General features: G+C 35.0%; 3 protein-coding genes across 3 annotated transcripts; 2 read left to right on the forward strand and 1 right to left on the reverse strand.

Annotated features, from left to right (window-relative positions):
* The first annotated feature begins 35,221 nt into the window (after nucleotides 1-35,221).
* On the forward strand, nucleotides 35,222-38,410 carry LOC112711400 (uncharacterized). Its single transcript, XM_025764042.3, has 6 exons — nucleotides 35,222-35,446; nucleotides 35,624-35,722; nucleotides 36,447-36,581; nucleotides 36,704-36,793; nucleotides 37,148-37,297; nucleotides 37,955-38,410. The coding sequence occupies exons 1-6, from the start codon at nucleotides 35,393-35,395 to the stop codon at nucleotides 38,408-38,410; spliced, it is 984 nt and encodes a 327-aa protein (XP_025619827.1). The 5' UTR covers nucleotides 35,222-35,392.
* Nucleotides 38,411-38,429: 19 nt separating this feature from the next.
* On the forward strand, nucleotides 38,430-40,860 carry LOC112711399 (uncharacterized). The gene is made up of 2 exons (XM_025764041.2): nucleotides 38,430-39,526; nucleotides 39,674-40,860. Exons 1-2 carry the CDS (start codon nucleotides 38,430-38,432, stop codon nucleotides 40,575-40,577), a joined length of 2,001 nt encoding a protein of 666 aa, XP_025619826.1. The 3' UTR covers nucleotides 40,578-40,860.
* A 138-nt stretch (nucleotides 40,861-40,998) lies between these two features.
* LOC112711402 (probable glutathione S-transferase) lies at nucleotides 40,999-42,153 on the reverse strand. The gene is made up of 2 exons (XM_025764045.3): nucleotides 41,719-42,153; nucleotides 40,999-41,634 (listed from the first exon to the last, which is right to left on the reverse strand). Exons 1-2 carry the CDS (start codon nucleotides 42,025-42,027, stop codon nucleotides 41,269-41,271), a joined length of 675 nt encoding a protein of 224 aa, XP_025619830.1. The 5' UTR covers nucleotides 42,028-42,153; the 3' UTR covers nucleotides 40,999-41,268.
* Nucleotides 42,154-72,089: the final 29,936 nt, after the last annotated feature.

Consider the following 72,089-nt stretch of genomic DNA (forward strand, 5'->3'; position numbering starts at 1 on the left):
TTGAATGGGGACTACCTTGTGTTTAAAATCCAAGGGTGTTCTTCTTTAACAATGGAGAGGAAGCATGAAAAGCTTCTCTCAGTACAGAGTCAAATAGAGCCTCCACAATCAAACTCTAAGTTTGGTGTTGGGAGGCCACAGCAAAACTCTAAGTTTGGTGTTGAATCCTGATGAGCGGATAATTTATACGCTTTTTGGCATTCTTTTTAGTATGTTTTTAGTATGTTTTAGTTAGTTTTATTATATTTTTATTTGTTTTTATTTAAAATTCACTTTTCTGGACTTTACTATGAGTTTGTGTGCTTTTCTGTGATTTCAGGTAATTTCTGGCTGAAATTGAGGGACCTGAGCAAAAATGTGATTCAGAGGCTGAAAAAGGACTGCAGATACTGTTGGATTCTAACCTCCCTGCACTCGAAGTGGATATTCTGGAGTTACAGAAGCCCAATTGGCGCACTCTCAATTGCTTTGAAAAGTAGACATCCTGGGCTTTCCAGCAATATATAATAGTTCATACTTTGCTCAAGATTTGATGGCCCAAACTGGTGTTCCAAATCAGCTTCAGAATTCCCAGCGTTTAACGCCGGAACTGGCACAAAAGTTAGAGTTAAACGCCCAAACTAGCACAAAAGCTGGCGTTTAACTCCAGGAAATGCTCAGCCCAAGCACACACCAAGTGGACCCCAGAAGTGGATTTTTACGTCATTTACTCATTTCTGTATACCCTAGGTCACTAGTTCACTATAAATAGGACCTTTTGCCATTGTATCTTTATCTCATGACACTTTACACGTTTCATACTGTACTTTCTACGGCATGAGTCTCTAAACCCCATGGTTGGGGGTGAGGAGCTCTGCTGTGTCTTGATGGATTAATGCAATTACTACTGTTTTTCATTCAATCACGCTTGCTTCCATTCTAAGATATCACTTGTTCCTCAATTTGATGAATGTGATGATCTGTGACACTCATCATCTTTCTCACCCATGAACGTATGCCTGACAACCACCTCCATTCTACTTTAGATTGAGTGGATATCTCTTGGGTTCTTTAACCAGAATCTTCGTGGTATAAGCTAGAATGTATTGGCGGCCATTCTTGAGAATCCGGAAGGTCTAAACCTTGTCTGTGGTATTCTGAGTAGGATTCAGGGATTGAATGACTGTGATGAGCTTCAAACTCGCGATTGTGGGGCGTTAGTGACAGACGCAAAAGAATCACTGGATTTTATTCTGACATGATCGAGAACCGACAGATGAATAGCCGTCCTGTGACAGAACGCGTTGAATATTTTCACTGAGAGGATGGGAGGTAGTCATTGACAACAGTGAAACCCTACATACAGCCTGCCATGGAAGGAGCCTTGCGTGCATGAAGAAGAAGACAGTAAGAAAGCAGAGATTCAGAAGATAGAGCATCTCCAAAACCTCAACCTATTTTCCATTACTGCAAAACAAGTATTTATTTCATGTTCTTTTACTTTTTACAATTAAATCTGAGAATTATTGATATCCTGACTAAGAGTTACAAGATAACCATAGCTTGGTTCAAACCGACAATCTCCGTGGGATCGACCCTTATTCACGTAAGGTATTACTTGGACGACCCAATGCACTTGCTGGTTAGTTGTGCGGAATTACAAAAGTGTGATTGTAATTTCGTGTACCAAGTTTTTGGCGCCGTTGCCGGGGATTATTCGAGTTTGGACAACTGATGGTTTATCTTGTTGCTTAGATTAGGAATATTTCATTTTTGTTGGTTTAGAGTCTTTTATTTGAGTCTAGTTTCATATTCTAAGTTTGGTGTCTTCTTTGTGTTTTCCTTTAAATTTTCGAAAATTTGTGTTTGATTTTCTAAAAGTTTTAAGTTTGGTGTCATTTTATTGTTTTTCTCTTTCCTCATTTCAAAAATCAAATCTTTTTCAAAATAATTTTCAATCATATCTTCTTAATTGCTAATTCCAAAATCTTTTTAATTAATTAATTAATTTAGCTTTCAATTTGCTCTTGATTTTATTCTCTTTTGGTTTTCGAATTTTTATTTTATTTTTCATTCATTTTAGTTTATTATTTTCGGTTACTTTAAAAAAATATAATAATATCCACATCATCTCCCTTTCTCCATCATGGACCTAAGTGGAATTGAGCAGTCCAGAAGGACTCTGGGGTCATATGCTAACCCCATTACAGTTGTATATGGGAGTAGCATCTGTATACCTCCCATTAAAGCAAGCAGCTTTGAGCTAAATCCTCAGCTCATTATCATGGTGCAGCAAAATTGCCAGTATTTCGGTCTTCCACAGGAAGATCCTACTGAGTTTCTGGCACAGTTCTTACAAATTGCTGACATAGTACGTGATAAAGAAGTGGATCAGGATGTCTACAGATTGTTACTGTTTCCATTTGCTGTAAAAGATCAAGCTAAGAGGTGGTTGAATAACCAACCCACAGCAAGCATAAAAACATGGAGACAGTTATCAGACAGATTCCTGAATCAATTTTACCCTCCAAAAAGGATGACACAGCTAAGGCTGGACATCCAAGGCTTTAAACCAGAGGATAAAGAATCCCTTTATAATGCCTGGGAGAGGTACAGAGGGATGCTAAGGAAATGCCCTTCTGAAATGTTTTCAGAGTGGGTACAGTTAGACATCTTCTACTATGGGCTTACAGAAAAAGCTCAGATGTCTTTAGACCACTCAGCTGGTGGATCTATACACATGAGGAAGACGATTGAAGAAGCTCAAGATCTCATAGACACAGTTGCTAGAAATCAACATCTATACTCAAGCAGTGAGTCCTCTATAAAAGAAGAAGTTATGGCAGTAACTACTGATCCTAATCCTCAAGAACAGATTGTTGAACTTAATCAGCAATTACTCCTGATGACAAAACAGTTAGCAGAATTTAAAGAGATGCTCCAAGAAACTAAAATTGCTAACAAGAATATAGAATCACAGTTGAATCAGACAAAACAGCAGCTTTCTAAACAGATAACAGAAGAATGCCAAGCAGTTCAACTAAAGAGTGGGAAGACATTGAATAATTCAGCTCAAAGTAGCAAAAAGCCAAGAAAGGAACAACTGACAGAGGATAACCAAACCACTGCCTAAAATCCTTCTGAGGACAGTAAAAGCCCAGAGAGGAATCCTTCTGGCGTTCAAACGCCAAAAAAGGGGGAAAAGTTGGCATTAAACGCCCATTCCTTGCCCAGTTCTGGCGTTCAAACGCCAGAAAAGGGTGGGAAGCTGGCGTTAAACGCCCATCCTGTACCCAGTCCTGGCGTTCAAACACCAATGAGGAATCAGACACCTGAGAGTGCTGATAGTAACCCCTCTAAGAAGGCTTCTCCACCCACCTCTGTAGGGAATAAACTTGCAGCAACTAAGGTTGAAGAATATAAAGCCAAAATGCCTTATCCTCAGAAACTCCGCCAAGCGGAACAGGATAAACAATTTGCCCGCTTTGCAAACTATCTCAGAACTCTTGAGATAAAGATCCCGTTTGCAGAGGCACTTGAGCAAATACCCTCTTATGCTAAGTTCATGAAAGAAATCTTAAGTCATAAGAAGGATTTGAGAGAAACTGAAAAAGTTTTTCTTACTGAAGAATGCAGTGCAGTCATTCTGAAAAGCTTACCAGAGAAGCTTAAAGACCCTGGAAGCTTTATGATACCATGCACATTAGAGGGTACTTGTACCAAGAAAGCTCTATGTGATCTTGGGGCAAGTATCAACCTAATACCTGCATCCACTATCAGAAAGCTTGGCTTGACTGAAGAAGTCAAACCAACCCGAATATGCCTCCAACTTGCTGATAGCTCCATTAAATATCCATCAGGCATAATTGAGGACATGATTGTCAAGGTGGGACCATTTGCCTTTCCCACTGACTTTGTAGTGTTGGAAATGGAGGAGCACAAGAGTGCAACTCTCATTCTAGGAAGACCTTTCCTAGCAACTGGACGAACCCTCATTGACGTCCAAAAAGGGAAATTAACCCTGAGAGTCAATGAGGATGAGTTCAAGTTGAATGTTGTCAAAGCTATGCAGCATCCAGACACATCAAATGACTGCATGAGCGCTGATATTATTGACTCTTTGGTGGAGGAGGTCAATATGACTGAAAGTCTCGAATCAGAGCTAGAGGACATCTTTAAAGATGTTCAGCCTGATCTGGAGGAACTAAAGGAAATAAAAGAACCTCTAAAAATTCCTCAGGAAGAGGAGAAACCTCCTAAACCCGAGCTCAAACCACTACCACCATCCCTGAAATATGTATTTCTGGGAGAGGGTGACACTTTTCCAGTGATCATAAGCTCTGCTTTAAATCCACAGGAAGAGAAAGCACTAATTGAAGTGCTAAGGACACACAAGACAGCTCTTGGGTGGTCCATAGGTGATCTTAAGGGCATTAGCCCAGCAAGATGCATGCACAAGATCTTATTGGAGGATGATGCTAAGCCAGTGGTTCAACCACAAAGGCGGCTAAATCCAGCCATGAAGGAGGTGGTGCAGAAAAATGTCACTAAGTTACTAGAGGCTGGGATTATTTATCCTATTTTTGATAGCCCCTGGGTGAGCCCTGTCCACGTTGTCCCCAAGAAGGGAAGCATGACAGTGGTTCATAATGAAAAGAATGAACTGGTTCCTACAAGAACAGTTACAGGGTGGCGTATGTGTATTGACTACAGAAGGCTCAATACAGCCACCCGGAAGGATCATTTTCCTTTACCATTCATAGACCAGATGCTAGAGAGACTGGCAGGTCATGAATATTACTGCTTTTTGGATGGCTATTCAGGTTACAACCAAATTGCAGTAGATCCTCAAGACCAAGAGAAAACAGCATTTACATGTCCTTCTGGAGTATTAGCCTATAGAAGGATGCCTTTTGGTCTGTGCAATGCACCTGCAACCTTTTAGAGGTGCATGCTCTCTATCTTCTCAGATATGGTAGAGAAATTTCTAGAAGTCTTCATGGATGACTTTTCAGTATTTGGAGACTCATTCAGCTCCTGCCTTAACCATCTAGCACTTGTTCTAAAAAGATGCCAAGAGACCAACCTAGTTTTAAACTGGGAAAAATGTCACTTTATGGTGACTGAAGGGATTGTCCTTGGGCACAAAATTTTAAACAAGGGAATAGAGGTAGATCAAGCTAAAGTTGAAGTAATTGAAAAATTACCACCACCTACCAATGTTAAGGCAATCAGAAGCTTTCTGGGGCATGCAGGATTCTACAGAAGGTTTATAAAGGAATTTTCAAAAATTGCAAAACCTCTGAGTAATCTGCTAGCTGCAGACACGCCATTTATCTTTGATAAGGAGTGTCTGCAGGCGTTTGACCTTCTGAAAGCTAAGCTGGTCATAGCACCAGTTATCTCTGCACCAGACTGGACACTGCCATTCGAACTAATGTGTGATGCCAATGACCATGCCATTGGTGCAGTATTGGGACAAAGGCATAACAAGCTTTTGCACGTCATTTATTATGGCAGCCGTATTCTAAATGATGCACAGAAAAACTACACAACCACAGAAAAGGAGTTACTTGCAGTGGTTTATGCTATTGACAAGTTCAGATCTTATTTAGTAGGATCAAAAGTGATTGTGTACACTGACCATGCTGCTCTTAAATATCTACTCACAAAGCAGGATTCAAAACCCAGGCTCATAAGATGGGTGTTGCTTCTGCAAGAGTTTGATATAGAAATAAGAGACAGAAAAGGGACAGAGAATCAAGTAGCTGATCACCTGTCCCGGATAGAACCAGTAGCAGGAGCATCCCTCCCTCCTACTGAGATCTCTAAAACCTTTCTGGATGAGCAATTGTTTGCTATTCAGGAAGCTCTGTGGCTTGCAGACAGTGCAAACTATAAGACTCAAGGTTCTCCTTCTGTAACCATGGAGAGGAAGCATGAAAAGCTTCTCTCAATACAGAGTCAAACAAAACCCCCACATTCAAACTCTAAGTTTGGTGTTGAGGGGGCACAACCAAACTCTAAGTTTGGTGTTGAAAGGCCCCAACACTGCTCTGATTATCTATGAGGCTCATTGAGAGCTCACTGTCAAGCTATTGACATTAAAGAAGCGCTTGTTGGGAGGCAACCCAATTTTATTATATCTATTTATTTTCCATTGTTATTTCATATTTTCTATAGGTTGATGATCATGTGAAGTCACAAAAACAATTGAAAAATCAAATTCAGAATGAAAAACAGAATGAAAAACAGCACACCCTGGAGGAGAAACTTGCTGGCGTTTAAACGCCAGTGAGGGTAGCAGAATGGGCGTTAAACGCCCAGTCTGGCACCATTCTGGGCGTTTAACGCCAGAAATTGGCACCAGACTGGCATTTAACGCCAGAAAAGGGCAAGAAGCTGGCGTTAAATGCCAGAAATGGGCAGCAGCCTAGCGTTTAATGCCAGGATTGGCAGCAAGGGGCGTTTTGCACGCCATATGGTGCAGGGATGAGAAATCCTTGACACCTCAGGATCTGTGGACCCCACAAGATCTCCACCTACCTCAACTTTATCTATCTTTTCTTCACACCTTCCGATAACACCCTTTTTATTCTTTTGCTTGGTGTGGTAAAAGCGTTGCTTTTTGTTTTTCCATAACCATTGATGGCACCTAAGGCCGAAAAAACCTCTAGGAAGAGGAAAGGGAATGCAGTTGCTTCCAACTCTGAGTCATGAGAGATGGAGAGATTCATCTCAAAAGCCCATCACTAGAAAGAGGATGGAGCAAACAAAAGAGCCCACTCATGGACCTCAACAAAAGCAACCATTATCCTCCATGAAATCAGAGAGGAGCAACAAAGGCAAGGAAGAGACATTGAGGAGTTCAAGCACTCCAGAGGATCTTCAAGAAGGAGAACTAGCCGTCATCACTAAGGTGGACCCGTTCTTTAATTTCCTTGTTCTTATTATTCTATTTTTCGATTTTTATGCTTGATGTTCTATCTATGTTTGTGTCTTCACTACATGATCATTAGTATCCTAGTGTCTATGCCTTAAAGCTATGAATGTCTTATGAATCCATCACCTTTCTTAAATGAAAAATATTTTATTACAAAAGAACAAGAAGTACATGATTTCGAATTCATCCTTGAAACTAGTTTAATTATTTTGATGTGGTGACAATACTTTTTGTTTTCTGAATGAATGCTTGAACAGTGCATATGTCTTTTGAATTTGTTGTTTTAAGAATGTTAAAATTGTTGGCTCTTGAAAGAATGATGGAAAAGGAAAAATGTTATTGAGGATCTGAAAAATCATCAAATTGATTCTTGAAGCAAGAAAAAGCAGTGAATACAAAAATTAAAAAAAAAGAAAAAAAGAAAAAAAAGAAAAAAGAAAAAGCAAGCAGAAAAAGCCAATAGCCCTTTAAACCAAAAGGCAAGGGTAAAAATAAAAAGGAGCCAAGGCTTTGAGCATCAGTGGATAGGAGGGCCTACATGAATAATATCCTGGCCTAAGCGGCTAAACCAAGCTGTCTCTAACCATGTGCTTGTGGCGTGAAGGTGTCAAGTGAAAACTTGAGACTGAGCAGTTAAAGTCATGATCCAAAGCAAAAAGAGTGTGCTTAAGAACCCTGGACACCTCTAATTGGGGACTCTAGCAAAGCTGAGTCACAATCTGAAAAGGTTCACCCAGTTATGTGTCTGTGGCATGGATGTATCCGGTGGTAATACTGGAAAACAGAGTGCTTTGGGCCACGGCCAAGACTCATAAAGTAGCCGTGTTCAAGAATCAACATACTTAACTAGAAGAATCAATAACACTATCTGAATTCTGAGTTCCTATAGATGCCAATCATTCTAAACTTCAAAGGATAAAGTGTGATGCCAAAACTGTTCAGAGGCAAAAAGCTACTAGTCCCGCTCATCTAATTAGAGCTAAGTTTCATTGATATTTTGGAGTCTATAGTATATTCTCTTCTTTTTACCCTATTTTATTTTTAGTTGCTTGGGGACAAGCAACAATTTAAGTTTGGTCTTGTGATGAGCGGATAATTTATATGCTTTTTGGCATTCTTTTTAGTATGTTTTTAGTATGTTTTAGTTAGTTTTTATTATATTTTATTAGTTTTTATTTAAAATTCACTTTTCTGGACTTTACTATGAGTTTTTGTGTTTTTCTGTGATTTCAGGTAATTTATGGCTGAAATTGAGGGACCTGAGCAAAAATCTGATTCAGAGGCTGAAAAAGGACTGCAGATGCTGTTGGATTCTGACCTCCCTGCACTCAAAGTGGATTTTCTGGAGCTACAGAAATCCAAATGGCACGCTCTCAATGGCGTTGGAAAGTAGACATCCAGAGCTTTCTAGCAATATATAATAGTCCATACTTTATTCGTGATTAGACGACGTAAACTGGTGCTCAACGCCAGTTCCATGCTGCATTCTGGAGTCAAACGCCAGAAACACGTCACGAACCAGAGTTGAACGCCAAAAACACGTTACAACTTGGTGTTCAACTCCAAAAGAAGCCTCTGCACGTGTAAAGCTTAAGCTCAGCCCAAGCACACACCAAGTGGGCCCCGGAAGTGGATTTCTGCATCAATTACTTACTTCTGTAAACCCTAGTAGCTAGTCTAGTATAAATAGGACATTTTATTATTGTATTTGACATCCTGGATCTTGGATTGTATTTTTTGATCCTGTGATCATGTTTTGGGGGCTGGCCATTCGGCCATGCCTGAACCTTCATCACTTATGTATTTTCAACGGTGGAGTTTTTACACACCATAGATTAAGAGTGTGGAGCTCTGCTGTACCTCGAGTTTTAATGCAATTACAACTATCTTTTATTCAAATTCAATCTTATTTCTGTTCTAAGATACTACTCATACTTCAATCTGATGGATGTGATGATCCGTGACACTCATCATCATCCGTCCCTATGAACGCGTGCCTGACAACCACTTCCGTTCTACAAGCGAAAGCTAGAGTGTGTATCTCTTGGATTCCTGATGCACGACGCATGGTTGCCCTCGCCTGACAACCGAGCCTTCCATTCCGTGAGATCAGAGTCTTCGTGGTATAAGCTAGAATTGATGGTGGCATTCATGAGAATCCATAAAGTCTAAACCTTGTCTGTGGTATTCCGAGTAGGATTCCGGGATTGAATGACTGTGACGAGCTTCAAACTCGCGATTGTTAGGCGTGATGACAAATGCAAAAGAATCAAGGGATTCTATTCCGACATGATCAAGAACTGATAGATGATTAGCCGTGCCGTGATAGAGCATTTGGACCTTTTTCACTGAGAGGATGGGATATAGCCATTGACAACTGTGATGCCCTACATACAGCTTGCCATGGAAGGGAGTAAGAAGGATCGGATGAAGGCAGTAGGAAAGCAGAAATTCAAAAGGAGCATAGCATCTTCATACGCCTATATGAAATTCCCATCGATGATCTACATAAGTATTTCTATCTTTATTTTCTGTTTATTTATTATTATTATTCGAAAACTCCATAACCATTTATTATTCGCCTGAATGAGATTTACAAGATGACCATAGCTTGCTTCATACCAACAATCTCCGTTGGATCGACCCTTACTCACTTAAGGTTTATTACTTGGACGACCCAGTGCACTTGCTGGTTAGTTGTGCGAGGTTGTGAAGAAAGTGCTGAGTTAGTAAATGCGCACACCAAGTTGAATGCCATTATAAGAGATCACAATTTCGTGCACCAATCGCATAGTTGGTCCGACATCTTCTGCTCTTCTTCTTTTCCTTTGTTCATCTTCGTGGGTGGCCAGGTATCGATCTAACCTCCCTTCTTGCACAAGCTTTTCTATGACGTTTTTTAAGTCAAAACACTCATTGGTGGAGTGCCCGCGGATCCGATAGTATTCACAGTATTCAGCCCGGTTTCCTCCTCCTTTTTTGCTTTTGAGTGGTCAAGCTGGTGGTATTTTTCCTGTGTTGCAAACTTCTCTGTAGACATCCACAAGAGACACCCGAAGAGGGGTGTAATTGTGGTACTTTTTGATTTTCTCTCCATGTCGATCTTCCTTTTTTCTGGAATCTTTGTCTTTATCCCAAGAGGTGAACCCTGCTTTTGAGGTCTCTCCTAATCGGGAGTTCTCCTCCATGTTGATGTACTTTTTCGCTTGCTCCTGCACCTCGTTCAGAGATGTGGGATACCTCTTTGATATAGATTGACTAAAAGGCCCTTCTCGCAGACCATTAATGAGACCCATGATGGCCGCTTCTGTTGGAAGGTTTGTATATCCATGCATGTTTTGTTGAATCTCTCCATGTAGTTTCACAGGGTTTCCCGCTCCCCTTGTATGATTCCTAGTAAGCTCGGAGCATGTTTAGCTTTGTCCTTTTGGATGGAGAATCTAGCCAGGAATTTTTTAGCCAAGTTGTCGAAACTTGAGACGGACCTACGAGAGAGATTGTCGAACCATCTAATTGCTGTTTTTGTTAAAGTAGTTGGAAAGGCTTTGCAACGAACTGCATCTAAGGCATCGGTGAGGTACATTCTGCTTCTGAAGTTGCTGAGATGATGGCTGGGATCCGTAGTGCCATCATATAAGGTCATATCTGGGAGTTTAAAGTCCTTTGGGATTTTTGTCTTCATGATTTCTTTGGTGAATGGGTCTTGCTCCTTTCGTGCATTATCTTCGGGATCGGATTGGCTGGCTTTTGTCTTGACATCGGCTTCAAGTTTCAGGAGTTTTGTTTCTAGTTCCCGGCGTCGCCTTATTTCTCTTTGCAGATCCTTTTCGGCCTCTCGTTGTCGCAAGGCGTCTTCCTCAATTTGTTTTAGCCGATTTTGGAATGCCTCCAGGGCTCCCTCGTCTGGGGTGTTTTTATTATTGAGTTGGGGAGTATCCTTTGGTGTTGTGCCCGCATTTTTGTGCGGCGTTCTTTCTTCTAGATCTGAAGTGTGGTCGTTGTCATGGTCGTCCGTCATGGTAATGGGATAACTTCCAGGATCCCCGGCAACGGCGCCAATGTTTCGAGGGTTACCTGAAACTATAGGTCGATCTTGGACGAGATCTTCTATACTGGTTGGAATGGTTTGTGTCTGACTTGTTGGACTTGGTGGTGATGCTGATTCCTTCGTTCCCAGAGGGTGAGGGGTACCTGCAAGGGACTCCGATGCTTAAGTTAGCAAGGGTATTAAGCAGGTATTGAGTAGAATCAGAGTATGAGTTATACCTGGGTGCTCCAGTGTATTTATAATGGCATAGAGTGACCTTCTTAGATAAGGTAAGTTAGTTATCTTATCTTATCTTTATCTTATCTTTAATTGAGGTCATCTTAATTTCAAGGGAACCGCCCTTCTCACTATAGGCTTGGGCTGCCTTAGGATTTGGGGCGTGTTCCTCCGTTTGGGCCCTCTATTAAGCCTTCCTGTGATTTGGCCAACCTCTTGAGAAGAGGTCGGGTCCTCCTGACCTTAAAGAGGTCGGTCGCTTTGTCTGTAGAACATCCCGGGTCGGAGAGCTCGACCCAGGGTATGAACAGTTCATCTTTTCTTTTGCTTGCATTGTTTTGTTTTCCTGGTACAGTAAGGTTCTTTACTTTTAGTAATTTTTGGAAAGTTTGAACTTTTTTGCATTTCTATGCTTTTTGTCACTGTGATTTCTGGTTTCTTCTTTTTCTGGTGTTTCCTGAATTGTTGAAACTTCTAAGGTTTTACATGTTTGTTGCCTGTTTCTGTATAAGTGGCTTGTTTGATTTTGAAGAAAGATTGTGCCTTTGACAGTTTTTTTCTCTTGGCATGTTCTTGCTGTTGAGTAGACTGAAATCGTATTTTGAGAGGCGCCTGATTTTGGTGACTTTATTTGGTTTGTGGCCTTTCCGAGTGTCATTCTTGTTGCAATAGAGACTTTATTTTCTTGTTGGGACGTGTAGAGATGTAGGCTTGTAAGCTTCCCTGAGTCCTTATTCTGCTTCCAAAGGATGCCCCTGGAACTTTTTGGACTGGGTCTTGGGGTTTCCTTTTGTTGCTTTGCCTAGCTTCTTGACACCTATATGCTTTAGTTTTCGAGTTGTCTCTATTTATGCCCGAGTTGTTTGATTAGTGTTTCGAGATGTTTTTGAGTAATCCAATCTTCTTTTCTTCTTGTAGGACTAGTTGACCATGTCTTCTCACAAAAATATTGTCGAGGCGTCTTCTAAGGTTCCTGAGGGGATGTCTGACTGGTTGGACTCCCTTGTGTTGCTATGTGTATCTCTAGCTAATTTGGAGTTCTGTGCGGAGCTTAGAAAACACCATCGGATATGTAGTAGTGAGAATCAAGAACGCAACTATGAGTTGGTGGCACCCGATTCTGATGATAGGGTCTGCTTTCCTGTTGCGACCCAGGGGGAGCGCCCTTTCTTTTATGCATATGATTTCTTCTTTAGCCAGATGAATATTACCCTTCCTTTTACTTCCTTTGAGACCGACCTGTTGTGGTCTTGTAATGTAGCCCCATTTCATCTTCATCCAAATTCTTGGGGTTTTATTAAGATTTTTCAGCTGGTTTGTCATGAATTCGGTGTTAAGCCCTCTTTAACTCTATTTCTGTATCTGTTTGTGTTGACCAAGACTGGAACTACCAAAAAGAAAGCTTCTGGATTTCTTTTAGGTCGGCCTAGGGACATAAGGTTTTTTCCATGTATGATGAGTCTTTTCGAGATTTTAAGAATTACTTTTTCAAGATCCGAGCTGTTGAAGGAGCTCGTCCTTTCTTTTTAGATGAGAATGGCGAGCCTCGTTTTCCTTTAGAATGGCAGAGGAATGTAGTTGTATCTAGGTATACTTGGGAGATGTTAGATGAGGTTGAGCAGGCTTTTGTTGCTGCTTTGGAGGATATTTGGGGAGAACCTCCCCATCTTGAGACCAAGAAATTTCTGGGGGATCCATCTTTGATCCGCACCGTGCTGGGTATTATAAACTGTGTACCCATTTGTTTTGTTTTCTGCTTTCTTTTCTGGCTTGTAAGTTGCTGTATTTTTTGAATTTTTCAGAGATGTCGAAGAATAATGACTCACTGAAGGCCTTTAAGAAGGCGAGGAAGGCTACTGCGACTCAGAACGTCCCGGCCAAAGTGGTCGGGGAAGGGTCCTCCCAGGTTTTGTCGAAGCCGTATGTCCTGAGCTCTCCTGGGCCGAGGAGGATGATCCCTACTCCCCGGGTTCGTTTGGTCGATCCGTCACAAACTTCTGTTGGTACCTCTTCTTCTTCTGCCGTTCCTCCTCCAAAAAGACCTCGGACTGTCGAGCCTTTTAATCTTGGTGCTCTCAACTTTGATGTTGTTGGGTTCGTAGATCAACAAATTGCTCTCTATGGTGTCATGCCTACTGATGATGTATCCATTCTTCGTCATTTAAACTTCATTACTCGGAGTGGTATTACACTGGCACATATGGGAGTGGATTTATATCGGACTGCTCAAGATCTTCCTATCCATGCTACCAAGGCCTTTATGGAGGAGGCAAAATCAGAATTTGACCGAATTAAGGGTTTGAAGGAGGAGCTCGAGGTGAAAGTGGCTGAGCTAAAAAAAGAGCTGAAGGGGGAAAAGGCTCGAGCTGTTGGTCTGGCGGCTACTGTGCAACTAGCCGAGGATACGGCGTTAAAACACAAGGATAGCAATGTTACTACTTATAGAGAGATGATGGAGCTCAGGGGTAGCTTGGAATCTGTCTGGGCCGATTATACCGAACTTCAAAGTCATCTTATAGGCAGTGTCACTGCTGCTTATGAGAATCTGAAGGAGCAAGTTCGAGTTCTTGCGCCAGATCTTGACCTTTCCCTTTTTAGTCTGGACAACATTGTTAAGGATGGTAAGATTATCCCTGACGATCCTGATGATGATGACGATGATCGTCCTTCACTGCTTGCCACCAAAACCTCTGTTGCACCAACTTCTCCGACTTCCACTGCTGAGATCAATCACCCAGAGGGGGAACCGGATTGCCAAATCTTGAACTGAGATGATGGGACGGTGGATGTGGTGCCTCTTCAGACTCGCCCTCCTTCACCCCAAGTTGATGCTGTTGAGAAGCCTTCGGATGTTAACTGGATTTTCTTCTTACTCGTTGTAGATAACCTGGCTTGTGGGCTTTTAAAACTCTTTATTTTGTAAATGATATTTTGATGACTGTTGATACCCTTTTAGTTGCTTTGTTTAGCAACTTAAAAAAAAGGTGTAGTTTCCGAACTTTTGGGGTTACTTCTGGTGGCCTCTGAAGTTTGCCTTTTATCTTAACTAGCAGTTTTTATATCAGGCATAATTGCACTCGGCTTAGTACCTTTTCTAGGTCTTGGGAGTGTTTTAGAACTTTTCCTTTGGCTGATCTCTCTGGATTCGCTTGTTTTCTTTGATGCTATTTTCAGCAATTTGTTTTGTCCTTTGGTTCGCTGTGGCTGCTGATTTTGTTGCGTTGATTTATCCAAAGAGTTGTTAGTGACCCTCTTTTAGGGGTTACTTTTGTAGAGTTATGTTTCGGGCTGGCTTCGTCTTGTCAGGCCATGTCGAGTTACTTGGTAATCCTGTTTTTTTGGACTTTTGTTCAGGTCTCTTTCAGGGATTACCTTTGTAGCTTTATGTTTTAGACCGACCTTGTCATGTCGGGCCATGTCGAGTTACTTGGTAATCCTCTTTCTTGGACCTTGTTCAGGTCTCTTTCAGGGATTATCTTTGTAACTTTATCTTTTGGGCCGACTTTGTCATGTCGGACCCTGTCGAGTTACTTGGTAATCCTCTTTCTTGGACCTTGTTCAGGTCTCTTTCAGGGATTATCTTTTTAACTTTATCTTTTTGGGCCGACTTTGTCATGTCGAGCCCTGTCGAGTTACTTGGTAATCCTCTTTCTTGGACCTTGTTAAGGTCTCTTTCAGGGATTATCTTTGTAACTTTATCTTTTGGGCCGACTTTGTCATGTCGGACCCTGTCGAGTTACTTGGTAATCCTCTTTCTTGGACCTTGTTCAGGTCTCTTTCAGGGATTACCTTTTGTAACTTGTTCTTTTGGGCCGACTTTGTCATGTCGGGCCCTGTCGAGTTACTTAGTAATCCTCTTTCTTGGACCTTGTTCAGGTCTCTTTCAGGGATTATCTTTGTAACTTTATCTTTTGGGCCGACTTTATCATGTTGGGCCCTATCGAGTTACTTGGTAATCCTCTTTCTTGGACCTTGTTCAGGTCTCTTTCAGGGATTACCTTTTGTAACTTGTTCTTTTGGGCCGACTTTGTCATGTTGGGCCCTGTCGAGTTACTTGGTAATCCTCTTTCTTGGACCTTGTTCAGGTCTCTTTTAGGAATTATCTTTGTAACTTTATCCTTTGGGCCGACTTTGTCATGTCGGGCCCTGTCGAGTTACTTGGTAATCCTCTTTCTTGGACCTTGTTCAGGTCTCTTTTAGGGATTACCTTTTGTAACTTGTTCGTAGGAGTCCGACTTCATCATGTCGAACTCTTCTAAGTTATAGTAATCCTCTTTTATAAGGCTGGCCAGGCCTCTTTCCAGGGCTTTACTTATAACTTTGGTTATTGTGGCTGGTCCGACTTCTTTACGCTGGCCAGTCTTTAAGTTATTTTATAGCAATCCATTTTATTAGGACCTCGTCAGGTTCTTTCTATGGATCACCTTCTATAACTTCTTACATTATTCTGTTTTCATCTTTGTCGATTTTGTAGAGTTTGGATTTTAACCCTCGTTTGGTCGACCTTTTAATGAATTTGGTTTTCATCTTTGGTCTCTATCGTGATCGCGCAATGATTTTGATTTTCACTTTCTGTCGATCTGTAGCTTTATAATCGGATGATGAATGTTTCAGAATAATGCGGCTTAAGCGTTTGTAGAAAATCTAAATAGCTTTTATTAAAAGAAAATGCAAATATATACATACGGGGGGTTAATTTCCTAAGTCGGGTGATTCGTAGGTCTTGGCTTGGCGCCTCGTTAAAAAACCTTTTCAGGAAAAAGAGTGCGCCTTGTCCAAGGTCCTTTATCATCCCTAACTATAGTACCTTCTTAGGTTGCAGGCGTGCCATGACCTAGGAAGCTCTCGCCCGTCGAGTTCGGAAAGCCTGTAGTAGCCCTTTCCCAGCACTTCTATGACTCGATAGGGTTCTTTCCAGTTTGCTGCCAGCTTTCCTTCTCTAGGTCAAGTTGTTCCGATGTCGTTTTGGATTAGAATGAGGTCCTTCTCAGCAAAGGTCCGCTGTATTATCTTTTGATTGTATCGGGAAGCCATTTGTCGTTTTAATGCCTCTTCCTTTATCCGAGCTCTTTCTCGGACTTCTGGAAGTAGGTCGAGCTCTTCCCTTTGAAGTTGGGAGTTGGCTTCTTCGCTATAGTGGATTACTCTAGGCGACCTTTCTTCAATCTCTACTGGGATCATTGCCTCCATTCCATATGCTAATCGGAAGGGTGATTCCTTTGTGGTGGAATGTGGCGTTGTTCGATATGCCCATAAGACATGTGGGAGCTCCTCGGCCCAGGCTCCCTTCGCATCCTGTAATCTCCGTTTTAGCCCAGCCAGTATGACTTTGTTGGCAGCTTTAGCTTGTCCATTGGCTTGGGGATGCTCAACATAAGTGAATTGTTGTCTTATATTTAAGTCGTTCGCTAGCTTTCTGAAGCCTGCATCTGTGAACTGAGTACCATTGTCTGTGGTGATGGAGTATGGAACCCCAAACCTTATGACTATGTTTCTATATAAGATTTTTCTACTTCTTTGAGCAGTGGCGTTAGCTAGGGGCTCTACTTCAATCCACTTTGTGAAGTAATCTATTCCCACTATGAGGAATTTGACTTGTCCCGATCCTTGAGGGAAGGGTCTGAGAAGATTGAGTCCCCATTTTGTGAATGGCCAAGGTGAGGTCACGCTGATGAGTTCCTCTGGTGGGGCGATGTGAAAGTTGGCATGTTTCTGACATGATGAACATGTCTTTACAAATTTTATGGCTTCCTTTTGTAGAGTTGGCCAATAAAATCCTACTTGAAGTACTTTTTTGGCCAGTGCCTACGAACCGAGGTGATTGCCACAAGTGCCGCTGTGTACTTCTTCTAGGACTTCCTTTGTGTTGGAAGTCGGCACGTATTTTAGCAGTGGTATTGAAATCCCTCTTTTGTATAGAGTATTATTTATGATAGTGTAATATTGTGCCTCCCGTTTAAACCTTTTTGCCTCCTTTTCGTCTGTGGGGAATGCTTCTGTTTTGAGGTAGTTAATTATGGGAGTCATCCATCCTTGATCGCGACCTGTTATGGTCAGGACTTTTTCTTCTTCTAAGATTGATGGGTTCTGCAAAATTTCTTGGATGAGGCTTCTATTGTTCCCCCCTGGTTTGGTGCTGGCTAGTTTTGAGAGTGCGTCAGCTCGGGCATTCCGTTCTTGGGGTATGTGACGGACCTCATATTCTCCGAATTATCCGAGCTGTTCTCTGGTTTTGTCCAAGTACTTTTTCATGATGGGGTCTTTGGCTTGGTAGCTTCCTACTATTTGCGAAGTAACTACCTGTGAGTTGCTGAAGATGATAAGCTTTTGAGCTCCAACTTCCCTAGCCAGCTTCAAACCAGCTAGTAGTGCCTCATATTCCGCTTGATTGTTTGAGGTAGGGAACCCAAATTTGAGAGAGAGTTCAATTTGGGTTCCCTGGTCGCTTTCAATTATCACACCCGCGTCGCTTCCCGTTTTATTTGAGGAACCATCTACGTAGAGATTCCATTCTGTGGGAATTTCCGGTGTGTCCGTGAATTCCGCAATGAAGTCGGCCAGATATTGTGATCTGATGGCCGTCCGAGCTTCGTATTGAAGATCAAATTCGGATAACTCGACTGCCCATTGCAAGATTCTACCCGCCAGGTCTGTTTTTTGTAAGATTCCTTTTATGGGCTGGTTGGTCCGAACTTTAATGGTGTGGGCTTGAAAGTATAGGCGAAGTCGTCGTGATGTTAGTTTGAGAGCGTAAGCAAATTTTTCTATTTTCTGATAGTTCACCTCGGATCCTTGTAATGCTTTGCTGATGAAGTATACGGGCTGTTGCCCACTGTCGTCTTCTCAGACTAGTGCTGAGGCTATCGCCCGACTTCCGACCGCGAGGTACACTATGAGTGGCTCTCCTTCCCAGGGTCGAGTTAGTATAGGTGGCTGTCCCAGAAATCTTTTGAAATCTTGGAAGGCTTGCTCGCACTCCGCTGTCCATTCAAATTCCTTTCCTTTCCTTAGAGTGGCGTAGAAAGGAAGATATCTTATTGCCGATCCGGCCAGGAATCTGGACAAGGCTGCCAACCTCCCGTTGAGTTGTTGTACCTCTTTGACACAAGTCGGACTTTTCATGTCGAGTATGGCCCGACATTTATCTGGGTTTGCCTCGATTCCTCTCTGTATGATCATAAAACCCAAGAATTTACCGGCTTCTACTGCGAAGGTACATTTTGCGGGATTGAGTCGCATACCATGCCGTCTTATAGTGTCGAATACTTGGGTCAGATCGGATAATAACATCTCTTCACTTCGTGTCTTTACTAGCATGTCATCCACGTAGGCTTCCATGATTTTTCTGATGTGGTCCGAAAAAACTTTATTCATTAATCTTTGATAAGTGGCTCCTGCATTTTTAAGACCGAAGGGCATGACAATGTAGCAGTAGTTTGCCTTTGGGGTTAAGAATGAGGTTTTCTCTTGGTAAGGTGGGTACATTGGGATTTGGTTGTATCCTGAGTATGCATCCATAAAAGGAGAGATATTTATATCCAGAGGAGGCGTCGACCAGTGCGTCGATGTTGGAAAGTGGATAAGGATCTTTTGGGCAGGCTTTGTTGAGATCGGTGTAGTCAGTGCACATTCGCCACTTCCCGTTTGATTTTTTCACCAAGACGACGTTAGCAAGCCATAGTGGATATTTGACTTCTCTTGTGAAACCTGCCTCCAGTAGGGCTTGTACCTGTTCTTTCACCGCTTGAGAGCGTTCTGGTCCTAGTTTTCTATACTTCTGTTGCACCAACCGAGATCCTGGGTAGACTGCTAGCTTGTGACACATTAACTTGGGATCTATGCCTGGCATGTTTGCGGCCTTCCACACAAAGAGGTCGACGTTATCTCATAGAAACTGTATGAGTGCTTCTTTTACGGCTCCTTTTAGGAGTGTGCCGATATTAGTTGTTTGGTCTGGGGTATCCCCGATCTGGATTTTCTCTATTTCGCCTTCAAGTTGTGGGCGGAGTTCTTCCCGCCTCTGAATTCCCCCAAGTTCGATTGTGTGGAATTCTTCTCCTCTACCTCTGAGGTTTAGACTTTTGTTGTAACACCGGCGCGTCATCTTTTGATCTGCTTTTATCGTAGCTATCCCCGCTACTGTTGGGAACTTCATGCATAGATGTGGGGTTGAGACTATTGCACCAAGCTGATTCAACGTTGTCCGAACTATTAGGGCATTGTAGGCTGAACTTACGTCGACTACGATGTAATCTATTTTGAGTGTTTTTGACTGACTTCCTTTTCCAAAAGTCGTGTGTAGCGAGATGTATCCCATCGGTTGAACCGGGGTATCTCCTAGTCCGAACAGGCTGTCCGAATATGCTTTAAGTTCTTTTTCTTCCAAGCCGAGTTTGTCAAAGGCAGTTTTGAATAAGATATCGGCAGAGCTCCCCTGGTCTATCAGCGTGCGGTGGAGATTTATGTTTGCCAGTATAATAGTGATGACCATGGGATCGTCATGTCCTGATGCGATGCCAGATGCGTCTTCCTTGGTGAAAGTAATCGCGGGGATGTCGGGTGCTTCCTCCTTTCCTGCGATATGATATACGTCTTTGAGATGCCTTTTGCGAGATGATTTGGAGATTCCTCCCCCGGCGAATCCACCGTGTATCATGTGGACATGTCTTTCTGGTGTACGTGATGACCACGCGGTTTGCCCAACATCTTCGGCTCTTCTTTTCTTTCTTTGCTCATCATCACGGGTGGCCAGATATCGATCTAGCTTTCCTTCTCTAACTAATTTCTCTATGACATTTTTTAAATCGAAGCATTCATTGGTAGAATGCCCGCGGATCCGATGGTATTCACAGTATTCAACCCAGTTTTCTCCCCCTTTTTTGCCTTTGAGTGGCCGAGCTGGAGGTATTTTTCAGTGTTGCAGACCTCTCTGTAAACATCCACAAGAGACACCCTGAGGGAGGGTATAATTGTGGTATTTTTTATTTTCTCTCCATGTCGACCTTCCTTCTTTTTAGAATCTTTGTTTGTATCCTGGGAGGCGAATCCGGCTTTCGAGGTTTCTCCTAATCGGGAGTTTTCCTCCATGTTGATGTACTTCTCCGCTCGTTCCTGCACCTCGTTCAGAGATATGGGGTATTTTTTTCGATATAGATTGGCTAAAAGGTCCTTCTCGCAAGCCATTGATGAGGCCCATAATGGCGGCCTCTGTCGGTAGGTTCTGTATGTCTAGGCATGTCTTGTTGAATCTTTCCATGTAGTTGCGAAGGGTCTCCCGTTCTCTTTGTCTGCTTCCCAATGGACTTGGAGCATGCTTAGCTTTGTCTTTTTGGATAGAGAATCTGGCTGAAAACTTCTGAGCCAAGTCGTCGAAACTCGTGATGGACCTAGGAGGTAGATTGTCGAACTATCTGATTGCCGACTTCGTCAAAGTAGTCAGAAAGGCTTTGCAACGAACCGCGTCTGATGCATCGGTGAGGTACATTCTACTTCTGAAATTGCTGAGATGATGACCGGGATCTGTAGTGCCGTCGTATAAGGTCATATCTGGGAGTTTAAAGTCCTTTGGGATTTTGGTCTTCATGATCTCCTTGGTGAATGGATCTTGTTCCCTGCGGGAGCTATCTTCAGGAGAGGACCGGTTGGCTTTGGTCTTGATATTGGCTTCAAGTTTTAGGAGTTTGTCTTCCAATTCCCGGCGTCGCCTTATTTCCCTCTGTAGGTCTTTCTCGACCTCTCGTTGACATAAGGCTTCTTCTTCAAGTTGTTTTAAACGATCTTGATTTTGCATCCATGGCTTCCGCGTTTGGAGAGTTCTTCTTGTCGTTAAGTTGGGAAGTATCTTTTGGTGTGGCATCCACGTTTTTGTGTGGTGTTCTATCTTCTAAGTCTGAAGTGTGGTCGTTGTCATGGTCGTCCGTCATGATGATGGGATGACTTCCAGGTCCCCAGCAACGGCACCAATATTCCGAGGGTTACCTGAAACTGTAGGTCGATTTTGGACGAGATCTTCTATACTGGTCGGAGCGGTTGTGTCCGACTTGGTGGTGGTGCTGATCCTTTGTCACCGGAGGGTGGAAGTACCTGCAAGGGACTCCGATGCTTAAGTTAGCAAGGGTATAAAGTAGGTTTTTTGTAGAATCAGAGTATGAGTTATACCTGGGTGCTCCAGTGTATTTATAGTGGTGTGGAGTGACCTTTCCGGAGATAAGATAGTTATCTTATCTTTGAGTGAGGTCATCTTATCTTTAAGGGAATCGCCTTTCTCTCTACGGGCGTGGGCTGCCCTTGGATTTGGGATGTGTTCCTCTGTTTGGGCCCTTTATTGGGCTTTCCTGTGACTTGGTCGAGCTCTTTGAGAAGAGGTCGGGTCATCCTGATCTGAAGAGGTTGGTCACTTTATCTGTAGAACATCCCGGGTCAGACAGCTTTGACCCAGGGTATGAACAGTTTGTATTTGTGATAAACAATTTAAATAGTGATTGAGGTTTAATTGTCGGTTTAGAACTATACTTGCAACGGGATATTTTTGTGAAAATCTTTACCGATATTTTTTCTCCGTCACTGATGTGCTCCTCGGTATCAATTTATTAATAATGCTATGGAATGAATGTCCTTTAATCCTAAGGGATATTCTTACAAACGAACAGGCTGCTCGAAAATGCCATTAGTAAGTCTTCAACTTTTCACGTTTTTGTTTCATTTTTTACTTCTTCATCTTACAAGCTGCTCTCTTTGTTGTTTTTCAGTTGACATGGTTGGGGACTTGCCTCTATTTTTGAGATGAAGAGGAGGTTGGCATCTCAACCTCCCATCACAGTTGGTGGCGACTGTGTTTCAGCTTCCGCTACCATAAGTCATCAACTACAACCTCGATGAGTGAAAGGGAGTATGGAAGGGCAAGGCCTCGAGGTACTCGTTGTGGAGGAAAATTCTCCTACCAACTCTCCTTCTCGGAAGCCCAAAACGTCGACCCAGATGATGCAGCTATTTTTGCCTTGGACATCTCCGAAGTCGATGCCTTTAAAAAATTTGTGGTTGGAAAGATTGTTTTCATTTTGTAGTTTTCATACAACTTTCTTTACTTATTTTCTAAGTATTTTGATGTTGGTACCTCCGTATTTATGACACTTTTTACAGTATCTTTTCCGTTTTATGGGATTTAACGTTTATTTATCCCATTCTTCCGGGTTTATTGAATGCTTAGCATTTTATTTTGTACTCCTCATCGTATGCCTTTTTCTTCGCTAAATCATTTGCTTCAAACTTTACTTTTAGTTCATTTGCGACTTTAAATGAGTAAGGTGATGCTTTTCACGCGTGATATCGCATTCATAGTGGAACTTAAAGTTCTTTCCATAACATTTATATATAGAAAATTGAAAAAAAAAAAGGATTTTTTGAATAGTACAAATGGGGCCTCATCAAAACCTAGTTTTCTAGGAAAAGAGTGCCCTTTATTTCATAAGGTGAAAGAAAATTATTTGAAATTATTACCATCACCTAAGAGAAGTACTTCTTCGAATGGGTTGCATTCTAGTTTCTCGGTATCTCGGAGCCGTCCAACGTTTCTAGCTTGTATGCTCCTTTTCCCAATAACTCCTTTACTCTGAAGGGTCCTTTTCAGGTTGGAGCTATCTTACCCCGCGTTCCCAGTATCCCAGCATCGGCTTGCCTTAGAACCAAATCCCCCACTTGGAAACTTCTGGATCTAACTTTTGTGTTGTATCTCTTGGCCACCTTTTGCTTCAGAGCTTGGTTTGCTAAGTTGGTCATACTTTTGTCTTTATCAATTAAATCCAAGCTTTCATGGGTTATTGATGTCCCTAGAAGCATTCTTGGACTTGGCTCTCCGAGTTCCATCGGGATTACGGCTTCTTCACTGTTGGTAAGTCTGAATGGAGTTTCGTTGGTGGTGGAGTGTACTATAGTTCGGTATGACCATAGTATTGACCACACCTCGTCAGCCCAATAACCAAGATGTTCATCTAGTCTCTTATTTAATCCATTCAAGATTACCTTGTTTGCTGCCTCGGCCTGCCCATTCGCCTGAGGATGTTCTATCGAGGCAAATATTTACCGAATTCCCAAGCCAGACAGGAATTCCCATAATCCCGTGTCTGTGAACTGGGTTCCATTGTCCATGACAATGGATTCAGAAATTACAAACCTTGCTATGACATATTTCCAAACAAACTTTTGACATTGGGCATACCTGATGATAGACAATGGTGCAGCTTTGATCTATTTGGTAAAATAGTCTATAATGGCTATGGGGTATTTAACCTGCCGAGGACCTTGTGGGAAAGGTCCCAACAAGTCCAACCCGTATTTGGAGAATGGTCGAGTTGGTATGACGGATACGAGTTCATGGGGTGGCACTTGATGAAGATTGTTGTGTTGTTGACGCTTATCACATTTCTTTATGTATTCCATGGCATCTTTGATGAGTGTCGGCCAGTAGTATCCGGCTTGGATGACTTTCTGTGCCAATGATTTCTCCCTAAGTGATGTCTATAGCATCCTTCATGAACTTCCTACAGCAAAAACATCATTTGTTAGTCATTTAAGCATTTCAATAATGGTTGGGACATGCCCCCTTTTATATAATTGACCATTTATCATAGTGTATTTGGCTACTTTAAGCCGTAATTTCCTTGCTTCCTTAGGATCACTAGGCAATGTCCCGTGTTCTAAATATTCACAAATTGGGTTTATCTAAGTGTTGATAGTAGATGAACACAAAGTCAGAACATTGGGTTTCATCACAGTGGGCTCTGTAAGCACCCCCTATATTAGACTAAGATTTCCCGAGTTGGGCTTAATGCTTGCAAGTTTGGATAATACATCAGCACGAGTATTTTGCTCTCTAGGTACATGTTTGATTGAAAAAGAATCAAAGGTTTTTACCTATTGTTGTACTTTTTTCAAATACTGTTGCAGTAATGGGTCCTTTGCCTGGTACTCCGACTTGCGAGGTTACCAACTGTGAATCACTGAACATGGTTATATCCATTGCTCTGACATCCCAAGCTAATGCCACTCCTGCAAGCAAAGCCTCATACTCAGCTTGATTCTTTGAAATAAGGAAGTCAAATTTAATGGAGGCTTCAATCACCACGTCTTCTCCTTTCGTTAAGATGAAGCCTGTTCTCCTAAATTGGAGATTGGAGGCTCCATCCACATGAAGCTTCCATGTCGGTATATCAGGATTAGGGTACGTCATTTTAGCTAGTAAATCGATCATCACTTGAGCCTTAATGGCCGAGCATGGTTCGTAACACACATCAAATTGAGACAACTCAATAGAACAATTCATTATCTAACCTGCAAGGTCGAGCTTTTGAAAAACTTTTTTAATCAACTAGTCGGTGCGTACAATTATTAAATAACTTTAAAAATATTGGCGCAACCGATGTGTCGATGTAAGTAATGCGAAAGCGAGTTTTTTAATTTTTAAGTATCGCAGCTTAGGTCCTTGGAGGACCTTGCTAACAAAATATACTGGCCAGTAATGTTTTTCCTGATCTTCTAAGACCAAGGCGGAAGCCAGGGTCTCTTCAGTCATGGACAAACATAAATATAAAGGTTAGCCATGCTTAGGTTTTGCCAAAATAGGAGGAAATGCGATTAAGTTTTTAAAATGTTGGAAAGTAGCCTCACATTCCTCCATCCAAGCAAAGTCGACATCTTTCCTCATTAAATTAAAAAATGGATTAGCTTTAGTGGTAGAAGCTCCCAAAAACTTTGACAGGGTAGCCAGTCAACCTGTCAGCCTCTAAACCTCTTTGAGGTCCCAAGGACTCGACATGTCCAAGATTGCCTGACATTTTTCGGGATTGGCCTCTATGCCTCTTTGGGTAACCATGAACCCTAGAAATTTACCTTTCCAAACTCCGAAAGCACACTTTGCTAGGTTCAACCTCATCATGTGAAGTCCGAGGCAATCAAATACTATTTTGAGGTCCTTGATCAGATTGGAATCTTTATTGGTTTTGATAAGCATATCATCAATGTATACTTCCATGTTTCTTTCGATCTGCTACTTGAAAACTTTTGCTGTTAGCCTTTGGTATGTTTTCCCTGCATTTTTTAAACAAAAAGGCATTATAGTATAACAGTAAATCCCCTCCGGAGTAACGAAAGCTATATTTTCTTCATCAGCCATGTGCATTAGAATTTGGTTATAGCCACTATAAGCATTCAAGAAGCTTAATACCCGATATCCCGAAGAAGAATCGATCATGTTATCTATGTTTGGTAGAGGAAAACAGTCTTTTGGACAAGCTTTGTTTAAATCAGTGTAATCTACACACATTCATCATTTTCTATTAGACTTTTTCATCATCACGACATTCGACAATTAAGAGGAATAAATTAATTCTCGAATGAATTTGGCATCTAGTAATCCCTGGACTTGGCTTTTGATCTCAGCAGCTCGGTCGGATGACATCTTTCGACGCCACTACACAACCAGCTTGAAGGTGGGGTCAATAGCCAATAGATGGGACATGAATGCAGGGTCTATCCCTGGCATATTAGCAGGTACCCAGACAAATAAGTCTATATTACCTCTCAAGAAACTCTGAAGTTCCGATTTCAGGGGGTAAGGTAGGTCTTTATTAATCATAGTGTATTTTTCTGGCTTGTCCCCATTTTGAAATTTCTAGAGCTCTCTGTTAGGCTCTAGCCTCGGGTTCTCTTGAATTTGGGTATCTATGTCAACAAGAAAGACTCCAGCAGACTCTTTAGCCTTATTTTGGAGTGTGAGACTGGCTTTGCTATACTTGACTACGGACCCCCGATCTCCATGAATCGTTGCAACCCGATTTTCTACCATCAGGAACTTCAAGACCAAGAACTTGGTCGAAATGAACACGCACAAATCATTGAGCATTTTCCTCTCCAAAATAACATTGTAGGATGTAGAATTTTGGAGGACAACAAACTAGGCTTTTGCTGCCCTTATATTCGTGCCTTCCCCTAAAGTAAAAAGGAGGTCCACAACTCCATCAGGTTTGATGTAATGATCCCCGAGGCCAACAACTCTCGGGAGGTAAGGTTTTAAGCGCTCATCCTTTAACCCCAGGGCATCAAAGACATTCATGAAAAGAAGGTTTGAGTCCGCATTGGTATCAACGAGGATCCTCTTTACAATGCGATTACGCAGCCTGGCCGTGATAACTAGGGGCTCATCCTCCTTCGATGTGGAGATTTGAAAGTCTTCCGATGTGAACTGGACTATTGGGATGCTTATTATTGTGAGAACTTTCGAGGTTGCGGCTTTAACATCTCTTTTTACAACGCTGTTAGACCTTGGCAACCTATTCCTTTCCACCACTACATTGACCACGACCTGGCCGTGTCTTCCATGCTTTCTGGAGGTCGGGAGCTCCTTGGGTTTTTGGTTTTTTGATCTTTATCCTCGTTACATCGTCTTGGAGGCTACACGTGTTGAACAAATTCAGGAAGCTTTCCATCCTGGATTGCTTGCTCTAAGGCATCTTTCAGATCAATGCAATCCTCGGTCTTGTGACCATGGGACTTGTGTTAGTCATAATATTGGAATTTGTTTAACGAGGCCCTTGGTCGGATCTGTCTTGCTTTTGGCAAGATGCCTCTATGAGAGACTTGCTGATAAACTTCGGCAAGTGAAGCTACCGAGGGAGTGTAGGAGGTGAATTTTCCAACTCTGGGAACTGAGGGTTTCAAGTTTGAGGTCTGTCCCGAGTTTTTGCCTTTCTGAGGAGACAATGATAGGTTCTTTCTTTTGGTGGAAACTACCTTTGACATGTCCTCATCTCGCATGTACTCCAATGCGATCTGATGGATTTCCTCCATGGATTTTACATCCGTGGAGGTTAGGTGTCTACGAAAATCTCCTTCTAATAATCCAGCAATTAAGCACAAGCACATGACCTCAGGGGTCTGTGTGTTTACCTCTAAAAGTGCTTTCTTGAACCAATCTAGGTAGTCTCAAATACTCTAACTCACCCTTTGTACTATCCTAACAAAGAAATCGGGTGTTTTGCTTGAGTTCTATTGGTAGTGAAGTGAGCTAAAAACTTGACCTTAATATCAACAAAAGAGAATATTGACCTAGTAGGTAGGGTGTTAAACCATACCATGGCAGGTCCCGATAGTGTTATCGGAAAAGTCTTACATCAGATTGCGTCTTCTATTTCCTCCAAATTCATCTTGGCCTCAAAGGAACCAATATGCTCATGAGGATCTATTTTTCTGTCATACTTTAAGTCCGTCGGTTTGTCAAAATATTTTGGTAATCGAATTTGGAGAACGTGGGAAGCAAACGGGGGTCTGACCCATGATGACATGTTTTCAGGATTCCCTATGCCTTTTAGGAGTTGGACTCATTTGTGGAGTTCTCTTCCTTTTAGACTGGGCAGATTGTAACTCCTCCCTTGTCCGAGAATCGCCATGTCATCTGGGTGACCTTCTTTCGTCTTTACGACGTGGGGGAGAAGGTGAAACTTGTCGATATTCCCTCATGTATTCCTGGTTTCCAGCATGAGGTTCTTCCCGTTCCTTAGATGGGTGACTTTGAGAATGGGACTGCCTGGATAACAAGCGTTCATCCAATTGCCGTTGAAATTTCAGCTGGTATCATTCCAACTCTTGCACCCTATGTCGTATTTCTTGCATAGCATGGTGATAGTCATCACCAAGGCTAGCGAAATGACGAGCCTCTTGATTGATGGATTCACGATTTTCATAACCCAAAGGGAATCTTCATGACTTAGCGTTACGTCTGTCTCGTGTCCATCTTCCTTATGTTGGCTCTTCAAGGGAGTTTCTAAATTGATGGTAGATTGAACCCATCGTTCAACCATGATCCTTGATAAAGTGGGATTCCCACAGATGGCGCCAAATATTCGTGCTCAGAGCTAGATTATGACCTGAAGAGGTGGAGACAGGAGTCCCAATTTTATCAAGTGCAAAACCAGGCCAGGTGGGCAACCTGCAAGATCCTCTTATGCTAAAGTCAGTAGAAATTGAGGTTATAAAGTGAGTTTCTCGTGTATTTACCTGGTGATTGCCTCTCCCATTTAGTCTTTGCCCTTTGGGACTGCCGTTATTATGGCACATTATTTGCTGAAAATCGACAGTGATGGAATTCGGTGGTGTATCCATGGTGATATAAGGCCGTTATCCCGTGAGATCGGTTGCGGCCTTAATCACTTGGTCGATTCTGGAATAGATACATAATATCTAATTTTAGGGTACAACATACAAATTTTAGTGTGCAGTACAAAATATTTTGAAAGACTACATGTCCAAAACATTGACACCCTGATGGTGGTAAAATCGTCGGTAAAGATTTTCACAAAAATAATCGTGTTGCAAGTATATTTCTAAACCGACAATTCAACCTCAATCAAATTTAATATGTTTGTCACTTAAGGAAACCAATAAAATTAACCAAAGTATTAAACCTTGGGTCGTCTCTCAAGAAATTGCAGGGAAGTGTACTTACTATTGATTATGGGAAAACGTTTTTAGGATTTTGTAATGAGAAACAAGAAAGTAAAAATGGCAAGAAGATAAACTAATAAATAATAAAGCTCTTAGTAAGGATTGAGAGTTAGAAGTCCTATACTTATTATCGTTATCAATTGTGATAGTAATTGCCTTTTACTTTCACTTAGTTAACCTCTAACAATGAAGGTAAGTCAAGTGAGTAAAATTAACTTAGGTTCACAAGTCCTAATCTGAGACTAGATTTAGTGAAGCCTAAGCCAACTAGCAAGTCTCAATTACCAATCAATAAAAGACTTTTGATAACTCAAGAATCTCTAAATAATCAATCCAAGTTAAGAACATAAAAACCTAAATTAAAATCGTTCCAAGCAATTTTATCAAACACTTGGAAAGCACAAAATAGAAACATAGAAAAATAATAAGAGATAATAAAATCTAAGATACCCAATTGCAAGACAACAATGACAAATGAAGAGAGAAGCAATAAACATGAAATACCTCAAATTGCATTAATAAGAAATTGAATCTAACATGAAGAATTCATAAACCAAATTAGCAAAATAAGGAAATCATAAAGGAAAATAGATAACTAAAGTACTAGAATAATAGAATGTAGAAGAGAAATTAAATTAAAGCAACATGAAAATCTGAATTGGGGAAGAAATAAAACTAAAAACATAAAACCTAGAGAGAGGAGAGAGCTTCTCTCTCTTAGAAACTACATCTAAAACCTAAAATTATGTGAATGAGAAGTGACTCCTTGATTCTCCCACTCTGCAGCCTCTAATATGTATTTTTGGGCTTGGAACTGGGCCAAAAAAAGCCAAAAAATTGCCCCCAGCGAGTTCTGATATCTGCAGCACGTGACGCTTTGTCACGCGTACGCGTCGCTTGGCAAAATCCTGGTCACACGTACGCGTCGCTTGCATCCTGCGCCAGTCACGCGTATGCGTCATACCACGCGTGCGCGTCGTTGCCAACTTCCTAAAACTTCAATTTCTTGTATTTCTTCTACTTTTGCATGCTTCTTTTCCATCCTCCAAGCCATTCCTTCCCTAAAAACCCTGAAAACACTCAGCAAATATATCACGGCATCGAATGGTAATAAGGGAGGATTAAAATTAGCTAATTTAAGGCCAAAGAAGCATGTTTTCACTCATAGTACAAAATTAGGAAGAAAAAATATAAAACATGAGATTTCTATGAATAAGTATGAGAATAATGGATAAAATCCACTAAATTAAACACAAGATAAACCCTAAAAATGGGGTTTATCAATCTCCCCACACTTAAACATTAGCGTGTCCTCATGCTAAGCTTAAGAGAGGCTATAAAGGAGGTGAAGAGGAATGGTAGAATGTATGAAATGTAACCTATCTATATGAATGAAACTAAATGCAAAATGCTTTTACCTACTTAGTTAAAAGTAGATAAACCTTTCAAGAACAAATATGAACTGGATTTCACTAATTCAAATCATAAAATGAAGTACAAATAGACTTGCAAGAAGAAAGCTTGTGAAAGCCGGGAATAAAGAATCGAGCATCGAACTCTCACCGGAAGTGTATACACTCTAATCACTCAAGTGTTTAAGGTTCGATTCTCTCAATTCTCTATTAACCTTGCTTTCTAAGCCTTCCTCTTCTTTCTAACAATCAACAAAAGTTTAATGCACCAATACACATATCAAGAGGTCTTTTCAAGGATTGTAATGGGGTTAGGGTCAAGGTAGGATTGTATTTGGTCAAGTAGACTAAAATTCAAATCCTTGATTAACCTAAACTTTCCACCTAACTTGAGACAATCCATGTAATTACAATACAAAAGCTAACTATCCATTAACTATGTCTTCCACATATTCATGCATCCGAAATTTAGTACAACTCATATGCATTGCTATCACCATTTACTTTGGGGCATTTTGTCCTCTTTTTATTATTTGCTCTTTTTTTTAATTTTTTTATTGTTCTTTTCTTTTCTTTTGTTTTTTTCTCAATGCATATGATTGAAGTATTAAATGCAATAATATGTGCTCAACTGTTGTTTTGCACATTTTCACAAGAATATACAACACCCAATTCTCAAACCAAATGTTTCCAAACCCAACTTTCCCACATTTAAATCATGAACACTCTTAATAGTCTAAGCTAATCAAGGATTCAAATTAAGGATATTATTATTTTCCACTTAGAGTTAGTGATGAGCTAAAGTAAAGAATAAATGGGGTTAAAAGGCTTAATATTGGTTTACAAAGGATAATGAAAATGTTAAGGCCATATGGGTATGTAAGCTTAGTGAAACAAGGCCTCAATCATATAAGTACATGCATACATCAAACAATGGAAATATAGAATCAAGCAAGACAAAGATCACAATTTTAGAGAGAACAACACACACCAAAATTAAAATATTGGTTGATGAAATGCAACCAATCGAATAGGCTCAAAATCTTACTGGTTTTGTGTGTTCGAGCTCTAAACCATGTTTCAAAATAAATTTTTTCAAGCAAGTTTAACAAAAATTTTAATTTGAATTAGTGAAATGCTATAAAATAGTGTCTTGAAAAGAAAATCATTACTTCAACCAAGCAGTGATAAAGTATGCACGAAATCTAATAAACATGCAATCAAACATGCAAATGAAACAACTAATGTAACAAAGAAAATTAAACATGGTGTCGAAAATAAGGTAACTAACCCACGGAAGTCGGTATCAACCTCCCCACACTTAGAGATTGCACCGTCCTCAGTGCATACAAAGATGTGCAAGTGGACGGGTTGCTACAACTGATATTTTTCTCCAAACATTGTGCAGTTAGACTTGTCTGTTACCCTTGAAAAGCTTTTCCTTTCCCTTCTTGGTGGCCATCCTGAAAGAAGAGAAGGAAGAAGCAGAGCCCACAAACAAAGATAAGAAAACAAATACATGATGGGTGGTTTAATGCTAAATAATGATGAGGGTCTCACTACATGGTAGCTACAACATGCAAGTGAGAAAAAAGTAAAAGCGAATGACATATCAATAGTGCAAAAATTGCAACAATGAAGGAGAGAGAGTGGGTTATGAAAGACAGTATAAGTGCATGTCAATGCAAATGGAATACAAGTGTCATAAAAAATTAGCATTGACCTATGAATAATAATACCCAACAATTTAAAGCAAGTCACTAGGCACCAGGATAATGTAAGAGGTATTCAACAGTTGAGCAAGAAAATTCAACACCAAAGAAAAGGTATCAAAGTTAGAAAAGAAAATAAAAACATGCACAAAATTAAAATGCAATGAGTGAAAGTATGCAAATGCAATAAAAAAAAGAATGAAAGAGAATAAGGATGAGAGGTTAAAGAAATGAAGAAGAAGAAAGTAAGAAAGGGAGAAGAAAAAGAAAAATATATGAAGGAGGAAATAATAAGAAAGGAGAGAAGAAAGGAGTGAAATGGAAAACGGGACACGACGCGTAAGCGTCACCCACGCGTACGCGTGGGTGAGCAGAATCACAAATGATGCGTAAGCGTCGGTTACGTGTACGCGTGACCACTCGTCGTGCTAGACGCACGACTCCAGCCTGATTCCCGCCCAACTCTCTATTCAAATCGCCATTTACGCAGATTTTCAACCCACGCGTACGCGTCGAGGATTGTCAAAATTGCAGGTGACGCGTACGCGTGGGGTGGCTTGTGCGCCAGGCACCCTTCCCGCACGTTTCCAACCTAACTCTGTGTTTAGGTCATGTGCACGCACCGTTTCAGAACCGTTTTCGCATGGTCCATTTTGGGCATCGACGCATACGCGTGGATTGCCTCTCTTTTTTTTTTTTAAAGAAATAACTCAGAACAAAAGGGAAACATGCTTATTTGAAAATTAACAAAACAAATATAAGCAAATAAATAAAATAGAACTATAAATAAGGAAGATCATACCATGGTGAGTTGTCTCTCATCTAACACTTTTAGTTAAAGTCCTTAAGTTGGACATTTGGTGAGCTCCTTGTCATGGTGGCTTGTGCTTGAACTCATCTTGAAACTTCCACCAACGCTTGAACTTCCAATAAGATCCAACATTTCCAAGTGAATTCATCAAGCCTTGATGAAGTTCTTCACAAGTTTTGAGCTCCCAAAATTGATCCTCTTGTATGCCGGGATCCCAAATCTTGTTCCTACACCTGTCTTGAAGTGCATCATCATTGTTTCAACCAGGTGGCAAGCAATCCGAATTCTCAATGAAGTACCAAACTCTTCTCTTAGATCCAACCTAAAATATGCATAACACATAAAATTTTGGTGTGAATCACAAAAATCTTAGTACATAGTACATAAATTTTCATTTGTAGCACACAAATTTTTGGAGGACTATATATTCAAAACATTGACTTGCCTGACAAACAAATTACATTTGCAACAAATTTTATGTGCTATGTATAAAATTTGTTGTGTTATGTGCAAAAATTTGTGTTATATGCAAATATTTATGTGCTATATGAAAAAATTTGTATACTATACTAATGAAATATGCATAACATAATTTTTGAAATACTCTACATAAATTTTTAAAAGACTACATGTCCAAACTCATTCAACTAATGAAATACATTCACAGTAAAGATTTATATGCTATGTGCAAAAATTTATATACTATATCGATACGTTTGTGTTATATGCAAAATTTTGTATGATATACTTTAAAAATTTGTGTAATATATTTTGTGCTCTCTAACTAAAAATTGTATGTCCGACATATGCCGGCGTTTTTATTTATTGGGCTTGTATCAACTTAGTTGGACTTAATTACAAAAACACTTGTATATATAACATCACTCTAAATATTAGATAATTTATAATAAATAAGTTCATATTTAATTTTTACCATATAAAATATTAATTTTATTTAATTTGTAGGTACCATATTCCAAGATTATTTTTTAGTGATAGAAAGATGAGCTAATATTCTTTTAAGAGATACAAAAGAACCCATTTAACATAAAATTTTCTAGAGTAACAATTGAGAATATTTGTAGCTTTATACAAATGATTATGACGATAACGTTTTGGAATATGAATAACGAAAATCAAGTCTGAAATCAAATTTGATAATTTTGGTTAACTACAAAATCGATATGAATCATTTAAAAAATTCTAATATAAAGCTCCTATTACATTGCAATACTTGAAAAATAACTTAGCAAATCTAAGTGATATGCTCATATTTTAAAGAAAATCTTAAAATTTACTAGGTGCAATGTTTAATAAAATAAGCTTGTTAAAACTATTTGTGCTACTATAATTAATAATTTTGTCAAGAAAAAATAAATCTTTTAACTTAAACAAAAAAATATATTTTTTTTAAAATTTATTTAATGTTGATATCTTTTGAATTTAAGTATATAAATAATAATATAATTATTTCGTAGATTTAATTATTATTATTATGATTCTCTATGACTTTAATATAAATATTATATGTTAATAATTAATAATATTATTTTTTATGATATTTTAATATTAATAAATACAGATATTTTTAATATATATTTTATTATTTATTTATTATATATTTTTAATAATTTTTTATTATTTTAATTAATAAAAATATTATAAGACGTTAATTTTTGAAAAAAAATATTCGAAAAAAGGGTTGTTTTGAAATTTTTAAAATTTTTAAAAACTGTTGTGATTTTATAAATTCTTCTGAAATTGTTTTGTATTTTATTATGGGAATTAATTAATCCAATTCATATATATAAATACTTAATGGTGACATGTGCTAATGTTATATATTAGTAGTTATTGTTAATGATTTACGAATTAAATTTAAAAAAAGACTATATTATTTAACTAAGACAAATATTAAAGATTAATTTATATATTTCAAAACATGAGAGACTGTGCTTTTTTTTCAAAAATGTAAATGGATATTGGATAATGAATACGGCTAGGATGTTTAAATTTAAACTGATCCAAATTAAACCGTCATCCAATTCAATTTAAATCGAAAATTGCTTAAAATCGTACTAATTCGGATTTGATTGGATTTTATATTTTGTAAATTTCTGGATTGGATTGAATTTCAGATCTATTTTTCATAATCAATCCAATCCAATCCAAACCGCACAATGTGCTATAATATTATTATTTTATTATTATATTTATAATTATATTTATAATATGTTTAATTTATTATACATTTTCTATTATTCATGTATTATTATTATTTAATAAATATTTTATGTTCAAAATATTTTTTATTTATTTATTTTAATTAACCTATAATTTTATTTCTATTGTTATGTTATCGTTGATTTTTTAAGATATTGTTAAAACTTGTTATGTCATTGTTGGTTATTTAAAATTTGATGTTGAGACTTGTTATATGTATTTTATTTTTTTATTTAAAAAACTGCAAATCCAAACCGCTTGTAATCGAATCGAATTTTCAAAAAAAATTTATCCACTTCAAACCGTATCGCACATGAATTAAGTATTCGCATTTATCCTAAATACGCCAGAAGAGGCGAGATCCGATCATCCGAATCCCGAACACAAAACAAAAAGAGTGAGCCATAGCTGAAAAAGGCGGGAAAACCCGGGAACCAAAGCAAAACACTCATTTGAAAAAAATGATATATATACATACGGAGATAGATATAAAAGAAATTAAGATGAAAAAATAGCAGTAGGAAGAAAGAAGAGTCGGAGAGTGGAAAATATCAAATGGCGGAAGGGAACCGTTTTCAAACCATACTCGATTCCATTAAATCCTCTGAGGTAACCTAATTCCTCTTCATCTCTCTCTCTCTCTCATCTTAGATTTTGGATTCTTATGCTATTGTTACTATCATTGTTATTAAACTGTCTAGAACTAGTAGAACTAGTTAGTTAATATAATGCGTGATTAAGTAGAGATTTAATTTATTTGTTTGTGATAAACTGGATCTGGAACAGACTGTGGAGGATCGTATTCAGTTGTTCAATGATCTCGTAACTCTAGAAATGAACGGTGCATCCGATTCTGAATGCACTTCTCTCATCAAATGCCTCACAGTATCCTTCAATTTTATATAATATTATGTTCTTGTAAATAAGTAGCTTTGTGACTGTTAATTTATTGAGTGTTTCCAGCCAAATGAAATCAAACGGATGACTTTGTATTTGGATTGATAGGTGAACGGAGGTTTCTAATGAACAAATTAGTTTCTCTCTGGTAATGAATTTTGAGTACTTGTGAATGTTTTGGCTACATTGTTGTGTGAGAATCTCTGTATATATGTATGAAAGCACATGAAGCATGCGACATATGTTCAAACTCTCTAGCGAACTTCTGAACTTTTATGAGTTTATAAGTTCCGCTCTCGGTCTCCACGATTGAGTTTACTATTTTATGAGTAAACACTGCAAGTTTAAGAGTTGAGGATTAGGGTAAATTCATGTAAGCCACAAGAGTTTAGGTTTGATTACCTCATTGATGATCAGCCTGTAAGATTACGTTGTTTAGTAATAGGTATATTCTCATAGGATATATTTGAGTTAGAATTCTAACTTTACTTGAGTTTGTTGGTTGTCCTCGATGCTTAGGGTTAAAATGACAAAATTTCATGGTGACCAAGCGTTATATAACTTACAATATTTATTTTAAGAAGCATATGGAAGAGAAGTTACTCGCTAGTAAACTTTTGTTACCTTGCCTGTTTTATTTATTCGACTTTTATTCTATTTCAGAACTCTATCAATTGTTTATATTGTTGCTTTTACCTTAACTGCAAGCTTGACATTTTGGGAGGACTTCACATGCTTGGATGTAACCCAGTGCATGCTAAATGGAAGCATTCTACAAGTGGCTTTAAAACACATGGATATTTGCCTTTCCGGATGTATGCCACAAATTCTATCTCTTGGAGCCAAGGTTTGTCTATTCCTATCTGTCTGTAATTTGTCTTCATAAGTGAATATACTTTCAACACCTCCTTACATCTTAACTTTGCTGGGATGATATGTGTATTCTCATAACATCATCTCATTAATTAGGCAAGTGTCTGGTGTGGCAAGCATTTAAAAATGAGTCTTTTGTCAACAGAAGATTCTCAGGAGGAAGAACATAGCTCTGTATTTTACAAGGTAGGAGTTACTTGTCAAATTCCAAGCCCTTAACCTAAAGTCATGTAAAAAGTTTATTTAAGTACACAGAAAAATTGCTTACCTGGTTTCATTGTTTTTTAAATAATTATTTATTGTCTATCTGGATGTGTTTTTTTTTCTCTTTAGTAGTTTCAATGAAATTAAAATTTTTTTCTTCTCGTTGCAATAAAAATAACTCCCGCAATATAGGTTTTTCTTGATTATTATACCAATCTCTCTATTCGTAAAGCCCTTTGAAGAGTTCTCAATTTCCAGTCTTGTCGAGACATTGATTTGAAAATTTTCTTAGTGATATCAAATTTCTTTTGAGCTAATTATATTTATATTGTGCAGCTTCTTCTGGAGATCCTAAGGTTTACTGCATCAACCTTTTCAGCCTTGTTGAAATTCCCTGATTTTGGTGACAAGGAGTTGATGAACATTGTTGAAACCTTCACAATAGAAGCATTAAATCTAACAAAAGATTCAATATCGGAGGCAAAGGTAATCAGTTTATCTCTGAATATGAAGCTTGACATTATGGAGCAGGTTAAACACACATTTGTATAAACATTTGTGTGGTAAATGATTTAGGATTGAACTGCAATCTACTGGCACTGTAAAATTGGTTAGCTGGCACTCTACCAGTACTGGTCATATTTTACCAAGTTTTTGACATGCACAACCATAAAGAAGTCTAACTCTTTTATTACCAAAATATGGTAGTGTGGTAGTGTCAAAATAACCTTCAGTCTCAATGAAAGATTTATTTCATTGACTTGTTAGTTATTAACTTATTATCAATCCTATGGTGTATCTCTGGAACTTTGACCCTTATGAGATGTTCTATGTATAAGGGATAAAAATGTTGAGGTGGAGGAGTGCACATACCGGAAAACATAGGGTCAGGAACAAACTTATGCAGGGAAATGTTGAATTTATTAAGATAGCTGGAATTTGCCTAACTTGGTTTTATAATGTAAGTACAACAGTGGAACTATATAAGAGTGAGTTTAGAGGGTAGAGGAAGACCAAGAAGGTAAAATCTCAAAAGAAAACAATTTAGATAACACCTAATTCTAAATGAAATTTCTCCATTTGATTTTACTCTCCAACATTTTTACCTTTTGCTAAAGATATCTCTTTTCTGTCCTTAAGCAGAAAATCCCATCATTTGGACCTGACATATTGAAGGTTGCACATACCCTCATTGATGCTGTCATAAAATTGTGCAAGGGGGGTTCTGAATTGGTAAACTGGGATACCAGTGATGCAAATGTACTGAGCCTTGATAGGCCTACTGATGTTAAACATGCCATCAACATAACAAAATGTGCCATAGACAAGCTATCTCAAATTGGTGTCATTGCTGCAAATGATGGTGGCAATTCAGTCAACATTCTTAACGTATCCTGGAAAGGGGTTGTTTCTCTGCTTCAAACTGGTGGGGGACGTTTTGCTGACGTGAATGTGACAAATATAGTGTTAACTTTGCTTGCATTGATAACCGAGCCTCTGAAGTGTGCTGCTGAGTCTTGGTCCTCATCACTGAGGGAAACAGTTTCCGTGACTGAAGCAAAAAAGGGTCTTTGTGCCTGTGAAATTTTTCCTGATTAATGCTGTTAAAATCTGTTCGATGTATCCTCATCAAGCCTACACGGTGTACAAGGAGATTACACACACTGTCTTGATGATCACTTCGTTTAGGATCTTTATAGGTAATGAAAATCTTCTGAAATGTGCATCTTCAGTAATTACTGACCTACTGGAGGAAACAACTTTGGATTTGGTATTGTCTCTGCTTCATTCTGATCAACTAAAACTGAAACAAAAGCTTGAGGTACTGGATTCATTGTTCACTACTGAGGGGGTTTCTGAAGGTCCAACTTTTGCTGATTGTAACATAGCATGGGTTAGTGAGATCTTCTGCAGTTCCTGTGAAGGTATGGACAGAGCAAGAATACTAATCATAAGCCGAGTTGCATTGTTCATTAACTTCCTCAGATATTCGTTTAGGCTTGATGAAGATATCAAAGTGTCGATAGTTCAGAAGCTCCATTGGATCTTGGATATCTTAAGTGAGGAAGATGTGTACTGTCACATGCTTGTTTTGCAACTTCCTTTACTGTATGGATCTGGAAAGACTGCACAGCTGGTGTGGCAGCCTATGTTTAGTTCCCTCTTGCAAGCATTCAAAACCTTCATGATTGTGATCTATTCAAGTACAGCTTGGGGAGAGTTGGAGTCTTTCTTATTAGAGAATTTCTTTCATCCGCACTTCCTTTGCTGGGAGGTTATTATGGAATGCTGGTGTTTTGTGCTGCGACATGCTGAAACACAGATGGCAAGTAGCATCATTACCAAGCTATGCTCATTACTTAAGGTGCTAGCATCCTCAAAATCAGTTTTCCTTTCTTATTCTTCCTTCCGAAAGTTGGCAAGATCAATATGCTTGCTTCTGACACATGGCGCAGAATCAATGGTTAACCAAGTGTACATGTCCCTTGTGGGAGATGGGAGATCAGAGTCTTCACTAATTCTGTGTTTTTCTCTGTTAACTGAAGGTTTTCCATTTGATTTACTGACAGATGAATTGAGAAACAATTCCATACAAAGAATTTTGTCTGATTATTTTGACTTCATCGACAACTTTGATGAAACAACATTGTTGAGATGCCCTTCTGGTTTGTTCGGCATTCCAGTTTTTATTCTTTCTGCTTGCCTGCAATCTCTGTGAGTATTTCATTTCCACTAGATTCCATTGGTTAATTTTTCATTTATTATTAGTTACACACACACACACTTAACAAATAATTCGTTTCTCTTTCACTGAACCAGGATGTTTTACAGCTTTAACACTATTCTTGCCATTTTCTGCAGCCAGGTTGGACTATCTGATATTGATGCAAGGACCTTGAAATTTTTGGTTTCAATTACTTGTAACTATAAGAGTTCAGAAGACAAAGCAATCAAGGATCAATGTCTTCGGCTTTTCAGCGAAACTCTAGGGATCATCTCATATTTGAAGCATTTGTATGCATCAAATGATATTGGACAAGTCATCAAGGCAGTTGAAAATATCTTTATCTCTGACTCTGAGCCTCCTGCAAATTTGTACAAATGCAAACCGAATTTGGCTCATTTCATGTCAGGACTCATACACGTGGAAATGTTGGAAACCGATGATGACGCAAAGAGCCGTGCTGCTTGGGAATTATATCACTGTCTTCTGAGAGAGCGGCACTGGGCATTCATTCACTTGGCAATGACAGCATTTGGATATTTCGCTGCTCGCACAAAGTGCAATCAGCTATGGAGGTTTGTTCCACAAGACGCAGCACTTGCATATGATATAGTTTCAGGAGTGGAGGCAAACAAGGAGAGATTCATGGCTGCATTTAGAACATTTCTTAATAAGGAAACAGCTCTTCTCACTGTTGCACCTTGCCCTGATCAGCTTGAGTTGCTGGTAAGAGAAGGTCTTATGTTGAAACAGATGGTTCATAAGTTTTCAGCCATTGCTGAAGAGAGACAGGGATTTGAGAGCATGGAAATTGATGACAAGAACCAATCAAATAAGAAAAGAAAACTTCCAGATGGAATTAGCAGAGGAGTGGAATTGCTGAAAAGTGGTTTGAAGATTCTTGGGGATGGTCTTTCCCAGTGGCAACCAAATCAATTTGACACCAATGAACTGCATGTCAAGTGTATGACTCAGATTTCTCAACTTGAAGATGTCATTAGTCACTTTGAGGAACTAGCTGGAAGCAGTGAGGTACAATAATCTTTTCAGATATGCTGATGTTGATTACTCATCAATTCGGGTTCCATGCAACAAAATCTTATCAATCAAACACATAACAGATCAGCCCTATAAGATCTGGCTCCTTTAGAACAAAACAAAAAGGTACCTCCTTATTCCCTATCTAGTAGTTGATATTTTTCTTGTAGCACTCATACTCTTTTAAGTATATCAACAGCAGGTGATGTAACATCAGAGTACAGAATTATGTATTATGTTCTTGTAAAGGCTTGTGGCAATGCAAAATGGCACAAATAAAATGTAATCACGAGAGTTTAATCTCATTGACTGGTCCAAGAAACCTAGTTAATGGTGAGGAAAATACAGTATGACAATAGTAGGATTATCGAGAAAGAGGGAGAATAGAGAGGGAATTTGAGAAAGGAATCGAAAGAGAAAATAATTTCGAGGGGAAACTCCAGTCATATTTCATATAATTTCAATTATATTGAATATATAAGTACTAATTTTATATCTAAGCCCAATGTTCCTTGTTGGACTTTATTTCATATTGAGATTAGAAGGTTTTGCAAACAAAGTTACAAGTTTTTTGGCAAACCTTACAAATTATCGAAGTCTCTACATGTAGGAGTAGACAAAGCATTACTATTATATAAGACAAACCTCAAAGGTTGGTGTTTGGTGATATTAAAAATCACATACTGATGACTTCTCAGGAAGATGCCAACGCCTTCTCTATGATAGATTTTATAGTAGCTGACATTTTCTCCCTATCAGGGAAGTTTTCTTTGATCACTGTGACATTCTTGAAATTATTGAACCATGAATGCAAGAGAGGGAACTTCTCAGTTTCTATGACCTTCACTTCATTCACATCTTCTATAGTGTATAAAACTTTGAATAGTGACCCAAAAGCTATGTCCACAATATTAATAGTGTCCCCTCCAAAGAATTTCCTCTTATCACTTAGGCATTGATCTTCAATAACTTTGAGATGTTCCCAGATCTTCTCTGTTGGGTTCTCTTTTTCTTCACCAGCACCGCATTTGAAGTAGAGTGCCGCAAATAATGCAGGAACCTGTAAACATTTATTCCATCATTATTGACATTTTGAACCAATAATATAAATTCTATCTTACAGATTGTGTTTTTAAAAACTTACCATTTGATCAGCATAGTTAACCCAAAACCTTGCTTGAGCTCTCTCATACGGATCACGAGGAACCAATGAATAATGTGGCCATATCTCATCAATATATTCAACAATGATCATGGATTCACATATGGGTTTTCCAGAATGAACAAGCACTGGAGCCTTCTTATACACAGGGTTGTATTCAAGAAGTTCAGGACTCTTGTTGACCCGGTCTTCCTCTATGTTCTCATATGCTATACCCTTCAGCTTTAGGGTCCATACCACCCTCATAGTAAAGGGGCTGAACCAAAACCCATGTAACTTCAAATCTTCCATTATTGTGATTTATGTTGTGTTTTGTCTCACCTCGCTCATGCACATCTTATTAAGTAGTGATCTGGCTTGTTCAACAAGTTCAAACCTAAGAAGTTTAATAAAATATCTCAGGTGGTAGTAATGGTCAACATGAATCAAAATACAAGTTTTTAGAGCTTAAAATATTAAATGTTCAAAATATATTTAAGAAAAATAGATTTCAATGGATTTAGTTAATTATTTAATTAAATAGTATCTTAAAGAATTTTGATTATTTTAATGCAATAAAGCTGGCTAAATTTTAGAGTGCTTATTATTAAGATTCTTTTGTAAAAAAAAAAAGAAAGAGAAATTCCATGATTTTGCTTGCTGTCGTAAGTGCTTGCATCAAGTATTTCGATTTCTGCAAACCCAGATTTAAGAAGAGATACAAGTGTATTAACCCGTGCATGGCACGTGATAAGATTGAAATTATAATTTTAAATTATTTTGTTAAGATTAATTTAAATTATAATAATTTGATTAATAAAAATATAACATGTTATGTATTATTTGTTTTTTCTTAAGCTAGTGTTAAATATATTAACTCTAAATAGTTATTAATTGGTTTTAGTAATCTACTTTCTTCAATAAATCAAACATATATACTCAATGTGATCATAAATAACTTAATAATACTTAGACCCACCAACAAATTTTTATATGTTGTTTTACTGTCAAATAAGAACATATCAAAATTAGTTTAAAATAAATAATAAATTATTAGAGAATTCTAATGCACAAAATTCTCTAATAAACAATGAATAATTTAAATCTACTAAAAAACAACTCAACACTTTTCTTTGATGCATGCAAAATATATACCTGAAATAATATTATATCAATGTTAGTATTTAGTTTTACAATCATCGACCGTATTTACTATACATGACTCTTTTTTAAAAGTTATTCTATATACGTGTGCAGTCGGAAGATAAATTATTGGACTTTATTTTATTTTTCTAAATTATTATAATTATACATTATTCATTAAATGCTAATTGTAATATTGTAATATAATTATAATAAAGATAATTTTCTAAAATAAATTTAGAAGGGAGAATAGTACTTTCATTCTGGAGGGAAAATGAATTCATGAGGAATTGACACCTCACTTTTATTAGTTGATAATGTATTAAATATTGATTTTATATAATTATAATAAAAATATTTCTTTAAATTAGTATAACCATGCATTATTCGTTATGTTAATTGTAATATAATTATAATAAATATATTTTTTTAAAATAAATTTAGAAAAGAAAATAGTGATTTTATTTTAGAGGAAAAATGAATTTATGAGAAATTAATACCTCACTTTTATTAGTTGGAGAAAAAATCCAATTTTAGTATATTTTGTCATTATTATACATTTTTCTCTAATCATATATCCATTGTTTTTTTTTTCTTTATTTCAGCATTTTAAACCTGGGTTTAACTTCTCGTAGTTTTCACTTCTCAGTCATTCTATTAGATGTAGTTGATAACTATTGAAATTCTTTGATTAATATAGGAGAAAAATATTTATTATATGATAGAATTAATATGAGTATATTTTTTTATTAAATAAACAAAGTTAATCTAAAATAAAATTATACATAAAAAAGTAAAGAAAATAAAATTAAAATAGCAAAAGTGATAAAAAGATTATTTTTATAATTTTGTTTTGTCATTTTTATGTACAAAAGATTAGAAAATAGTAAATTTTTAACTAAATTAATTTATATTTGTTGTATTCAATTTAAATAAATAATAAATTATCTTATTTTAATTTATTCCTTAAATTTATATATCATAAAAATTAAATCAAATAATTAATATACATAATTTTAATTTTCGGATACTTAAATATCTATTCAAATCAATTAGTTAATATAATTAATTCATCATAATGAATTGACTTTAATGAGTTAAACAAAATAAAACAAAAGTATGCTATGTTGATTCTATCATTAAAGGTAAAAATTCGATTTTTATATGATAGAATAGATAATATAATAAACGGCGAGAAAGAGAAATATAAACATTTTAGATCCTAACTTGTTTCATTTGAATATTGCAATGTGGGTATCATATTATTTTACTTATTCTACGTTATGGACCCTTTTGTAACTTTATTTCAGTATCAATGAAATTTCACTACCTTTGAGTACTAAATTAAAATTCAAAATGAAACTAAAAAAATAAAGAGTATAAAATTATTGATTGAAAAATACTCTAAATAATAAAAAGCTAAATTAACTTTAATATTAAATTCATTAATACGATTTTAATTTTATATAATAGTTAAAAAATAGATTAGTAAAAGCAAATGGAAGAATAGCTTTAATTAGTATTTGATAAAATATTCATTTAGAATAATTAAAAAATATAAAATTATGATATTATTAAAAATAATACATTTTTATGTTAAAAAAATTATATTTAAATAAAATATTTATAAAATATAAAATTTAGAGTAACATAGCTTCATAAACATTAATCATTAATCAATTATGAACTAACATAAAATTATAATATAATTTATTTATGAAAAAATAATCAATAATTAATATTAATAAATATAAAAATCATCTAAACACTTTGATTAAAAGTATGAATGGTTAATTATTATTCATTATTAATAATATTTTGTTCATAACAAAAACTAAAAATATAATTATTCATATTTAGATTTTAGAAAAATAAACGTATAAGTAACAAATGATCTATTTTATCATGTATATTATAAATTAATGAATTAAACTAACTGATATCATGAATTATAATTAATTAATTGGTATAAATTATAATAAATTATATGATATTTAAAAAGAAAATAAAATGAATAAAAAATAAAAAGAAATAGAAGAATAGAAGACTACAATAAAATAAATTGAATGTAAGTTTTTTTTCTTTTTACAAATTTTATATCACATCCGCTTCAATAATAATAAATAAAAATACATCAACTTAATATATAAGAAAAAATGATGAGATAAAATCATAACACAATTCTAAAATAAAAGCTTAAATTAAACCATAATATCATTGCACAACAGAAATTAAAAGTAATTTCACACTACAATATACCACACAAATAGATAAATGACTTAAGCTTAATTACGGATTTTTTTAATTTATGCAAACATGATAACACCATGGTCTATAAATGCTTAATGGATAACATATCATATATTGCTCTGAATGATGAGCACGGCTGCACGGGAGTTGAAAAGTGTGTGTTGATTTGTGTCCATGATAGTTGCCTTCTTGTGACGACGCCTCATAGGAAGAAAAAGAATTGTTGTAAAAGCTACCCAATGAAAGAGTAATTGGTAAATGAATGATATTTTCTTCTAGCATATATGGTCTTTTATAGTGCTAAAATAAAAATAAAATGAATAAAATTTTGTATTTTTATATTAGAAATAGAATTTGATATTTATCTTAATAAAATTAAATAACTAATTAGTTATATTTAAATAAATAAAATAAATTAAATAAAAATATTTTTAAGAATTAATCAAATCAATTAGTCAATACAAATAATTAGTATAATTAATTTTATTTGATTTATTGAATTCAAAAAATAAATTAGAAAATAATTGATTGAATTAATTAGTTGATATAATTAATTTATTATAATTGATTGGATTTAATGAATTAAAAAAATAAATAGAAAAACATAGGAGACAATGATTTTTTTAACTAAATTAATATGTATTATTGTATTTAATCAGTATAAGTAATAAATCATCTATGTTATTATGTATCTTATAAATTAATGAATTAAAATAATTGATATAATAAATTACAATTATTTGATTGATATAAATTATAATAAATCATGTCATATTTAAATACTTAATCAAATTAATTAGTTGATATAATTAATTTACTGTAATAAATTGTATTCAATGAGTTATAAAAAATAAATTAAGAAACACGCTAAAAAGTATGTTACGCCCATCATGAAGTGTAGAAATTCAATTTTATATAATAAAAATATACATTCTTATATATGTTATAGAAATATGATTTGATTCCATGAACTTGCTTATTTTTTTTAACTTGCCACCTATATTCAGCATGAAATTTTAATTTTTCTAAAATAAATTTAGAAGAGAGAATAGTACTTTCATTTTGGAGAAAAATAAATTCATGAAGAATTGACACCTCGCTTTCATTAGTTGATAATGCATTAAATATTAATTTTATATAATTATAATAAATATATTTTTCTAAATTAGTATAATCATACATTATTCATTAAATGTTAATTGTAATATAAATATAATAAAGATATTTTTCTAAAATAAATTTAGAAGAGAGAATAGTGCTTTCATTTTAGAAGAAAAATGAATTTATGAAAAATTGACACCTCACTTCAATTAGTTAAGGAAAAATACAATTTTAGTATATTAAGTAAAAGTATATTATTATTAAAAATATTTTCGATTGATAATTGATAAGTAATTTAATAATGTATTAAATATGGATTTTATATAATTATAATAAAGATATTTTTCTAAATTAGTATAATTATGCATTATTCATTAAATGTATTCATTTTGGAGGGAAAATGAATTCATGAGAAATTCACACTTCACTCTCATTAGTTGAGAAAAAATTTAATTTTAATATATTAAGTAGATTATATAAATAGAAATACTTGTTAAGTATATATAAAAGAGGAGATATATAATTATATATAATATAATTGCTATGTATATAACAGATATAAATTGTTATAATTATAGAGACTTACTATAATTAGATTAAATTTAATTATAAATGTAAATAAATAAAAGTGATAATAATTAATATTTTTTTCTTTTTTACATTTAATATTTACTGTAAATATAAAAAATATTGAGAAAAAAGTAGATACTGACTTTATTTTATTTTATTTTACGTCATGGATTTCTTTACTAAAATTAATGGAGGAAAAAAATCTTTATGATTATATATCAATCTCAATCACAATAAATAAGATGAATCGATTGACCAATTAACAAATTTAACAGGTAAATGTTATTTTCCATTTATAGACAAAATGACGTAACATGCATGCGTATATTAATATATGAAGAATATATACCCAAATTTTTAAAATCTTTAGAAATATTCGATTGTATTATCCTTCAAGTCAAAAAATTCATCCTTTATTTTCATTAAATATTTATATTAATTCAATTAGATAAGTGTTTTAATAAAAGAAAAAATTATTATTATTATTATTATTGAATAATAACGATAATTATCGTTATTAATATTAAATTGGTTATATATATATATATATATATATATATATATATATATATATATATATTGTTGCTTCTATAATCGTACAATAATATTTTCTTTCATTTGTTAACTAATTAAACTTGGTTATTTATATTAAATATATTTAATGATTACTAAAAATTAATCATATAATTATCATTATTAATAACTAATTATTAATAATCAATTTATATTTCTTTAAAATATAATTTTTTATCTTTTATTATTATTATTATTATTATTATTATTATTATTATTATTATTATTATTATTATTATTATTATTATATAGATCACCATTAAGATAATAACTTGTCACTAATAAAATTTTAGGATAATGAATAAAAAAATAGAATTATATCAATATAATTAAAATTAATATAATTAAAATAGTTAAAAATATTTTTAATTGATAATTAGGTTAATAATGCATTAATTATTAATTTTATATAATTATAATAGAGATATTTTTAAAATTAGTATAATTATAAATTATTCATTAAATGCTAAGTATAATATTGTTATATAATTATAATTAAGATAATTTTCTGAAATAAAGTTAAAAGAGATTAGTATAATTATAATAAAGAGATTATCTTAAATTAGTATAATTATGTATCATTCATTACATACTAATTATAATATAATTATATCAATTAAAGATAATTTTTAAAAATAAACTTAAAAGAGAGAAATAGTGCAATCATTTTGGAAGGAAAAATAGGTTCACGAGAAAGTGACACCTCATTTTCATTAGTTTGGGAAAAATCCAGTTTTAGTATATTAAATAGAAGTAGATTGGTATAAATTATAATAAATTATATAACATTTAAAAAGAAAATAAAATGAATAAGAAGAAAATAAAAATAAATAGTCTACAATAAAATAAATTGAATGCCGAGAGTTTTTTTTTTTACATTTCATATCACATCCGTTTCAATAATAATAATAATAAAAAATAAAAATACGTCAACTTGATATCTAAGAAAAAATGATGAGATAAAATCATAATATAGTTCTAAAGTAAAAGCTTAAATTAGAACATAATATCATTACACAACACATATTGAAAGTAATTTCACACTACAATATACCACAAACAGGTAAATGACTTAAATTTAAATACGAAACATTTTTTATTTATGCATACATGATAACACCATGATCTATAAATACTTCATAGATAACATATCTTATATAGCACCGAATGAGCACGAAAGTTGGAGAGTGTGGTAGTTTGTGTCCACGATAATTGTCTTCTTGCAACGACGCCTCATAGGAAGAAAAAGAATTGTTGTAAAAGCTATCAAATGAAAGAGTAATTGGTAAACGAATGATATTTTCTTCTAACATACATGGTCTTTTATAGTGGTAAAATAAAAATGGAAGGAATTAAATTTTATATTTTTATATTAGGAATAGAATTTGATATTTATCCTAATAAAATTATTATTATCATCAATATAAATGGGTTAACAATTTGTCACTAATAAAATTATTGGATAATGAATAAGAATTAGAAGGATATGAATATAATTAAAATGAATTTAATTAAAATATTTAAAATTAATTTTGATTGATAATTAGTTTAATGATGCATTAAATATTGATTTTATATAATTATAATAAAGATATTTTTCTAAATTAATATAATTATACATTATTCATTAAAATAATTAAAAATATTTCTGATTAATAATTGATAAGTAGTTTAATAATGCATTAAATATTGATTTTATATAATTAAAATAAAGATATTTTCCTAAATTAATATAATTATGCATTATTCATTAAATGCATTCATTTTGGAGGAAAAATGAGTTTACGAGAAAGTGACACCTCACTTTCATTAGTTAGAGGAAAACCCAGTTTTAGTATATTAAGTAGATGTTCTCCAAACAATCACATAACCGTTGATATTATGATATATATCACTTTAAATATGGTAAATTCTTTGCTGTCTATAAAATATTTAAAAGAAATAAAATAAGACTTACTTTTTTATTTTTGAATCTTACGAGTAAATTTTAAATACTATAGAAAACACTTTTAAATATTTAGAGATGGCATATAAATCAATAAAAGATTAATATTTTTTTATGCTATAAGTCGGCCCACAAGCATCAGCCCACTGGCATTTTATTATTTAAATAAAACATTCATTATTTACGTTTTTTTCCAAATTGAGATGGTGCACACTACAATACAGATCTAAATTTACAGAGATTCTCGTAGAGTAGCTTTCCTTACGACACGTGTATTTTGTGGAGCAGCTTGGCATGCAGCGCTGGCTCAGGAAATTGGCTTAGCTAGTTGGTTAGGTATAAGCGATTTTCTTTCTTAACGCAGGAGAAGGGGTACAAAGAAGGGTGTGAACCTACAAACAGTGGAACAATATTTTTCTTTTCTTGTTTATAGTGTAACCTAAAATTTAAAGAAAAATATTTGTTGTTTATTCTAATTCTTAGTAAAAACTTAAAAGTAGAAATAGATAAAATACTAATATTTGAACTAAATAAATATATTAAACAAAGCTTGGTTTTGCCTAAGATATCTTGTGTGATTATATGTAATTTTAAATATTTTAATTTTGAATATTTTTTCTGTCAAGATTTTTGTTTTTTTAATTATATTATTTTTATTTAAAAGTAAAAAAAAAACTTCACTTTATTTTAAACAAGTAACATGTTTTTAGAAAAGTCAAATTCAAAAAGGTTTTAATAAAGAGAAAATGATGCTTTTCTCTTGTAAGATATTTAAATATTCAAAAATATTATTTATACATTAAAATTAGTCACTAAAATTAGTCATTATATATTTATATATAAATATATTATTTATTTTATTTTTAATATATATTTTATATTTTAACATATATTTTATATTGATAGCTGATTTTAGTGTACATCTAATATGATTATTAAATGATATATTCTTTTTCTATAAAAATTAAATAACATTTATTTTAGTCTCTTTGATTAAAATTCATTTTTATAACTAACATTTATATGATTAATAAAAGATTTGAAATAAAAAAATTAACTATCCAATTTTATTTAACTTTTTTTTAATTATTTTGAACTTTTTACCAATTATAAAAAGTATAATTCAGGGTGCACTGTATTAGCTATAATTTTCACCGTAATAAATTGTATTTAATGAGTTAAAAGAAATAAATTAAAAAAAATTCTCAGTTTGTCATGTCAGTCTTATTATTAAATGTATTACCTCAATTTTTATATAATACTGGTGTATACTTGTGTATGTACCCGTACAATGTACGAAAAATATTTAATTTTTTATTTATATCTAAAATATTTTTAATAAAAATTAACATATTTAACTTTAAATTAAGCTCAATTTATTTTTTTATTGATGTGAATACTAACCAAAAATACATAACAAAGAAATTCACAAAATAATTAAAATAATAAAAAAAATATATATAATATACAATAAATTAATGTCTTAATTTTTATTAGAAAATGTGTGTACCCAATTTTTTTAACGGAAATGCTCTACATCCATGTATTTTTTACATGGTTGTTAACCAAGTGATTTCCTCCACACGCGCGTCCCCCACCCCTCACTCGTTTGTCATATATGCGCTACATATAACGTGCTGCAACTTAAAGCTTTGCTCAACGTAAACCTTATGCTGCAACCAGTGGTGGAGCTTAGTTCAGACCAAATTTTTTACTCTCTTAACCTTTAAGTTCAAATATAAAAAATTAGATATTTTTATTTATTTAATTTAATATTATTTTATATTTTACTATTTATTTAATTTAATTTTTTATATGATAAAAAATAATAGAATATTCAATAAGTATTAATATTATTGCATTTGTATAAATTGATAAAAAAAATTCAATAAATATTATAAATTTTAATATTTGTCCTTTTAACTTCTTCTTTACATATTCTATAGGATATATATTCCAATTTTTATATAAAATAATAATGAAAAATCAAAGAATTGATGCATTTTTTAAGAGAAAGGCTAATATTTAAGAAGGAGAACATATAACTTTTACAATATCAACACCTGTAGATAGTTCTTATACTTTAATGAATCACGAAAAAAGTGAGATACAACCTTCAAAAGTTCAAAAAGTTATATTTGATGAGTTTGACCTTAATTTTTTAGAACGAGACCCTGAAAAACGGCTTTAAATTTGGCAATATTATCCAAACTAGAGAGATGAGATTAGATGAGCTTATAATGGGTCCATATCAAAAGCTTTTTAACAATTATTTTCTATTTGGCCCTCAAAATTTTGTTTTAAGTTCCGCCACTGGCTGCAACGTAAAGAAGGAGGAAAAGAAAAAAAATACAGCAACAACAACAGCAAAAAAATGACGATAAGAAGAAAACACGTAAAAAAAAGGAATGCGAAAAAGAAAGAGGAGAAAGAGGAACGCGAAGAAGAAGGCGAAGAAGAAGAAAAGACGCTCCGTGTGTAAACAAGTGTGAGAAGAAGAAGAAGAAGCGTGGGGGAGAAAAGAAGAAGAAGAAGAAGCGTGGGGGAGAAGAGAAGAAGCATTGGGCAAGGACGATTTCGTGTGTATTGGACGTATGTATTTCACGTTTCATTTAATGGTATAGAATTTTTTGTGTTGGGCCAACTTGATTACATGGTTACATGAATGTGTAGCATCCTTGTTTTTTTTAAACAACAAAAATTTTAATCTATGTCTTCAAGTGAATAGAATTGTTTCAAACCTCTGGAATACATCACTATGAAATCAAAATATGATATCCTTTTTTTTGTCCAATAACCAGTCTTCTTCTCCACCGTGCTTGTTTAGCATTGTGCCTATTTGTGTCAGCCGTTATATTTAGGAGTGGCAGTAGAATGGGTAAGAGAGGATTTTCGCCCTAATTGATCTTGCTCCATCCTACAATAGCTCGCATAGAATCTATCCCACTTCTATCCATAAATAGTAAAATATTAAACTCTAATCTAGTCTACGGGTACCCGCTCCATCCCTACTCGTTCCTATAATTATTAAAATCCAACAATAAAATTATATTTTAAAATTTATATAACTATGATTACATATATAATATAAATTAAAATAAAAATTTTAATATAATATAATATATTAATAATTTATTTTAAATAGATTACATATTATATATATATATATATATATATATATATATATATATATATATATATATATATATATATATATACCGGAGCAAGTATTACTTAAACCTGATCCTGTCCTGCACCGTCCCACTAAAAACTCGTTCATAGTGGGAGTAGGGACGGGAGTGGATACCCGCGAATTCGAGTAGTGTTGCCACCCTTAATTATACTCTTAAAATTTTCTTGTTGTGATACCATTTGAATTAATCTTTTATAAAAAAAACAAAATTAAACAAATCAAAATATTATCTAACTAAAAAATTATATTAATTATAGCCATTAATTATATCTTTTAAATTTTTCTATTTTATATCTGTAATTATTTTTTATATATAAATTTATATTCTTGGATTAATTATAAATTTCAAACTTTCCTATTTTATACTTGTATTTATTTGCTATTTTAGCTTTGATGTTTGTTTTACATGTTAGAATATATTTAATGATTATTTTTATATATGTTAGAATATATTTAGTTCCTATATATTCTATATTATTATAGTTAAACAGTTATGATTTTTTTTATATATTATTATATTTTAATGTTATTATAGCACTTTTTTCCACTCACTAATGACGTGATCTCATATTCTCATTCTTTTAACAGATCTTTCATGTGCTACGCAGCTCAACTACGGAGTCATTTACTTCTGCTTCATAACTTAGAAATTCATTCTTTGTTTTTTCTGCTACGTGTCAATCTGAAATTGCTTTTATTCTATCTCTATAAAAATATCGATGTATCATATAAATCACTTTATTAAAAATACTTTAGATATAAATAAAAAATTAAATATTTTTCGTACATTGCACGGATACATATACCAGTATACACTAATATTATATAAAAATTGAGGTAATATATTTAATAATAAGATTGATATAACAAACTAAGAATTTTTTTAATTTATTTTTTTTAATTCATTAAATATAATTTATTACGGTAAAAATTATAGCTAATACAGTGCACTCTAAATTATACTTTTTATAATTGGTAAAAAGTTCAAAGTATTTAAAAAAAGTTAAATAAAATTGGATAGTTAATTTTTTTATTTGAATTTTTTTATTAATCATATAAATGTTAGTTATAAAAGTGAATTTTAATCAAAGAGACTAAAATAAATGTTATTTAATTTTTATAGAAAAAGAATATATCATTTAATAATTATATTAGATGTATACTAAAATTAGCTATTAATATAAAACACATGTTAAAATATAAAATATATATTAAAAATAAAATAAATAATATATTTATATATAAATATATAATGACTAATTTTAGTGACTAATTTTAGTGTATAAATAATATTTTTGAACATTTAAATATCTTACAAGAGAAAAGCATCATTTATTCATTTTCTCTTTATTAAAACCTTTTTGAATTTGACTTTTCTAAAAACATGTTACTTGTTTAAAATAAACTGAAGTTTTTTTTTAATTTTTAAATAAAAATAATATAATTAAAAAAACAAAAATCTTGACAAAAAAAAATCAAAATTAAAATATTTAAAATTACATATGATCACACAAGATATCTTAGACAAAACCAAACCTTGTTTAATATACTTATTTGGTTCAAGTATTAGTGTTTGGCTTTATCTATTTCTACTTTCAAGTTTTTACTAAGAATTAGAATAAACAACAAATATTTTTCTTTAAATTTTAGGTTTTACACTATAAAAAAGAAAAGAAAAATATTATTTCACTGTTTGTAGGTTCACACCCTTCTTTGTACCACTTCCCCTGCGTTAAGAAAGAAAATCGCTTATGCTTAGCCAACTAGCTAAGCCAATTTCCTGCGCCAGCGCTGCATGCCAACCTGCTCCACAAAATGCACGTGTCGCAAGGAAAGCTACTCTACAGGAATCTCTGTAAATTTAGATCTGTATTATATAATACACCAATTGAGATACTTATGTATTTCCGTATTAAGGGTACCAGTGGAACGAGAAATTAGTATAGAACAATAAGAAAATATTTTTATTTAGAAAATATAAAAAGTTAAAACTAAGAACAGAAATCTGAATTTTATGTTTAAAGTCAGATTTAGAAAAACTTAGGCTTTTCTTTTTCATTAATTTATGAATCTAATAAGGAACAATTAATATTTTTTAAAATTTATTTAAATTATTCTTTAAATCATTACTAAGGTTTTTTATTTTGAAAAAATAACATAGAGTACCCAAGTATATATCAAATCTTTTGAATCTGATTATTTCAAATTTTGAAAAATTCTAAATTTGAGATTATATGTCATTTTAAAAGGTTATGTAGTAATATGTTAGGTATTTTTTTAGAAATAAGCATTTTTGATAATAATTTAAATTTTAATGAGTTAAAAGAATAATTTTTAATAAATTAAAAAAAACTATTAGTTATTAAGTTTTAGTTTCATAAGTTTATAAAAATTCAATTTTCTAGGTTTTTTTATTTAAATAAAATAAATACAATTCAAAATTACTTGATTCCCTTAAAATAATTTTTAAAACATAAATGCCTTTTTCTTAATATTATATAAATCGTCCTAAAGCTTTGAGGGTTATATAATAGGTTAACCATGACACTCTCAGACGATTTATGCATGAATACAGGAGAATAATTCATAAATTGTGCCACGGTTTCAATAAGGGTGGCAAAGTGGGCCGACCCGTCCCAACCCGACCCATACCGCTTAGGCCCGCCCTATAAACGGGGTGGACCGGCCTGTCCCCCCAACTAAAATGGGTTCAAAATACTAGCCCGCCCCCTTTATGGCGGATTGGCAGGTTGGCGGGCTAGCTCGCTTGGCTCTTTTTTTTTTTTTGAAAAATAAAATTCATTAAAATTAACCAAAAAATAATAATTAAAAAATCAAATACAAATAAAAATAAAAAATAGTCAAATTATAATATAATGTTTTTACTATTTTTTTTATTTTTAACTTCAATAAAATTGTTCAAAATAATATTTTTCAATAGAATCATCTTTATTTTAAAAAATAAATCACATAATTTGAGCATATATACAAAATTGTAAAATAAAAAAAAAGTTAACAACTAAAAGAAGAATAAACATAAAAAATAAAAAAAATATTTAAAAATTTTATAATTATTAATTCTGTAATAGTAATCACTCTTTTATTTAATAAAAAAAAAAGAAAAAAATCTTCGGTCCGGCGTACCGGCCCGTTCCGCCCCGCCAAAACCCGCAATTTGGTGGTGCGGGTTTGGCGGACTCCAAATCCTAGCCCGATTCACCTTTTTTAGCGGGTTTAGCGGATCGGCCCGACGGGCTCAACCCGTTTTGCCACCCCTAGTTCCCAGCTATATAAATTGTCTATAAATTTTCTTAGGGTGGGCGGAGTTACGCGATTCGAGGCTAAACCACACAAGGCTGACAAGATTTATGTGCAAAGACTAAGGGTGTGTTTGGTAATTACGTTTGAAGGGAAAAGGTACGTTAGAGCTTCTTGAAAGCTTCAATTCTTTGTTTGGCTAATTTTCTTCTTTACAAATGTAGAAGTGATTTTGTTTATAAAATTACGTTTACAAGAAGTAATAATTTCTAATTTTTCCGTTGCACTAACGTGCTTTTAGCCCCTACCTTCAACATTTATTTATTTTTTTTACCAACTTTATCCTTTATACATGTTATTGCATTATTTATAGAATTTTTATTATTTCTCTCTATATGAACTCTTCTTTTATTATTTATTATTTGTATTTTTTATTAATTTTTTTATTTGACATTATAATTCTTATAGTTATAATTTTTGTATATTATATTTATTATTATCTTTTTATAATAGAATTTATTGATCCCATTAGATAAAATAAATTAAACAAAAAAATTAATCATAAATAATAATAATAGTTAAAATTATAACGTACTAAAAAAGAGTACTAAGAGTATTAAAAATATACTATATAAAAAATATATAAGAAAAAAGTATAAAAAAATTAAACTTGTATAAAAAAATAACATTATAATTTAATGTCATGTTCTTTCAAGTAATTATCTATCTAAAAGTAATTTTAACTAATATTATCCAAACAATATTTATTTTATCAAAATCAATTTTAGTAAAGAGTTGCCAAACATAAATCATGTTGACATAAACTTACTTCTATCCAAAATTAATTATATAAAATTACTTTTATTTAAATTCTAGTTTGACAAACTACAGTCTAAACACACACTAGCTCTCAGCTCTATAGCGGGATTTATGATCAACTTTGGAGACTCTCAGTGTCATGATTTATCTTCAACTAGTTACTCCTGAGGAGAGTTAGGAAACTCGTAGACGTATTCTTCTCTAACTTGTCAATTATTTATTTAAAAATAGATGTACCTCTATCAATTATTTTTAAAAGAGTATTTATTTAATTCAATCTAAAAATAAATATCAATAAAGATTATATACATCCACGTTCTACTTTAAAAACAAATTAATACAATACAAATTGATACTCTTTTTCTTTATTTAATTTGGTCTTTTTAATAAAATTAATAATTAAAATTACAAAAAAATTAAACATTATACAAAATCAAATAAAAAAATAACAAAGAAAAATTTTAGAAACAATGTGCATCAATAAAAATGATTAAAAAAATTATATTAGCAACGAATAATAAAAATTTCATAAAAACTTAAATTTATGCTCAAAACGACATAAATTTATATTATGCAAAATTATATTTTTTAGCGACCTTTTGACTCATTTTTTTAAAAAATTTAAATTTATTTATTAAAATTTAGTACTCTCTTGATTATAATTTGTCAGTACTCTTTTTTTATTTAATTTGGTCTTCCTAATGAAATCAATAATTGAAATTATAAAAAATATTTTTAATTTTTAAGTTAAAATTTAAATAGATATAATTTAAATTAAAAAATTAATTAAAATTTTTAAGTTAAAATTTAAATAGATATAATTTAATTAAATTTAAAATTTAAATTATATCTATTTAAATTTTAACTTAAAAAATAAAAATATACCTTTTTTATAATTTCGATTATTGATTCTATTAGGAAGACCAAATTAAATAAAAAAAAGAGTACCGACAAATTATAATAAAAAATATTAAATTTTAATACATAAATTTAAATATTTTCAAAAAAAATGAGTAAAAGGATGTTAAAAAATATAATTTTGTATAATATAAATTCATGTTATTTTGAGTAACATAAATTAAAACTTTTTTAAAATTTTTAATATTTGTAATTTTTTTAATCATTTTTATTGATGCATATTTGTTATAGAAATTTTTTTGTCAATTTTTTATTTGACTTTGTATAATTTTCAATTATTTTTTATAATTTCAATTATTAATTTCATTAAAAAGATCAAATTAAATAAAGAGAAAGAGTATCGATTTATTTTTAAAGTAAGATGTGGATGTATATAATCTTTATTGGTAGTTATTTTTAGATTGGATTAGATAAATACTCTTTTAAAAATAATTGATACATCTACATTTATTTGTAAACAAATAATTGACAAGTTAGAGAAGAATACGTGTATGGAGTTTCCTAACTCTCCTCAGGATGAGCTAGTTGAGGGTAAACAGTGACAGGTATTGAGAGTCTCCAAAGTTGAACATAAATCGCGTTAGGGAGATGAGAATTAGCCTTTGCACATAAATCATGTAAGACCTGGTTAATTAATGGCTAATTAACCCATAAATGAGAATTTATTCTAAAAAGCAAAAAATGTGATTTTTATGGCTTAATATGATAGAGGAGATTGAGACGAGAATTTCGGTACCAATTTTATAGAAATCGGACCAAGATTGGACCAAACGGGCCAAACCAGGTCAACCGGACCTAAAGTGGGCCCTTGGCCTATCATAACTAAACCCTAAAACACTCATTTCAGCACTCTCTCTCCCCTCACAATACACTCAAACTCGCTGGAATGGAGTGAGGGAGGGAAATGACACTTTTTCAAACTTCTATCTCTCACTTGATCTTCAAACCACAATAACTTTTGATCTAGAGCTCCGATTGTCGCACCATTTGTGGCCACGCGTTCATTGCGGAGAGCTCTACAAAATTCATACAATCAATCTTGAGGTAACCTATGTTTTTCTCTTTGAATTTCCAGCTTTGATTTTGAGTTTCATGAGCAAAAATGTTGAAATTTTGAGCTCTTTGATGTTATAGGACCCAACTCTCTTGAAGGAGAAGATTAATCTTGTCTGTTTAGACCTTGGGTATGGTAAGATTCTCAATCCTAGTGTAATTTTTTATTCTATGATGTTGGGTATTGAGATGTTGTGTATGGGTATCATGATTGTGGCTTAGGTTGTGTATATGTGAATATTTGAGCTTGGTTGAGACTTGGAAAAGCTTGAAGAGGGTTTTGTATGCAAAAATCTGTTCTTAAAGGTGTTGAGACCTTGAGAGCTTGAGAAAAAGTGGTTTGGAAGTGCTCCGGTTGAGCTTGGAAAATCGGTTAAAGTATGATCTCAGTTTTTCGTATCTAATATGTAATGTGGTGGGAAATACTTAGACTAGAGGCCCTAAGATAGGCATTGAGTTGTTGATGTTGTTGAATGGTTGAGATATATGATGTGGTCATAGATGTGATGATAATTATTGATGCCTTGATGGTATGATGTATGAGAAATATGCATGTTGTGATATATGCTTGATGAGTAATTGAGGTTGAATTGTGGGTGACAACATGTTGATGGTGAGTATGATATTGAGTGTGTGTAATGATGGTTAATTGGAAATGGTATTATTGGAAATTGGGATGAGAAAGTATGTATGATATGTTTATGTGTTTGTATCTTGGCCATTTGATTGAGAAGTGTTAAAATGGTGGGATGATGTTTTGTGACTTGTGGTGAAGTGTTGATGTGTGAGTTGAGGAGGCTTGATGTTGATTTTTGTACATTTTGATTGATTTCAAAAAGGGTTGAAATTGGCATGTTTTGGTTGATTTTGAAAAGAGTTGAAAATGACTTGTTTTGAAAATGGCACCTTGTGGTTTTGTATGAAAACATGGTTTTTGGGCATATTTTGACGGGACATAACTTGGACTGCGGATCCCCGTTTTGTACCAAACTTGCTTAGAAATGAAATTGGATTCGGGATGTCCATGCCGTTTGAAGAACGGGCGGAAAACGATTTAAAATGAGAAAGTTATGTCCGTCGAAAGATTGGGGGTTGAATCTGTGAATTTTGCAGCTTTTAACTTAGAAAATTTTTTAGCAGAATGACCACTCACGCGTAGGCGTCCTTGACGTGTACGCGTCGCTTTTCAATATGGCACCATCCACACGTGCGCGTGGTGTGCGCGTGCGCGTCGATGTGCTGAAATGGTTGCCTAGCCATTTTCCCGAGAGTTGTGCCAGAGTTGTGCCAGTTTTGTGCCTAGGGCACAAACGTACCGCGCGTACGCGTTGTTTGGCTGTTTTTCAACCCACGCATTCGCGTGAATGACGCATGCGCGTCGATGATCTTTGTGGCCATCCACGCGTGCACGTGGAGTACGCGTACGCGTGGCCCTGTTTTCATCCCTAAGTTGATTTTTGAGTTTTAAAAGCCAAATTTCACACTTCTAAGCCTCCGATCTCACCATTTATGTCTTAAATCATTATGATATACCTAGCAATGAGAAAAGGAGCTAGGAGATGTGGTAACTTGCGGGTGAAGCAAGGAAAAAATGAATGATCAATGAGGATCAAAGATGATTATGTGAGAGGCGGAGGATGGCGGTGGAAGTGCTTGTTATGCCATGGACCGAAGGGCCGTAATTGTTAATGAATTGGCTGGTTATGGATTTAACCGTGAGCCGGATGGCTAGTTTATTGCTGTGTTACGGCAGAGCCATGATTATGGCTAAGAATAAATGCATATATGCTGTTGAATGAATTGTGAATGTTGCACTTCCACTATCAGAGATGAGAGTTTCTCTAGGAGAAAGCAGTGGCTAGCCACCACGTGCTCAGGTTGAGACTCGAAGCTCTTTTGACCATATGTCGTCAGGGTGGCCGGGCACTGTGAAAGCCCCGGAAGAGCTCACCCCCATAAATATTCTCCAGTGAGGGTGATGGATATGGATCATGAAAATGATCAAGTTTATATTGACTATAACTCGAGTTGGGGAGACACGACAGAAGGACAGTCCAATGGTTAGCTACCAGGACTTGTCGGGTTGGCTCTATAACCAACAGATGATATCATCAGTCATTAGGGATAGGCATTCATCATATGCATACTATGTGAATTGATTGAGATTGCCTATTTGACTACATATTACTTGCTATTTGTCTAAATGCCTTATTTGTTCCTATTTGTATATCTCTTGTCTGATATAACTGTGTTAGCTATACTATACTCCTGCTGGTGGTTGGGAGGTCTAAAGGAATTGAAAAGGAAAGTATTAGTTAGACTGAAGGATCTTTAGTCAGATGCCCTTTATGGTTTAGCTTGTTTATAAGCTTTGATTTTATCTGGAGGAAGTTCTAGGATTGCCTTCGACTTTCCTCTATTATTATATGTTATATATGTGGAAGCTGTTACCATGTTGGGAACCTCTGGTTCTCACCCATGCGGATTTTGTGGTTTTCAGATGCAGGACGTGAGATTTCTCGCTGAGGCATGCTGGAGACTTCTGGATTAGCGAGGATCCTTTGTTCTCGGGACTCTAATTTGGTTTATATGTCTTGCTTAGATACTTCTTTCTCCATTAAATAATACAAACTGTGATGACTCCTCTTTGAGGGGATTTTGGAGAATAGGTTTTCTGTATTTGTGTCCCTTTGGGTTTCCTTGGGGTTTCCTTATTTTATTTACTTGTATATATATATATATATATATATATATATATATATATATATATGTTGCTATGCTCGGAACGGTTATCTTCGCAACCGGATTTTGAGTTTTGATATTCCCGTTTTTGACATTCTTTTATATATACATAATCTCGCGTTGGTTTATCCTTGTTCGTTATGTTATCGATCGAAGTGTTGCGCTTTCAAGTTATGAATTTTGTCTTACCCCTTTTCTTAAAAAAGGCTCCTAGTTATAATCATTTTTCACAATATTACTCGTACTAAATTTTTATTTTAGAGGTCGTAATTCCTTGCCATCTCTGAATTATGACTTAAGCATAAGACTCTGTATGGTAGGGTGTTACAAATTGTGCCAGCCTTGAGTGGTTTAGCCTTGAATCGCGTAATTCCGCCCACTCTAGGACGATTTATAGACAATTTATAAAGTTGAGAACTCTGGCACGATTTATGAGTTATTCTCTTGAAGTATTCATGCATAAATCATCCCAGAGTGTCATGGTTAACATATTATATAACTTTCCAAGCTCTAGAACGATTTATATATTATTAAGAAGAGGACATTTATGTTTTGAAAATTGTTTTAGGAGAATCAAGTAATTTTGAGTTGTGTTTATTTTATTTAAGTGAAAAATCTATCTTTTCTAATTTTAAACTAAAACACAAAAAAAGTTCTTTCCTTTCAAAGCTATATGGATTCATTACCTAGTGCTTGGTGGACGAAATTGTGATCATCAACAATGGCTCCAAAGACTTGGTGCTCTCAAACATAAATCACACTTTGTCACAACTCCGCACAACTAACCAGCAATTGTACTGGGTCATCCAAGTAATACCTTATGTGAGTAAGGGTCGATCCCACAGAGATTGTTGGTATGAAGCAAGCTATGGTCATCTTGTAAATCCCAGGCAGGCGGATTCAACTATATTAAGAGATTATTGGATTTTCGAATAATAATAATAAATTTAAACAGAAAATAAAGATAGAAATACCTATGTAAATCATTGATGAGAATTTCAGACAAGTGTATGGAGGTGCTTGTCCCTGTTGAATCTCTGCTTTCCTACTGCTTTCATCCAATCCTTCTTAATCCTTTTCATGGCAAGTTATATGTAGGGCATCACCGTTGTCAATGGCTACATCCCATCCTCTCAGTGAAAATGGTCCAAATGCTCTGTCACAGTACGGCTAATCATCTGTCGGTTCTTGATCATGTTGGAATAGAATCCCTTGATTCTTTTGCGTTTGTCATCACGTCCAGCAATCGCGAGTTTGAAGCTCGTTACAGTCATTCAATTCCGGAATCCTACTCAGAATACCACAGACAAGGTTAGACTTTCCGGATTCTCATGAATGCCGCCATCAATTCTAGCTTATACCACGAATATTCTGATTAAGGAATCCAAGAGATATGCGCCCGGTCTAAGGTAGAACGGAAGTAGTTGTCAGTCACGCGTTCATAGGTGAGAATGATGATGAGTGTCACGGATCATCACATTCATCATGTTAAAGTGCAACGAATATCTTAGAATAGGAATAAGTCGAATTGAATAGAAAATAGTAATTGCATTGAAACTTGAGGTACAGCAGAGCTCCACACCCTTAATCTATGGTATGTAGAAACTCCACCGTTGAAAATACATAAGTGATGAAGGTCCAGGCATGGCCGAATGGCCAGCCCCTAAAATATGATATGAATTCAAAAATAAGGAGAGGGACCAGGTATGTGGTCAAAAGACCGAATGGTCAAAGATATCTAATAAACTAGTAAAAAGTTCAATTTATACTAAACTAGCTACTAGGGTTTACAGAAGTAAGTAATTGATGCATAAATTCACTTCTGGGGCCCACTTGGTGTGTGCTTGGGCTGAGCTTGATCTATCCACGAGCTGAGGCTTCTCTTGGAGTTGAACGCCAAGTTGTAACGTGTTTTGGGCGTTCAACTCTGGTTCGTGACGTGTTTCTGGCATTTGACTCCAGAATGCAGCATGGAACTGGCGTTGAGCGCCAGTTACGTCATCTAATTACGAATAAAGTATGGACTATTATATATTGCTGGAAAGCTCTAGATGTCTACTTTCCAACTCCGTTAAGAGCGCGCCATTTGGAGTTCTGTAGCTCCAGAAAATCCATTTTGAGTGCAGGGAGGTCAGATTCCAATAACATCAGCAGTCCTTTGTCAGCCTCCTATCAGAGTTTTGCTCAGGTCCCTCAATTTCAGCCAGAAAATACCTGAAATCACAGAAAAACACACAAACTCATAGTAAAGTCCAGAAATGTGAATTTAGCATAGAAACTAATGAAAACATCTCTAAAAGTAACTAGATCATACTAAAAACTACCTAAAAACAATGCCAAAAAGCGTATAAATTATCCGCTCATCAGTGCTCATTGGCCACTAAGGGTTTGAGAGTCTTTGATAGGGTTTGTGTGCCACCTAGGGCCTAAGAATTTCTTTTTGAGTGGATATATTGAGAGATCTAAAAGTGAGAAATCAATTCTTATTTATCACAAACATCTTAATTTACTAAATGGCAGCTGAAGAGACTCGAAAAAGTCAAAATCCGAATTTCCGTGGATTAGATGAAGAGGAAATTGTATGTTTGGGAAGAAGGAGGTGCGATTAGGGATTAAAATTGTACCAGAAGTTTAGTGAAAAAACTTATGGTGGATAAAGGATTTAATGCTGGTACAGTGGAGGTAGCGTTCAATGCTATTTGGAACCAACCAAAGGGTTTCAGGGTAAAGTCTCATATTGATAATGTCTTTTAGTTTTTCTTTACTAAGAAGGGTAATATAATTAAAGTGGAAAGAGGCCCTCATGACTTTTTAAGCAATTTATAATCAACCTAAGGAGATGGAGTCCTACAATGAGAATAGAAGAGGAGGATTATACATGTATCCCGATTTGGGTACAACTTTGGGGTATGCTAAAATATTGCAAGACAAAGGAGGCAACTAGAAAAATAAGAAGGAAGGTTGGAGAAGTTATAGAGGCAGAGACCTTTTCAATGAAAGAAAAAGAAGATTGAATTTTGAAGGTCAGAGTGCTACTTGATGCCACTAAGACCTTGAAACAAAGTATCAAATTATCAGCCCTGATTGAACTGTTTATGACATTGCTATGAGGTATGAGAGGATATGGATTTATTGCTGTTTCTGCGGTTTCATAGGCCATAACACAAGAAATTGTAGCAACTATATAGATGCATCAGCAGATCAACAAACAGTGAAAGAAAGATGGATGCTAGACCTGGAAGCAGAACAATTTGGATGGAAATTAGAAGAACAGAAGGAGAATATGAATTGACAATAGAAGAGAACTAGGAACTACCCAACCAAAAGAAAAAACCCACACTAGTCAATCTACTTGAATCCTTTGCAAATCTATTAGTTTCTGACACAATAACAAACAAAACACTTGACCTTTCCTCGAATCAATTGCCACAAAATAGAATCATATCCCTACTATCACACCATTCGTACACCCAAGAAATTAATCCTCTACATACAAAATCACCACAAATCGATCTCATTAACCCTAACCAATCAATAACACAAACTAATTAAATTATCAAATATCCTGACCAACAGCCACACATCACATTCCAAAATAAAATTCAATATAGCCAAAACCAACCCTATCAACCACAGGAGAATAAGGGAGAGTTTTGGATGAGAAGCTTTCAGAAACTAGCAACCAAAAGCCATAAAAAAATGAACTTAAACATCTAGCCAGTAGTATGGAGGATGAGGGCAATGTAGGAAGCATTGTTGGCGTTAAAAGGACCTCGGAGCAAAGGGGCAAAAATGAGGAAAATGATATATTGAAAGTTCAGAGATAATTAATGCCGAAAGGGAGAAGGGTACCATCCCCAACTTGGCAATCCAATGGCCATGAAGATGATCATGTGAAACTGCTGGGGTATAAAAAAAATCTAGCAGTTCACAACATCAAAGGGATGAGGATATACCATTTCCCCGAGGTGCTGTTCCTTTGCGAAATAAAACAGCAGCCCTCGTTTATGGAAAGACAGTTGCAATAGAGTGATTTTTCAAAGTTTTATCATGTAGAATCGGTTAGATTGGCGGGAGGATTAACACTAGCATGGGTATACGAGAAGAATGTGGAGGTTATAAGGGGAGATGGATTTTGTGTAATTTTTACTATCACTAATTGATGAGCGGATATTTTATATGCTTTTTGGCATCACTTTCATATAATTTTTAGTAGTTTTTACTTAGTTTTTATTAAGTTTTTATAGGTTTTAGTGTTAAATTCACATTTTTGGATTTTAATATGAGTTTTTATGTTTTTGGACAATTTCAGGCAATTTCTGGCTAAAATTGAGGAGCTAGAGCAGAAGTCTAATTCAGAGACAGAGAAAGCACTGCAGATGCTGTCTGAATCTGACCTGCCTGCATTTGAATGAGCTTTTCTGGAGTTATAGAAGTTCAAATGGAGCATTCTCAACAGCTATGGAAATCTGACTTCCAGAGCTTTCCAGAAATATATAATAGTCCATACTTTGCTTCGGATTAGAAGGCCCAAAACTGGTATCCAACGCTAGCTTCCTGCCCCCTTCCAGGTGTCCAGCGCCCAAAGAGCAGAGACCAATATACAAACGCCCAAAGAGGACCCCCTAGCTGGTGTTCCATGCCCAAGGAGCCTCATAACACGTTTATCTCATCAAAGCTCAGCCCAAACACTCACCAAGTAGGTCCCAAAAGTGGATTTTAGCACTAAATAGACTGTTTTACCCTTACTAGTCATCTGTTTGGTATTTAAGTGATTATATTTATGTAATTCAGACCTTCTTCAAACCTATTCAGCCCTATTTTCCTTTTATCATTGTTTTTACTTTCAGTATGAGTTTCTAAACCTCCTAGGTTTAGGGGAGGAGCCTTGCTGAGTCATATGAATTAATAAAAGTATTACTGTTTCTTCTTCGATCAGTGTTTGATTTACTTCTAAGATGTATATCCGATCTTCATCGTGGTGAATAGGATGATCTGAAAAATTAGCTCTGTTCATCATATTAAGACAAATGTGCCTGACAAACACCCGCGTCTACTTGGGTTCGTGTGAATACTTGGAAGGAAAGCACGAGCCAACAGCTATGTTTATAGATCTCTCAGACAGTTAATCCACGACTTCGTTGGGGACTTCTCGAGACACCAGTTCAGCCGATTTTCGGGGAGATTAGGGTCTATGTGGTATAAGCTAGAATCCAAAGAAGCAGTGTTCTCTGATCCGGAAGATTCGACCTTGTCTGTGGCATTTTGAGTAGGATCGCCAAGAGAATGACTTACTAGAGCTTCACCCTTCGTCAGAATGAATGACCACGGGCAATGACGTTCATTCTGTAGCAAAGGAGATCAATGACCACTGCAATGGCTTTGATCACTTACAGCCTGCCATAGAGGAAGATCATTCACAAGCGAAGAAGACAGTAGTACCAAAGTTAATTCAGAAAGACAAAGCAACTCCGACTCTCAACTTTATTCCTATTATTGCTTTCAATTCTACTACGAATTCCATATATGACATATAATTATTCAAAGTTTACATAAACCTTCTAATTTTGCCTAACTAAGACCTGCAAGACAACCATAGCTTGCTTCAAGCCACAATCCTCGTGGGATCGACCCTGACTCGCTCAGGTATTGCTTGGACGACCCAGTGCACTTACTGGTACTGCTGTTGTACAGAAAGTGTGGGGTTTGCGTACACGCGCACAACTAATCCAGAGAGAAATATAAGATGGAATGTGATTGGAGTCCACTTTCATAGTGCAGATCATATTCGAGTAACACAATACGAGGTGTTGCTGGAAATTATTGCTTCTCTAGATGAAAGATATTTAATTATTGAACGTTTCAATACATTTTCAGCAAACCATGAAAAGGAGGGAGGTCGAGAAAAATCTCCCCAATCCATTATTCATTTCCAAGACTTTATCAATAGTGGACAATTAGTAGATATGGGATCATAGGTGGAAAATTTACTCGGTAGAATAGAAGTTGTCAAGACAGGGCAATCCAGGAGAGATTGGATAGGGGGTTGATTTCTATGACACTAAGAGAGGAATATCCAGCTAGAACCATCACCCGTTTAGAGGATACAACGTCAGACCATAAGCCCCTTCTAATATGTGTCAGTCCAAGTTCTACAAAGAGTAAGTGCAGATTTCGTTTTTCAAGAACGATGGTGTCGAATGAAGAAAGTAAATGAAATAGTGATTGATGCATGGAAGATAACTGTTACCGGTTCCTTAATGTTTAGATTATTTTAGAAATTAAAGCAGTGTAGGTAGGAAATAGTCAAATGCAAGCTTCCAGTGCAAATAATTCAAAGAAAGAGATGGGAATACTTGAGTCAGAACTAGCAGCAGCCAAGGAACAACCATCGACCATAGATAAGGTGTAATAACCTCACTACCAGAATGTCACGCTTCCAGCTACACCACTTTGATAGCAAGAAGTATTACGACTACTATATATACTTAATATTAAAATAGGAGCCTTTGACTCGACACCGTATCGTTGATTTCTTTGAAAATTGGAAAAATACTTTATCTTGAAAACAAACATGCATGTATTTATATACAAGACTTCTTACATATGTAGCTTATAACTATAATATACATATAAAACATATAACTCTCATCCCTCTTACAATATTATAATAATAAGAGCGATGGAAAAATTTATAACATATGTATACAAACAGAAACAACATCTAAAACTCGGTAAGCTTCTTCGTCCGTCCTAAAAAGATAAAAGCTGTAGGGGAGGAGAGAGCATCGTCCTCGCTAGTTCTCAGTAGAGAATTTTGAAGAATTTTTATAAGAAGATATTTTAAATAAAACTGTTTTCAGTTGCATTGAACGTCAATTCATTATCCAAATTTAAAACTTATATTTTTCTAATAAAAATTCGCACAAAACAACACTCCATACATTTCATCGCTTATTAAGAAACCATTTTAAACAAACTTACCACTGAGCTAACCAATCTCGGCCTCTGGCCCAAATCAAATCAATCAAGTCGGCCTCCGGCCCAATTCAAAACATATCACCGCTATCATCAATCCACCACCAATACTTCAAAATGGAAATCAATCACAAGCACAAACAAATACAAGGCAAACACATTTTAAGAACAGTTACAGCAAGTATCACAGTTACCAGTTAAACAAAATTTATTAGATAGGCAATCCAAAACACTTAAGTACACCCAAACAAAGCAAACAATTGCAATATGATGGATACCTGTTATATGATCGATGAGTCTCAGCTGTCGGTTATATAGCCAAACTCGATATGACCGGTAGCAAACCCTAGACATAACACCAAACACTGAGCAAGTGAGACAACGTTGCAACCCTTGCATCTTACCTGTGTACCCAAAGAAAGGGGACTACCTCATCCCTGTCTCTTACCCAGGTGGTGTTACAGTTCTCAACCTGGAGTAAATGGCGACAAAATCCAACCCTTACGTCTTACCCAGAGTTTCGAACTCTTATCTAAAGCAAGTGGATAACACCACTACATCTTACTCGGAGTCTCAGTGGATAATGTCACCGCCTCTTACCCGGTCACATATATCTCAATCAAATTCAATTTCTTTTTCAAATTTATTCTCAATATCATTTAATTCAATTTCATAATTCAAACTCAGTTTTCATCATTCTTCTTTCTTATCTCTTTTCCGGAGCAAGTGGATAACGCCACTGCCTTTTACTCGGAGTTACATGTCTTATTCATTAACAAATCATTGTTTTCGCATTTTCTCAACCACAATTAATTCTTTTCTAAATAAGGCAAAACTCAAAACATAATATTTTTCTGAATAACTCAAAATCAAATTATATAATTCTTAAAACCTAAATCTTTCTAAACAATCACTTCAAACGAAGCTTTTCAAATTTTTATAAAAATTTTGACAGTACCTCCTCTAAAAGTTAGACTTTGCCACCCTTTCGATTCCCAACCAAACCATTCCTCAACCATATTCCAATGGGTTTAAAACCAAATTATTTCTCAATAAAACATAAATTCAGATTTTCCAATTGTCAAATCATTTTGATTTCTAACAATTTCAAAATCAAAACAATTCATTTTCCATAACTCAAATCATATCCAATTCTCAGAATTATTTCTGACAAATCAAACAAACCAATTCCAGGAAACCAATCCAACAATGACCAACTGATGCGTGAGCATCTTCCCTATCTTTTTCTAGTGAATTTGTATTTGAATTGTTAAGTTTAATAAAGATTTAAATACGTTTTGGCCACTATGAATGCTACTTTGAGTTGTGTGCAATTCTGTTTGTTTCAGGTAGCATTCGAATGGATTTGACGGAGTTTTATAGAAGAAGAGGAAGAAAGTGGATGATGCTGTCAAACCTGACCTCCTTGCACTCTATCGGACATAACTTGAGCTAAAGAGGTCCAATTGATGCAGTTCCAGTGGCATTGGGAAACTAACTTTCAGAGCTTTCCAAAGATATAAAATAGTATACACTTTTTCTCTAATCTGTACGGCTATGTTGGCACCTAACTTGGAGAATCCTAAGTTAGGCGCCGGATGAAGCAATTACACTCCAAAGCATGCTGCCAAGGCCATGCCTAACTTCAATATCTTGAATCTAGGTGCTAGTTCAAAGAGAAATGCTGGTCTACACATTTCCTCAAAGGCTAGCTCGAAGATTCCATTTAATTTTGGTTAAAAACTTTTATTTTAATTTCAAATAGGAAAATATATTATTTAGTTTTGGAAAACATATTTTACATTAATTAGGATTAGATATAAAAGGGAAAAGATTTAACTCTTCGGGCTCCCTTTTCTTTTACCCACCTCATTCTATAGTTTACCGTTTTTCTGAATCCTAGTTTTCTCTCTGAGTCATGAGAAACAAACTTCCACTGTTAAGGTTAGGAGCTTTGTTTATTATGTGCATTAATACTCTTTTATTTTAATTAATGTATTGATTTTAATTTTAAGAATTTATTTTCGTTCTTCATCTTAAGGATTTGGGTAGATCGAAAGAATAAACCCTATTCTAATTGAGTTCTTGTAAATCTTGAAAAACAATTTATTTGAACAACAGCTTGAAAATAATTTCTCCTAAATCAATAATTTATCTGGACTTAACGGGATACGTGACATATAATCCTCTTATATTTGGATAATTAAGATTTCTGTGGCTAATAAACTAGAACTATACCTCACCCTCTAATTGAAATTAAGTGACAAAGAAATTGGCGCTTAACTGATGAGCGGATATTTTATACTCTTTTTGGCATCATTTGCATACTGTTTTAGTTATGTTTTGTTTAAGTTTTATTATGTTTTCATAGGTTTTAGTGCAAAACTCACATTTTTGGATTCTACTTTGAGTTGTTGTGTTTTTATGATGATTTTAGGTCATTTCTGGCTAAAATTGAGGAGCTTTGGCAAAGTCTGAATCAAAGGCAAGGAAAGCGTAGCAGATGCTGTCAGAATCTCAAACAAGCATTTTTGGAACTACAGAGGTCCAAATGATGCGTTCTTAATGGCGTTGGAAATCTAACTTCCAAAGCTTTCCAGAAATATATAATGGTTTATACTTTTCTTCGAAGGAGCCTGCCCATATTGGGTGTTGAACGCCAAGGAGCTACCCCCTGGCTGGCGTTCAACACCCCAAGGAGACAAGCCAACGTTGAACGCCCAAGAACCACCTCCTTTAGGGCGTTGAACGCCCACCAAGAAGCAAGGCAGTGCTAATCACTCCTTAATGGGTGTTTAATGCCCATCCCTCAAGTTGGTCGCCAAGCTCAGCCCAAGTACTCAACCAAAGTGGGCCCAAGGATGGATTTCGCACGTCTAGTCTAGTTTGTCATACTTTTTGTACTTCTTAGTTATTAGATTAGTATTTAAAGGAGAAGATCACCCATGTGTAGGATCTTCTTCCACCCTATTTTTGAATACACTATTTTCTGTAAAACATGAGCAACTAAACCTCCTAAGTTAGGGTTAGGAGCTCTGTTGATTCTCATGGATTAATAATATTACTACTTCTATTTCAATACATGTTTGGTTCCATTCTCTTGTGCAGTTTTGTTCTTCATCTCTTGAATTGAAGATGACCCATGACAATCATCCTTGTTCTACATGGGTTCCGTGTGAGTCCTGAGTCAGATAGCATTGAACCATAGCTAGAGAGTGCACTGCGGATTCGAAGAGCATGCCTAGGTGACTTTAGATACGTGACATATAATCCTGTTGACCGTGGGTTACTGAGGTTTCTGTGGCGTTAAGGCTAGAGTCTGAGAAGCAGCGTTCCTTGATCTGGAAGATCTGACCTTGTCTATGGCGTTTTGAGTAGGATCGTGAAGGGGAGTATATTGCTTAGGTCTTCACCTTCGGCTATGGTGGGAAGCCATGAGTTAACTTGATGAGGATGCTACATGAGTTGCTCGGATATGGTGGACTGCTATGGCTTAAAAGAGACTAACTTGATGAGGATGCTACATGAGTTAGTCAATTACGGCTGCCATTGAATGCGTCATTCGTTATTAAAGTAGATAGTAAGAAAAATTAATCCGGAAAGAATACGCATCTCCGAAGCCTTAACTAATTATCCATCATTGCTTTTACACTAATCTGGTATTTCATTCTTTACTATTTCGTTTATGCTTTCAACAAACAACCATCCTTTCTTAATCGCCTGACTAAGATCTACAAGATAGCCATTGCTTGCTCAATCCGACAATCTCCGTGGGATTCAATCTTCACTCATCTGAGGTTTTACTTGGACGACCCGGTGCACTTGCCGGTT

Source organism: Arachis hypogaea, chromosome 9, assembly GCF_003086295.3.
Source record: "Arachis hypogaea cultivar Tifrunner chromosome 9, arahy.Tifrunner.gnm2.J5K5, whole genome shotgun sequence".
Taxonomy (NCBI): domain Eukaryota; kingdom Viridiplantae; phylum Streptophyta; class Magnoliopsida; order Fabales; family Fabaceae; genus Arachis; species Arachis hypogaea.

Bases quoted from the DNA above. Each gene is read 5' to 3' on its own strand.
- LOC112711402 (XM_025764045.3), bottom strand. From the start codon at position 42,027: ATGGAAGATTTGAAGTTACATGGGTTTTGGTTCAGCCCCTTTACTATG. The intron at 41,635-41,718 runs GTAAGTTTTTAA...AAATGTTTACAG, and splicing joins TTAACTATGCTGATCAAATG to GTTCCTGCATTATTTGCGGC.
- LOC112711399 (XM_025764041.2), top strand. From the start codon at position 38,430: ATGTATCCTCATCAAGCCTACACGGTGTACAAGGAGATTACACACACT. The intron at 39,527-39,673 runs GTGAGTATTTCA...CATTTTCTGCAG, and splicing joins TCTGCTTGCCTGCAATCTCT to CCAGGTTGGACTATCTGATA.
- LOC112711400 (XM_025764042.3), top strand. From the start codon at position 35,393: ATGGCGGAAGGGAACCGTTTTCAAACCATACTCGATTCCATTAAATCC. The intron at 35,447-35,623 runs GTAACCTAATTC...GATCTGGAACAG, and splicing joins ATTCCATTAAATCCTCTGAG to ACTGTGGAGGATCGTATTCA. The intron at 36,794-37,147 runs GTAGGAGTTACT...TATATTGTGCAG, and splicing joins ATAGCTCTGTATTTTACAAG to CTTCTTCTGGAGATCCTAAG.